The sequence below is a fragment of the Polypterus senegalus genome, chromosome 4 (assembly GCF_016835505.1).
Source record: "Polypterus senegalus isolate Bchr_013 chromosome 4, ASM1683550v1, whole genome shotgun sequence".
NCBI classification, from domain to species: Eukaryota; Metazoa; Chordata; class Cladistia; order Polypteriformes; family Polypteridae; genus Polypterus; species Polypterus senegalus.
The window spans coordinates 206073135-206145223 of NC_053157.1; positions in this window are offsets into that span (position 1 = coordinate 206073135).

Genomic DNA, 72089 nt, shown 5'->3' on the forward strand with positions numbered 1-72089 from the left:
AAATCTTCCCCCCAGCACTTCCTGGTGTGGCGGAAGTGCTGAGGTCACAAGTCCCCAAGGCATTGAGGTGCCTCCTGGCATTGACCACGGGCCCCTACAGGGTGGGGCTTCAATGCCCTGAACCCGTGGCCTCCAAAGCAACCAGGAAGGTGGCCCCCACGTGATCCCAGATGGGCTCACGCCCACTTCTGGTCCTCCAAGGCGTCCCGGCCAGGTCATCGCCCCGGCATCCGCGACACTGTACATTTTGTATTTTGGGGACCACAGGGGATCAGAAATGATGTTAGCCAAGGAGACACAGACACAAAAAGGTTAGATTACAAAAGCAAAAGTGGGTTTTTATTTCCAGGTGCACATTAAACAGTGTTGTGCAGGCTTTTTACACGATCCACAGTGCAACTGATATTCCAAACACACAGAAGCAATGTCCCAAAAAACAATGAAAAAGAAACAGGAATAATAAATGTGCATATACAAAAATGAACAGTCTTTCTCAATAAAAATGCTGACAGGAAGATACTTCACAAAAATACCGCCCTCTAAATAGTAAGATCCAAAAATATTTACAAATACAGTGGTACCTTGAGATATGAGTTTAATTCATTCGTGACCGAGCACGTAAGTCAAAATGCAAATTGAAATTAATTGAAATGAGATTAATTTGTGCCAGCCCCCAAAAAACCACCCTAATTTTTTGTTAAATGTTTTCAACATAAGAAAAATATATTTATAACGAACAAATATTGTATACAAACAAAATAAAACCTAATACATAAAAGAGAATCTAAAGAAATAAACAGATGTTGGTGGAGCCGATTAGCGTAGTGTAATGTTTTTCTTTCACTTCAATTTTGCTTAACTTAATTTTCTTCTTCACTATTTTTTTTTTTCTTTTTTGCCACGCTTTTGTCACTTTCATTCGAAGGGTGTTTCAATAGAAACCTGTTCAAGGAGCTTTGTTTCTTCCTCCATTTTAGAATATCTCTGAAATGAGTTAGGCAAGTGTCATTAAATAGCAACTTTTTCAGGGTGTTTCTATTCAATAAAGTCCGAAACTTTTTCTCATATTGCCAACACTTCCTTTATCTCACTTGAAGAGATAACCTCCTCCACCTCTGGCTCCTCTGTGATACTGATCTCCTGCAGAACCTCTGTATGTTGCTGCGTCTGTAGTTTCATCAACTTCTCCATCGTCAGTTCCTCGGAATGTGAGGTGACAAGCTCTTTGATGGCTCGGAATTCGAATTTTGGCTCGTAACTCTAGGAAAAAAGGAAACTGACCTAGTGACGGCTCATATCATATAAAACTCGTACGTTGGGGCACTCGTATCTCAAGGCACCACTGTAGAAACAAAAATCAGCGTATATACAATATACACCACAAACTCAATTCACAGAAAACTATGTTATTGCTAGGAGATATTTACATATACAAAAAGAAAATATTTATAAAAATGAGGCACAAGCTGCTAGGACTGATTCACTTTAAAGGCTGAGCTGCACCAAACACTCACCACTACTACTCAAATGAAAATCGGCCCCTGCATGTGGCTAGTGCATTTTATACTCGACGCTGTAACGGTTCATGTTGCATCCACCTATGCAAGGCATTTTGGTCTTGTGTGAGTACATACAGGAATCAGGCATGAGCACATTCCGACTCCAAACTGAAAGTAAGTTAATAACTCTCTTTCTATACCTACAAGCATGTTAACCATTGCAATCCCTTTCACTTTCCACAGTAAACCAAACTAAATACTCCACACCTTTTTTATGTCTTGCTTCAGCAGACGGTGGCCATGAGGTGTTAGCATTTAAACTGGATTGCATGTAAAGCCATGTAAGCCTCCATGATGATACCCCAGCCAAACTGCCAGAACCCAGCTGCAATGCACCACTAGAGCAGCGCTAAAACATTAGCAAAAGCATCTTCTTGTTTTCTCTTCTGCTAAAGAAAAAGGTAAATATCTTTCTTTCTTTTCTGTTCTCCTTTCCTGACTTTAAAGTTAAAAATTAAGATATTTTTCTCTTGGTAATGCCTCGTTAGGCACATTACCACAGGGTACCAGATGAAATATGTCTTGAAATATGGATGGTAAAAAAAAGCTGCAATGGTATGATAAAAATTAATGGAATACATGAAAATATATTTTAAACAGGAAACACAAAAGATGCAAATCTAGTCAGGCAAAATGAAATGTAACTTTTATGTTGGTATAGTAGTGTCTAAAAGGTGATGTCTTTGTACCATATATAGACTTGTATGTGAATTGTGTGTAATAAGTGAGCCTAAACCCTTAAAAGTGTTATCCAGACTAATACATACTTCACCCTGATTGGTGAATTTATCCTGGCTCTGGCCCCTGACAGTTCTGCTTGGATTAAGCACAGTTGAAAATGTATTGAATGTTTAAAGCTATTGTTTGAAACAGAGGAAGGAAATAGAAGAGAAAGAGGATAGCAAAAAATACATTTTTAGAATATTAAAATAATCTTGATGATAACTGGCCATTCATCCCAACAAGCTTTCCAATCCTATTCACAAAATTTCTCCAAAATAACACTGAGTCAAAATCTGAAGTTTCCTAAAAGTCTCCTCTCTACCATCCTACTTGAAAAAGTATTCAATGTCTCTGTTGTTCTTTTTGTGAAGAAAAACCTTGACATCTTTTCTTAACAAATTTCCAACAATTTCTTTGCATTCATGGTGAAGAATTCTTTGTAAAGAAACAGCTGAGATCCACTGAACTAATTCCCATCCTACTTTTAAACACCTTAATCCTACCACCTCTTAATCTTCATTTGCTTAATGTGAAAAGTTTCAAGTCCTTCAATCTTTCATCACAGTTCATACCTTTCACTGCATCAATCAGCTTAGTTGCTCTTTTCTGGACTTTTTCTAGTGCTTTCTTTTTTGTAATATGGAGACCAAAACTGTACAAAGTACTCAATTTACTAATCAGTAATACAGATTAAGAAAAACCTCTTTTAACTTGCACTTGCTAATTCTACAATAATGTGGAATTTCGGTCATACCAGTCACCAAGAGTTTTAGCCATTAACCAAATGAGCTTGATAAATAAATTGTCTTATCTCATTTGTCAAAATCTTATTCATATATATATATATACTATGGGGCTCTGCCCCACGCTCGCTTCGCTAGCCCACCCCTGGGTTTGGTTTACCGGATATACAATTTAAAGAGATTGTTATTTTCATGGGAATTGTTACATATGCATTATTTTCACTTTTACTTTCAAACTTTTGTAAAAACAATATGTGCTCCTTATTTCTGCCCCGGGCATGGTTAAATCTTTTTCTCGCGGGTTTCGTATAATGCTGCTTGCATTGTTGTGGCTGAATGCACGCTAAGGAGATGTGATCAGCACAGCTGCTGTCTTGCTGCTGCTGGTGAGCTGCATGTTCTGCTTGTCGTGCTGCACATCAATCATTTAAAAGCCGGTACAGCACCTGTCCTTTTGCCACTTCATGTCTCTGCCGCTTGCGTTGTGAAGAGGAGGCTGAACGCATGCTAAGGAGATGCGGTCAGATCATCTGCTGGTGAGTTGCATGTCCTGCTTGTTCTTTGTTGTTGTTTTAAGAGCTGGGAGCACATGAAGTGTGTTGGCCAAAAGCATTCCAACAACTGCTAGGTTAGATGTCCGTGAACTTGTTTTAAATTGTTTGTAAGTAGGGAGTGATGTGCAAAAGTCATGGGTTTTGCTTCCTAAGGTTGTAATGTCTAGTCTCACGTGACGTCAAAGTGTCTCTCCGAGATGATCTGGTCTCGATTGCTTCGCTCAACCACCCCCCAGAGGTGCGCTACACTCCTGCCACTTCGCGTCTCTCCTTCTCATATTGTGAACGGGGGCGGGTGGGCTTGGGGAGGCTAAATGCACACTAAGGAGAAGCGGATGGATCAGCTGCTGGCTTTGTGCTGCTGCTGCTCCTGCTGCATGTTCTGCTTGTCGTACTGTGCATCGATCATTTAATATCCTGTACAGCAGCTGTCCTGTCTCACTGCCTTGTCTCGTGGGATGTTAAATTATCTCTCGTGGGACATCAAATTGTTTTCCGAGAAGATCATGTCTCATTTCCCTTGCAAGATTTCCCAAGATTTTTTTTATAATAAATATACAGTAATCCCTCGCTATATCGCGCTTCGACTTTCGCGGATTCACTCTATCGCGGATTTTAAATGTAAGCACATCTAAATATATATCACGGATTTTTCGCTGATTTCTGCGGACAATGGGTCTTTTAATTTATGCTACACGCTTCCTCAGTTTGTTTGCCCTGTTGATTTTATACAAGGGACGCTATTGGCGGATGGCTTAGAAGCTACCCAATCAGAGCATGTATTACATATTAACTAAAACTCCTCAATGCTATAAGATATGCATCCCGCGCATAGCTTGATTGTTTGCTTGTCTCTATCTCACCCTCTCTGACATTCTCTGCGCCTGACGGAGGGGCTGTGAGCAGAGGTGCTGTTTGCCTAGTGGATACAGACGCACCTCTAAGAAATGCCGCTTTATCGCGGTGCTTACAGAAGCACACTTATTGATTTTTTGATGGTTTGCTTTAATCTCGCTCTTTCTCTCTCTGACGTTCTCTGCGCCTGATGGAGGAGATGTGAGCAGAGGGGCTGTTTGCTTAGAAGATACTGACGCTCCTCTAAAAAATGCCGCGGCAAACTTAAAAGCACAAGTATTGATTTTTGATTGTTTGCTTTTCTTTGCAGGCGCTCTCTCTCTCTCTCTCTCTCTCTCTGAAATTCTCTGCTCCTGAAGAGAAGATATGTTTCCATTCTTTTAATTGTGAGAAAGAACTGTCATCTCTGTCTTGTCATGGAGCAGTTTAAACTTTTGACTAAAGGGTGTTATTTCATTTCTAGAGGGCTCTAATAATGTTAACAGTGTGGGAGAGTTTACAAGGGCTTAAAATATATAAAAATAACTACTCAAACATATGGTTTCTACTTCGCGGATTTTCATCTATCGTGGGGGGTTCTGGAACGCAACCCCCGCGATCGAGGAGGGATTACTGTACATATATATATATATATATATATATATATATATATATATATACAGTGAGAAGAAAGATGGGATTACAACTGATGTTGAATTGTTGAATGTGCAAACTTTACACTCTTAAAAATAAAAAACCTTTAGAAAATAATCTGAAATGAAAACATTGTTTACAAATTTATATGTGTTATTGTAACTCCTAGGGAGGAAGAATTTTCATGTAAATGTTTGGAATATTAAACAGAAACTTGCGCTGTTCTGCAAAGGGTTACTGGTTTGAGATCTAAATTTACTTTTAGTGACAAATGCATTACATCTATGTAATTTTAAGTCAAATAATTTTCTAGATTTAGCAGAAAACCTATAGTGTAGTATCACAAAGGGATGCTGTGCATCTTAACTTTAACAGACAGTCTCTTAAGTAAACTCTATTCCTTGATGACTCCTGTAGTCTAAAGTCATAATTTTAATTTGCAGTAAATGGAGTACACTCTTAAAAATAATGATTCTTTAATGGCATTTTATGGGTCTTTACTGGGTTGTGTGGTTTCTCATAGAACTATTGCTTGACAAAGCACCATTTCATTCTGGAAGGGTTCTTTGTATATAAAGTTGGTTCTTTCTGCTTTGAAAACCTTCATGATATATAGAATACAACTGAAATCATTAATGTTTGGTAGGCTACCTAGCAGGACACTAACAGATTAAGAAAACCTGATCTTAGTGTGTTATTGCATGTAGCTAGGGGATTTTAAAATCAGAGATCTGTTACCATCAATTCATAGTTATTTACTGTAAGGAGCCTGTTATAGATCTAAGTAAATAAAGGATCTTTTTGCAACCCTCATGTGGATGGATGTTTTGGGAAAACAAAAATGGCTCCTCTTTGTAAAGAGCCACTCTGACACCTTTATTTTTAAGAGTGTAGATAGCAAGGAGACTTGGATTCTGAATATTTAAGGAAGAAATGTTAAGTACCAAATCAACTTAAATTCATCTGAAGTCTCAAAGAACCTTACAAATCCAACCTTAGCAGAAGGTCCCTCAAAAAAAAAAATGATTAAACATATTATAAACAGGGAAAAGGGGAGGGAGAGAAAGAGACATCATGTCACTCTTAGCTGGTTTAAGAATGTCTGAGAATTCCCCAGAAGGAAATACAAATATTGCTATGGATAAGCTTAGGAAAATTGATTGATGACTTCAGTATACTCATGCAAACCTTAACTAATCCAAAATGGAAACTTGGCAGACTTTGTTTCTGTGTAATTTACTGCTTTTTATTATAAGTGATTGTTATTACTCATTGTATCAGCAGTTTTTCTTGTGAAATGTCCTAATCTTTTGCAAATTTACTGCATATGATAATGATGAAATTAAGCAGTAATACTGCAAAAATACACAATAATAAATGGAAATTGACAAACGCAAAAACAGAGGTGTGCATTACAAAAATATTCCTGTTAAGTAAAGATATGTAAAATGAAATAACATGCCATCAGAATGCTTTAATCTTTAGGGTCTATCCTTTTCAATTTCACTTGAAGTTGTTTTGATCTCTCTATAAATAGATGTAATATATTCTTAGATAGTTTCCTTTATCAGTTCATCAGCTTATAGACAGGCCAAATATGAGGATACAAATCTCCAACTTCATTTAAAAAATGTAGGTGTTAAAAGAGCAGTATGCTATGCTACCAAGAGCAAAGGTAAACAGCAGAAACTTAGATGGCTCTTACAGAAATGGCTGCCAAAAGTTAATTTACATTGGGATCCTCCTCACCGTAAGACACAAACATAAAATCACACGTCTTACACTGGCTAGTTGGAAGTGAAGTACATGCAGATTTACAACACTAAAAACACTAAAAAACCAATATTGAACAAAAGAAAACATCCTCTCACTTTCCACTTTTCCCAGTGGACCTAAGCTGAGGTGACCAGAATACCCAAAATTTTTCAGGACAGGCCTGAGAAATAATATCTCCAGGCTGTCATGGGTCTTCTCCCAGTGGGCTGCTTCTTGTAGACCTCCTGATGTAGTTATTCAGTACATGTCCAGATCATTTTATCTGGCTCTTCCCAGGTAATGTACTGACCAAATAGCACCTATAGACACCAACATGTTTAACATCTCCCTAAAATAGGTCGTCATTTCATAATATTTCAAAGACACTTCTATCATACCAGTACCAAAGTAGTCAACTGTTGCGTGCCTCAATAACTACTGATAGCACTCACTCTCATTATAATGAAATGCTTTGACAGACTGGTCAAGGCCGACATAACATCCAGACTCTGTCCCATACTAGATCCCCTCCAGATTGCTTATCCTTCCATCAATGGTAGCGACACTGCTCTCCAACTGAGCCTGGCACACTTGGAGGGTAGAAACATGTTCAAGCAGATGTTATTCTTAGACTTCAGCTCTATAATTCAATTCAATTATCCTTCAGCATCACATTGAAAAGCTTGCTCTACTGGACCTGGAAACCTCCCTCCACTTTTGGTTATTAGACTTCCTGACAGACTGTCCCTCAATCAGTTTGAGTTGGATACAGTACAACAAATATTTTCCTTCTGAGCACCGGGCTCCCCAGAGTCCTCTACTCTTCACCCTAATGACCCATGACTGTTGCGCCATGTACAACATGAGCCACATCATTAGGTCAGTGGTAATGACAAGGTGGTTTACAGAGAGGTGGTCAAACATTTCATTGACTGGTGTAAGAACAATAACCTGACCCTAAATGTTGATAAAACAAAGGAGATCACTGTCTACTACAGGAAGAACCATGCCACCTTAACGTTTCTATCAATTTGCTCCATTACACAAATTTTCTGGGGATGGAGATAATACAGTAAATAGTCTCTCCTTGAACCCAATACACATTCTTCCTAGTCAAGACAGGACAGAAGTGATTGCACTTCCTGCAGCCCCTTTCCTACCCTGATCTCCTTCTACACAAGCAGCATAGAAAGTCTATTGACCACCTGCCTCTCTGACCGATATGGGGACTGTACGGTCTCAGACCAGATTTCCTTACAGAGTGTGGAGATAGCAGAGAAGAAAATAATTGGACATCTCTCCCTGCTATTCAGAAACTCTACAGCAAATTCTGGCAAAACAGGGCCACCAACATTATTAGAGACCACACGTACAGTGCATCCGGAAAGTAATCACAGGGCATCACTTTTTTCCAAAATGGATTGAATTCATTTATTTCCTCAGAATTCTACACACAACACCCCATAATGATAATGTGAAAAAATTTTACTTGAGGTATTTGCAAATTTATTAAAAATAAAAAAACGGAGAAAGCACATGTACATAAGTATTCACAGCCTTTGCCATGAAGCTCAGATTGAGCTCAGGTGCATCCTGTTTCCCCTGATCATCCTTGAGATGTTTCTGCAGCTTAATTGGAGTCCACCTGTGATAAATTCAGTTGATTGGACAGGATTTGGAAAGGCACACACCTGTCTATATAAGGTCCCACAGTTGACAGTTCATGTCAGAGCACAAACCAAGCATGAAGTCAAAGGAATTGTCTGTAGACCTACAAGACAGGATTGTCTCGAGGTACAAACCTGGGGAAGGTTACAGAAAAATTTCTGCTGCTTTGAAGGTCCCAATGAGCACAGTGGCCTCCATCATCCGTAAGTGGAAGAAGTTCGAAAACCACCAGGACTCTTCCTAGAGCTGGCTGGACATCTAAACTGAGCGAAACTGGCCAAGGATAGGTGTGCCAAACTTGTGGCATCATATTCAAAAAGACTTGAGGCTGTAATTGCTGCCAAAGGTGCATCGACAAAGTATTGAGCAAAGGCTGTGAATACTTATGTACATGTTTGCAAAAACCTCAAGTAAACTTTTTTCACGTTGTCATTATGGGGTGTTGTGTGTAGAATTCTGAGGAAAAAAATGAATTTAATCCATTTTGGAATAAGGGTGTAACATAACAAAATGTGGAAAAAGTGATGCGCTGTTAATACTTTCCGGATGCACTGTATCCCAACAATGGACTGTCTGCCCTCTGGCATGGGGTACCAAAATACTGTATATAGTACAAAACTACCAGATTTTCATCTCACAAGCCATTAGACTCTTAAACAGTGATCAGTCTGACAACACAGTCTTGTAATATAATGCACTATGGAACTTATCTGTGCAATATGTTGATGGTTCTCTCTGTTATTTAATCATGTTATTCTTTTTGTCATCGCTGTATGGGAAAGGTGCTATATAAATAGAATGATTTTGTCTGTTCTTGCACACAATTTCATTCTGCTGTGCACTACTGTGTGTGGTTTACAATGAAAATTAAAGTTAACTTTGAACCTCAAACCAGAGAAGCAGGGGTTCAACAATATACAGTATGATTTTAGTCAATACAACACAAGTCAACCAAATATAAGATTTTTCACACCAGTTGGTTTGAAATTGCTTTTTTTAATGTGCACTTAAACTAATTTGAATTTTATGTGTGTGCATTATATAATTATTTTTATAAAAAGTCTGGAATTGTATTTCACCTGTAAACTTCTTACAGCACGCTAGGCCTGCACTCTGTAAAGAGCACTATATAAAAATGAATAGAATTTTAAAAATATGATCAAAAAAGATTTGATATTTGTATATTACACATATAATTTAAGCATTTTTAGGACAGACAACATTTTTCATCAAACTGCCTTATTCCTAATCACATTTTGATTGTAGCATTTTAATTTCCTGTGTACTTCCATCATTTAAATGGCCCCAAATTTCAGTCTGGCTAATCATTTTTTAGCACTCACTATAAAAAGCACTAAACAAAATAATGCTTAAGAGGCTGATGATGAACATAATTTAGAGAGGGATAATAACACTAATTTTTAGGATGAACAGTTGGAATGGAGGTGGAATAGATCAAGGACTATGGAGTCGGCTGACAGAAAAAAATTGTGCATTTATTTTTAAGAGTAAGCATTTGGGCGCGTTATATGGGTGTGCTCCAACAAGCGATGCTACACTATTACACTGTAGATGATTATGGAGACACTTAACTGCATAATTAGAGACACTTTGTTGGGGTCAACATTTTTACAAATGCACTGGGAAGACTGTAAGTGCACTCAAATGCTGTGTCTAATCCAGTGAGAGTTCTCTGAAAATAAGGACACACACCATATAAATAATAAACTTTTTTTTTTTTGTTCATTTATTGATTGTTCATGTTCATGCACACATTCTGAGCCACATGGAACAGGTATTATTGTGGCCTGGCAGTATAATCAGGCGGCAGACCTCCAACCACATAATTACACTTCACTGCTGCAAACCCACAGAAATTCAGTCCTCTTCAACATTTAACTTTGCTTTGATTATCACTCATTTGACTTGCTGTGTTTGTACCTTCTAGAGAAAGTATAAAAAAATTATGAAAATAATATTCCTCACAACACCTCCACATATACAAACTCATTGCCTGGAAACTGACAGCATTTTCTTTTAGAAAATCATTCAATTATTTTCAGAATCGATTTTTAGAAGATGATGGCAGGTTCAGACCAACCCTAGATAAAACACAAGTCTCTTACAGGGCAAACTCGCCAACAAACTCTCACTATGCCAATAGAGACGTCCATGTCCTGGAATGGCTCTCGGCCTTGACGCCATGACTGTAGGCAGCAGTACTACACACTGTGTCAACATGCCAGCCATCAACAAGCAATTTAATGCACACCTTGAACTTTTAATACTGATTTCCTTTTAATTTGTGTTGCAAATAATGTAGTGAGTGAGGCAGTTAATAGATGCAATGTAAATGTAGCTCCCCTACGCCTGAGATATGGCCACTACTCAGTGTTATGGAAAACCGACCGTACCACACTGGAGTTATGCTTCTGTTCAGGTTATTATTCACCAATGTATATGAATAAGATACTGAAGATACAAAATTGTTGAATTCATGGTTGGTTAGGTTTTATTTTTTTAATTCTTTGGTGTTCTTCTAGATTGATTTTGGAGTTGTTTATTATATAAGTATTGAATCTGTTTGACTCTTTGTTAACTTCTTGAGAAAAAAATGAAACTGACAGCTTTCCATCTACATGTGGAGGATGTCCATGTGGTGGACAAAAGACAAAGATGGAACAAGTCATAACAAAGAAGCCAAATAAGCATCATGAGGAAAATAAATATTCTATTCATTACATTCAAAACAACAATAAAATTATCCAAATGGGAGCTCACATTTTACATAACTCGCCTCAGGTAAACTTGGTGTGACTAAGGAGAGGGAATGCAAAACTTGCAAGAGATGGGGCAAACTTAAAAAAAAAACAGAATAAAAATTATGTAAAAGAAATTTATTATAAAATAAATTACATTTAGTAAAATTAATAAGGGATTTGATGGAAATGTAACTCCTTTTACATAAGCCACAACATTTACCCAATGCGTAATTGAGGTTCTGCACCATTTACTTTGAAGAGTTTGGGTTGACATCTTTCCGAACTTGACCCTGTGACTCTGAATTGAATTTTGCACATTTGAGAATGTTATGTTACTTTCTATTCCTTTACATATTTGTATTCAATTTTTTTAAAATCATTATACAGAATCCATCTGATAGCCTTTGAGTCACTTACAAAATAAGATTCAGAAAATGAAGAAGCAGATGGAGTGGAAGGCTTTAAAATATAGCATTAAAGTAAACATGGCAGCTTAGCAATTTCATTGAATGTATACTAGCTGAAATGAGTGTAGAAATCTCCACAATTACAAATAACAATTCCAGAAATAAGAATAATGTGTCATTTTCATGAGCGACAGAAATCTGAAAACAGGCAAAAATGATTGAAAAGAAAGACCAATCATAAATAGATGACAACCAGATTTCAGTTCAATTATTGGCAAAGTTAAGGAGTTTCTTGAGATCATCCCAGTAGTAGCAATTCAGAGTCAAGATCAAGTGGGACAGCTGCTTCCATCCAGATTAAGAATACTGATTACCTTTTATTTTGTACAGAAGGTGTACTGCAAATATTGTAGCATGCAATCGTGTGACAACCTGTAACAACAGGTCTTAAACTTCATACATAGGATTTCTGTACTACTGTACAGCCAGGATATACAACTCTGGAGATATGTTATATTGAATCCATTTTCAAGTTTTTTCCAGATTTCAATTGGAAAGGAGGAAGAACTTCAGTTTTACTATTCAGAAGGCTAAAACCTACTTCAATGAATGCTTTTCTAATATATCCTTAGCGTCCCAAGTTTATCTCTCTAAAGCAATTGTCACAAATACAGTCACAAGATGTCAAAAAGGTTTGGGGCACCCACCCATATATTATGCTGTGGCTGCAAATGGGTAATTTTTCTTGAGTTCTTCAAAACAGAACTGATTTGAGTTTGAAAATATGGTGGCTTTAAAGGCCGGGACAGAAAGTGGCATGATCGGGACTGGAAGTGATGTCACCAGGATCGGAAGTGATGTCATCAATGGCATTGAAACCTAGCAGGATTTCCAAAGGATGGTCTGCAGAGGATTGAGAAAGTCAGTGCAGCTTACCACCCCCTGGTCTGGCATGGTACTACTATTATTCAGGCCCTTTAGCTGCCTCCCAATTGCATGTGTGTGACCCCATTAACAACTTTACTATCTAGGACAGTTTTTTAATGTCATAAAACCATAGTACCATAATTGATTATCTTTACCCGATTACCAGTTCATCCAAATTAGCTTCTGACAGGTTAAAGAGGCTATGATCAGAAAATGAAGCTACAGAAGGTATGGCAGAATGTGCTGTGATTAGTGCACAAAAACATAATGAAATGGGTGTTGTGACGAGTGGCTGGGGGTGGTACCCAGCTAGGATGACCGGAAGGACCTCCGGACCACGAGGGGGCAACTGCCCTGGTGGCTATGGGGACCATGGGAAAGGAGCATGGAAGCTCAACCCTATAGGGGTCCGTGGTCAACACCAGGGGGTGCCCAAATGCTTGGAGAGCCCTGGTTGTCAGCACTTCCACCACACCCAGAGGTGCTGGAGGGAAGAAGACCAGGGACACCTGGAGTGCTTCCGGGTGCACAGCCAGCAAGGAGTGCTGGCAGAAGTTCATCGGGAGGCACCTGGACCACATCTGGGTGGATATAAAATTGGCCATTTGTTAGCTGGAGTTGGGTGGAAGAGGACGAAGCCTGGAGGAGAGGAGTGGAGGCGGTCAAGAAGACTGAGGGTGCTTGGTGCAGGGGCACTGGGTTGTGTGTGCGGTACTTTTGTAAATAGAATGTACTATAAACCTGTGCTGGTGGTTGAACCTTCGGTGTCCACCTGTCTGTGTCCTGGCCAGCTTCCACAGGGTGAAGCCCCTAAAAGTCCCACAAAGCATGCTAGGACCTTCACAGCCAGCACAGGTATAGTTTCACCCTAGGCAACTAGCCCCCAACCATTGCAGGCACGTTTCAGCCTGCACACGCCTAAAATGGGGCACTGGTCTTTAACGTTCAACATCTTTCAAAGGAGACAAACCATAATATCCCTGCAAATGAGAATTTATTTATGTAAATGTAAAAAGGCACAAAATAATTGCTGCTGGAGAAAGAAACAGAACTTTACAGGGAGGAGCACAACTTTTCTTGTAACATTTACAAAGTGAACCTTCAAGATACTTTATTCTTTTCTATGCTAAAACCACCCACTATGTTATGTTACTTGGCTACTAAAAATGTTCATTATCTGTTAATGCTTTGTTTTTTACTTAAGAATTACCTGAATGTATTGATAATCAGTTTAAGTAGAATATGCAATAAGCTCTGCTATATTTCAAGTCTAAGGTATTGCTTGGCTATGAGTGTCTTTGTTGATATGAGATAAATGTATAACCGTCACTATAAGGTACATATGGTGTCATAAGCTGTTTCTAATGTTATACAAACATCCTGTGCTGTTGGCTGATAATATTTGGAATAACCAGGAGAAGGGTGTGAAATCAAAACAGGTCAAAACCAAGAGATCAAAGAAAATAGTGAGCCAAGGCCAAAATAAAGAGCAAGAAACAAAGCCAAGGACATAAGCAAAGGGTCAAAACATAAATAAAGGAAGACCAAAGAAAGATCACCCCAAATGATTGTCCATATGCATCGCATCACAGCGCTCTGGTTGTGACTTATAACAACCATCAGGTGTCCTAACTATGGGTACCTAACAGGATGATGAAAATCTGCAATTTCCTGTGACAGAATAATTCCTATTTGCTACGGAGACAGCCATACCTGGCTGAAGTCTGAAGGAACTATTAACAGTAGGTAGTGGACTATAGTCCTGGGTGCAAGTGCATTGAACTATGAACATTATATCCCCAAGTAAGTGGGTAAGTGTTAACAATAGGAAAATTATTCAAATTAATAACAGAAAATTAAACATTACATTGTAGGTCCACATTAAAAGAAGAATTTCTGCATCTGATGAAAGGGGATTTATGTTTTAAGGAGAGGTGTCCCTCAGAAACCTTTAAACAATGGCAAAGGCAAAAACAAGGCATAAGGGATTTGCCTAAAAAGGCAATCCAAGGTGAATGAGTTCAAAACTCATAATCCAATATCGAAATCCAAAACCAGAATATAAACACTTACATTAGCACTCTTCACTCTTCAATGAACCACTGCTGAGAACATCTCTCTTACCTGAATATAAAGGCTGAGGATTGACCCAGCAGAAGTGATACCTGGGAGGTTCTGTCTCTCAGGGCTTCACCCACAAAATACAAGGAAAGAAAATTAATTTGAATGCATAATATATACAGCGCATCCGGAAAGTATTTACAGCACATCACTTTTTCCACATTTTGTTATGTTACAGCCTTATTCCAAAATGGATTAAATTAATTTTTACACTCAGAATTCTACACACAACACCCCATAATGACAACGTGAAAAAAATGTTTACTCGAGGTTTTTGCAAATTTATTAAAAATAAAAAAAACGGAGAAATCACATGTACATAAGTATTCACAGCCTTTGCTAAATACTTTGTCGATGCACCTTTGGCAGCAATTACAGCCTCAAGTCTTTTTGAATATGATGCCACAAGCTTGGCACACCTATCCTTGGCCAGGTTTGCCCATTCCTCTTTGCAGCACCTCTCAAGCTCCATCAGGTTGGATGGGAAGCGTCAGTGCACAGCCATTTTAAGATCTCTCCAGAGATGTTCAATCAGATTCAAGTCTGGGCTCTGGCTGGGCCACTCAAGGACATTCACAGAGTTGTCCTGAAGCCACTCCTTTGATATCTTGGCTGTGTGCTTAGGGTCGTTGTCCTGCTGAAAGATGAACCATCGCCACAGTCTGAGGTCAAGAGCGCTCTGGAGCAGGTTTTCATCCAGGATGTCTCTGTACATTGCTGCTATAGGTATTGTAGTAATCCATTGGTAGGTCAAGTTCATGAACAAACACAGGGAGGATCTAAAGTTCCATGTGCATACAATCTGCTGGTCAAAAAAGAACAAAATTATTCATGAAAAATTCGATTGAAACCTGTGAGAACATAAAATCCAAGCAGATAGGAGCTAGGTTGAGACACAAAGTCATAAACATCTTTGTTCCAGAAGGTTCCTTTTGACTGAAACATGACCAATCAGTTAGCATGATTTATTTTGATCAGGGCAGGTTGATATCAGTCTTGATTGTTAACCAAAGATTTCAGACAACTGACCTTAATTAACCCCCTTTGTGCTAAGATCGCTAAGGCACAATACCGCTTTGACACCATTGTTTCATTATCTTATATACTAAATAAATACTGAAACAAGACCTGCATTTTATTTTATTTTTTATTCCAAAGTCACTTCTATTTCCTGTTGGCCTAATCCAACCTAATTCATGTTAATACTCTAAATATGCAATAATACAAAACATCTCCAGCTGCATTAGACCAAACATGTCTTGACAAAACTAAACAAAGTTATGATCTATTGATTTATTGTTACAAATGCCTGGAAGTTGGCGAACAGTATAATTTATGTGTGGTCCTAAGATGCAAATAACAAAATGTATTGTTCATCTGTACCTCGACAATTATTCTGTTAGATAAAATATTTTTACCTAATATTATACCAACACAAATTTATTTAGAAAAACAAAAAACCTATTAATCATCAAAAGAAAGACTTTATGAATTCTCTTCAACAGAAGGACTCGTGCGGAGAGGTCCCTTTATTCCAAGCTTTGAAGTGTGACGAATCACCCTCAGTGGGAAAGAACTCTCATGGAGGCCACAAAGAGCATCTCCTAACAGCTCTGAGCACATCATGCAATTTACTCCCTGGGAGCAACGTACTCCACATCAAACGGGAGCCTGCGACAAACCGCGCAAGATGAAAATAGAGTGGGAGAGAAAATGTGGACAAGGACAAATACTTTTTCCCTGCACTGTAAAGTTTTTGCAGTGTTATGCTTTTACAGATTCTGTATACTATGTATAAAGTGCCTTTCATGGTGGAAGTCTTTCCAAAATTCTTTACTGCTAGAAACACCTACAGTATTTTTACATTACCACAACAGGCACAAATAACCTTCCAATGGATTTATGCACTTTATGTGGACGTTTATTGTATTTTTATATTTCTTGTTTTAACACTATCCTGCATTGGTGTGTAAGATTTGTGATACACTGTAAGAATAAAGACTGAAATTTTTAATAGGGTGGTGTCAAAAATGAGGCAAAATCTAAAAATGCTCATTTATATTTTTGAAAACTTCAGGTCATCTAGAAATATAGCTAATGGTGTGTGTAAGAGAGTCTAGTTGGACAGAGGGTGTCAATGGAAAGGATTTAATCTAACAATAATTCAGTTAATTCCTATCATGTACACTCTTACTTATGAGACCAACATGACAATAAGAACAAATGCAATGTAATAAATGAAATTCAATCAGCACAAAAAAAATGTTAAAACATATGAACACAATAACTGCCAGTGTTTGTAAATAAAACATCTACATCATAAAACAATAGTTATCTTTGAAAGAGTGAGCAGATATTCTTAATAATAAACAATCAAACAAAATACTCCAAAATCCTTACAGCTAAAACAGTTATATTAACAATTACCATTAAAAATAGGAATGAGTTAGAGTACAGGGAGGTTATGGAGGACTTTGTCTTGTGGCACAGGGACAACAACCTGCAACTCAACATCAGCAAGACAAAAGAGCTGGTGATGGACCTCCAGTGTTCCAAAAAGCCTCTGATACCAGTCACCATTCGGCAGGGTTAAGGAAGTGGTGAAGTGCTACAAGTAACTGGGGGTTTACAAATACAGCAAACTGGACTGGTCTAACAACACAGCATCACTTTACAAGAAGTGCCAGAGCACACTGTACTTGCTAAGGAGATTCAGGTATTTTGATGTGTGCAGCAAGCTGCTGAAAATGTTCTACCAGTCCACAGTAGCCAATGTGGCGTTCTACGCTGCAGTCTCCTGAGGAAGCAACTTGAGCACAATGTGAGAACAAACTTCTTAGGAAAGCCTGCTTCATCACTGGGACAACCTTGGACACACTGGAAGCTGTTGTGGAAAAAGAGGATGGTGGCAAAATCGGATGCCATCATGAAAAATCCCCTCCATCTCGGCCAGGAGGCACTCTCTTGAAGCACTTTTAGCCACAGGCTCATTCCATCATGTGTGCAAAGAAACAACTCTGGGGGCTTTTCTGCCCACTTATATCAAGCAATTCAAAGTTTTCTCCCGATGAACTCAGGTTCATTTTGAAACAGCTGCACAATATACTATATAATTTATTTTTATTTATGTGTTTATTCATCAATTGATTGATTGGCTGTATTATTTGTCCTGTGAGTATGTATCCTTGTTTTTAAGTTTCTGCCGCTGTATGCTTCTGAATTTCCTGATGAGATTAATATAGTTTACCTAATCTAATTTAAATTAAACAGAGGAGTAAACAAGCAGTCATATTAGATGGCAGTTCAACATACCTGTATCTGTCTCCAGGATTAGGAGATCCATGGTAAAATGGAGAATCCCATTCTGTACAGGAGATGTCACAGACTTGCTCAGTTGTAAACTAATGGAACATTCAGTAAAGGCAGCCACTATAGCCACATAGGCAGACGATGCCTCAGAAGTCACAAAATTGAGCTTATGGAAAGTTTGTCATGAAGTGATTTTGTTATTATTTTTTTTAAAAGGTTTTGTCATACCCAGAGGGTTTTTGTTTAGTACATGGAATACAAATTTGGTGTTAATGAATTAAGAAACTAAGTGTTCAATCTGTTTAAAATTATTTTGCACTATTATTGAGGGCATTTTATTTTATTCATTTTGTGGGGGCCATTGTGACAGATGTGACAGACAATTTGGCAGTCCTCACAGTATGGCAAGAGTGAGCTTAGCAACAAAACAAAAGGTGGTCATCATGCATCACAAGAAAAGAGTAAGTGGCAGACAGGAGTAAAGCGGACAAGGTTGAGAAGCAGAAAAGCAGTGGTCAGCCACAGAACTTGACTGCAGCAGAAAAGAGGTACATCAAATTGACATCCATTTGAAAGTGGAATACATCCAGAACTGCTATCAGCTCTAAACTCTGAACTCACAGAAAGCACTGGGACTCAGGAACACCTTTCTACAATCCAGAGAAGTCTTTTTTTCATGGAAGAGTCCTGCGAAAAAGCATTTCCGCCAAAGCTGAAACAAAGCCATGACAATCACCTATGCAGAAAAACTCAAGGAACTGAAGGTGCTGCACAATGCTAGCAAGTGCTCTGGACTGACAAGTCAAAATGTGATTTTTTTGTGTGAAACAAGAGACAGTTTGTTCATAGAAGAGCTGAGAGTGCTGCGTGAATAACGATCTGCAACCATCACTGAAGCATGGTGAATGTTCACTGTAGGTTTGGGTCTGTATTTTTGCAAATAGCAATGGTAATCTGCTCAGAATGAACAGATTCCTCAATGCTTTGAAATATAAGCAGATTCTTATCCATCACATCATTCTGCAACAGGACAAGGATCACAAACACACAGCTAAGGTCAAAATGAAGAACAAAAATAAGAATAAGGAGTACTGTCACTAGTGGTGAGGCTGCTCAACATTAAGGAGGTTATCTGGAATTTTCTGTAGTCACAGAATCAAGGAAGACAGCCAAAGTCTGCAGAAGAAGATGGACACTTTCAGCAAGAACCTACTGTAAAAATGCATAATAGTGGACATCAGATAATTGATGCCGCTTTAAGGGCAACATTGGTTTATCAGTTTTTTTTAACTCTATACTGCTGTTTATAGTAAATGTTTTGATATTTAAAAAAATGCATTTCGTTATTTTTAAGTGAAGCATGTCTGAATGGATGTAGGTTCACAATCAATAAAACTGTCAAAATGATTAAGTTTCTAAAACGCAAACAAAAGTGATTGCTTCTCCTAATAAGACTGTAGGTTTTTTGCAATCATTTCTATTTATTAATTTTGTGTCACATTGGCATCCACTTGTAATCAGAGCTGCGAGTAGACAGCTCCGTGACTAGAGTCCTATCAATGGCTCACATTTTTCCCTGAGAAAAAAATAGTGAAACCTTAATGCGGGACCGGTAAGTTGAAAAGTTTCCAGAGCAAAGATTGTGTTTTACAATACTAGATTTTTAACACTAGAATCCCTGAAACCTATGAAAAAACTCATAATCCTGGGCCACCTTAAATTCCTTTGCACTTCTCCATTAGCGTCTTTTGTTTTGTAGATGTGTCGATCAGCACAAGCAGCAAGCAGCCTGCTATCCCATCCCCCTGCCACAGCTCAATTCGGGCAAAAAGTTCTACCAACTCAAGTCTTGTTTATATGGGTGTGAGAGGCCTTGAATTGTATAGGGTAAATAATATATAATTATTTTGAACATATGCGTTCATGTGTGTGCCATGTCAACAATGGTCTATGTAAATGAAGGATGAGGGGAAATAAGAGAAATGCAAGACATGTCGAACAGATACCTAAAACAAACTTTTTTCATGTTATAGTACTAACAACAAAAATTTGACATGAAGTGTATAATATGTGAAGACTGAAGTCCAAATATCACATAAACACTTTCACAAAAGGTACAAGCATAACAAAACAAGTGCGCTTTTATTCAAGATAATAACCGATAAAAGAAATCGGGTTAGGGTACAACACTGACACGACCGCTGGGGTGGTGCAGCAGTAAGAACTGCTGACTCATAATCAAGAGGTTGTGGGTTTGATTCTATCCGCTTCCCAGAATTACTGTTTTGAGTAGTGAGCTGCTCTTATTGTTACTATTATACAACAAAAGCATACATTTGATTTTAGTCTGTAACAGCCGGTGTAAATTTATGGTACATGTAAAGGTTAGCATTTCTTTTTTTTATTATTTTGTTTTCTCAGTCACATTCACACTCCCCCCGATCTGACAGTGTTGTTTTCAAATAAAGATGTGCTATAACAGAGCTAAACTCAGATGAGGGTGAGAAACGTCCACTCACACATAAGAACAACGCAGCTGCACCAGGCGTATAGGTAAAAGATGGCACCATTTGGATGCAGCAAGAGGCCGGGCATCATCCTGCCAGTAAATCTGCCACACACATGTCCTTCAACAAAACAGCAGGGCATGCTGAGCTCGCCAAGGTATTGTGCAAAGTTTTGTTTGAGATTATGTTTTGTGATGGTCTTTATATGAAAAAACATTTATATGTTACACATATAACAACCACATTGAAAGTTGTTTACCTATATTTATTTATTTATCTTCCTACAGCGTAAAGTCACAAGTAGACTGCAGAGCTTCCTGTGTCTGATCGACATGGGCATGCTCACAAAGTACATGTGCAATCCCACTCCTTATTCAGGAAAAGATCAGTTATGTAAAGTGTGACAGTAGCTTCCACCTGCAGCTATAGACACTTCAGTATGCGATCACGTGCTGGGGGATAGCAGGCTGCTTTCTGTTTGTGCTGATTGATGCATTTACAAAACAAAAGACACTTGATGAGGAGAGGTGCAAAGGGACATAAGGTGGCCTGGAATTACAAGTTTTTTCATGGGCTTCAGGGATTCTGGTGTTAATCATATACTATTTCAATAATGCAGGTTTTTTTATGGCACTTTTAATTCTTCTATCCTGATATATTCCTTGTTACTGGTGAAAATGAAAATCATCCTATCAGGGTTATTTCAGTTATTTTAAATGATGAAGTCTAATCCTTGAGCCATGGATCTTGAGGTAGTGGGAGAAGGAGGTTCCATATTGGAATGGTTTCAGGATCATCTTGTACCATTCTTCCATTCTTGAACTTTGCTTGTGTGGTGATATCTTGTATATAACTTGATAAATATTTTATACATCTTTATTTGTAAGTCAGACAAAGCAAATGTAATATTAGTGGCAAGCTTCACCTAAGAAAATGGTATCCACTACCTGAGGGCAGTGTGGGGCATGGAGCATCAGATCAACTTGGCAAGGGTGACTGTGTTTGAACTTCCAAGAGCCCATAATCCAGCAGCTGGGGATGAGTTGTACTGGACTTCTATTGCTCTAAAGTCGGCTGTTTCTGAATGGTTTTTGAATCAAAAGCCATTTTGTACCACAATGCCCTACTGGCCTAAGGATTTTTACAGAGAAACCAAACCATGGCCATGAAGAGAAAACCATAATGACAAGCACAACTTGGCAGCCACATTGAGACAGGCATGTGGCCTGTCCTGAAAAACACTGACTAGAAATGATAATTTGTCTGGATACATCTGAGGAACTGCCAGTCTGTGTGCCACCTGAAACTACACATCTACTGTTTATTAGGTTATATGGATTCCAATATTCACATCTACTTTGCTTTATTATTATTATTTTATTAAAATTATCAATAATACATTATTAGATTTTGTAACTCCTCCTTTTCCTTCCACTCTGTGTTAATTGCCTGAGGTTATAGATGTAGAAGGGAAGGTGGGGAGAAATAAAGTACAGCCGTGGTAAGTCAATGGGATTTGAGGTATTCTGATAATGTCTACACAATAACAACAAGGGAAAGTAGAGTAATATTATTCTCTACCAAGTCAGAATGTTTGGCATGTTTGGCAAGATTTTGGGGAAACCATGTTTTGCACCGTTTGTGAATACTGTTTTGTGTATGTATTTGAATTTTAGGGCACCTGGTGTACAACTGTGGTGGAAGTAAGGCATTGTTTGTTTAATAAATAGCATATAACCAAAAACATGTTGAAACTTCATGTGTGTCACAAGGACACCTGCATGTTTGTTAGTGCTGGTGATAGTGAGTCCCTAGTTAAAGTACAAGAGAGTGACAGGCAGTGCATGTGTCATTCATACAGCACTTACGTGGTTAAAGTGCTAGGGAGTGATTGGCAATGCATGCGTCATTCATACGGCACTTATATGCTTAAAGTGCTTGGGGCATCATTCATAGTAAGTGCTTGTGTGAATAGGAATGGTATGTTTGTGGGTGTTAGCTTACGGGGCAAAAGTAGGTCAACCCATAATGAATTTATCAAACTGCATTAGATTCAGCATTGTAGACTCATGTCTATATTCGTATTAAAGCCAGCCATCTTCCAGTGGAATGGAAGAGGCAAGCAGGCTAAAGATAGGAAATGGAATCCTGTAGTGCAGTTAGAGAAAGCAGAAGCTGAGTCCAGCATTCCACCAAATGGAAGGGAGCTAAAAGTATTACAAGAAGGAAAATGGAGATCAGGCATGAAAAAGGCAGTTGCTGTTGTAAGATGTTTACTATCTTGTATTATTGGTAATAAGGAAGAAAAGTATGAGGAAAAAAAAAGTGAAGAGGCTGAAAGTGAAAATGGTATGATGTGTGAATGTTTAAGTTCTGAGAGATGTAACAGTTGGCATGAAAAAATGTGAGTTTCTAGCATGTAGAATGGTCACTTCTTTTTCCCTTTCTTTCTCTGCTTTCCACTTTAGAAGTGTAAACTGCCCATGGTAAAAGTTAGGACAGTAACGGGATCTGACTGGAACCCTAAAACATTGAAAGTGACTTACCTGAGACCTATGAGAGCTCAGATAAAGAGTTGGAATGCAAGTGTGAGCAAAAAGAGAGGGATGAAAGGAAGGAAAAAGGCAAAGGTATTTCCCTCCATTATTTTTCAATGCACCATATTGTCCATGTAATTCTGAGGTCTGTCCAGTATTTAAAGAACATGCTACACTGAAAGCTATTTTGTCAGATGTTAGGAAAGGTAACCAGTGCTACACTGAACTTTAATTTAGAAAAAAAAAATCAGATAGGATGTAGAGAAGCTGGTGACTTTGAATAGACATTACTGACTGCAGGGCATGAACTGGATAATGGAATATGGGAACTGAGTGAAGAAAGTGTGGAATTAAAACAAGGGACAGTGGAAATGAAAGAAATTCAACTGCTTGTGTGTGAAAGGTCTAAAAATGCTAGTGCAAGAATGACTGAGCTGGAAAGAAAGCTGCATCAGTTTAGCAGTTGTTTTGACTGAAACAGGACAAGAGAAAGAAAAAAGGAATATTAACGTTTACCACCCCAGGTGGAACTGAAGAGTCGCATAGTGTGGGGGAGGAACGATCTCCTCAGTCTGTCAGTGGAGCAGGACAGTGACAGCAGTCTGTCACTGAAGCTGCTCCTCTGTCTGGAGATGATACTGTTCAGTGGATGCAGTGGATTCTCCATAATTGATAGAAGCCTGCTCAGTGCCCGTCGCTCTGCCATGGATGTCAAACTGTCCAGCTATGTGCCTACAACAGAGCCTGCCTTCCTCACCAGTTTGTCCAGGTGTGAGGTGTCCCTCTTCTTTATGTTGCCTCACCAGCACACCACGGCATAGAAGAAGGAGCTCGCCTCAACCGTCTGATCGAACATCCGCAGCATCTTATCGCAGATGTTGAAAGATGCCAGCCTTCTAAGGAAGTATAGTCGGCTCCGTCCTTTCTTACACAGAGCAGGCATAGTCACAATAGCTATAGATTAATAAAAAAAAAAAAAGTTTATCTGGGACCTGGAGTACACCAGCATAAGGTGAACTGCAACAAATTTCTGATATTCCAGCTCTCTGCTCATTTAGAATCCTTAGATTTATACTTGATATCACTTTCATGAAGAAATACATTAAAATATATATGTTACATTTTACAGATAAATCGTTAACTTTGTTTAAATAATGAATACTGCTAATAGTTACGCATATGGGGTGGCACAGTGGCTGAGCGGTAGCACTGCTGTCTCGCAGCGAGACACGTCCCTTGTGATTCCTGTCTGGAGTTTGCATGTTTTCCTGGTGGGTTTCCACAGTGGGCTTAGTTTTCCATCCAAAGACATGAAGGTTTGGGGATTTGGTAAAGCTACAATGACGCTAGTGTATGTGAGTGTTTGTGTTCACCTTACGATGAGCTGATGCCCCGTCCAGAGATTTTGTTTCTGTCTTGCGATGATGCTGCTGGAATGGGCGCAACCCCGGATTGATGGATGTAATCATTAAACATTCTTTTCAGAGATATTGTGGCAAGGTGTCCTCAGAATTTAATGGATGCTTCAGGCACACACGTCACATCGCTTGAAGTATAAACCTGGCCTTAGGCACCTTAATTTTCAGCTGACGATCTTGACTAGGGCTTATTTTTGGGGTAGAACTTATATTACAGAGCAGCCTGAAAATCATGCTAGGGATTATTTTTGAAGTAGGTCCTATTTTCAGGGAAATACGGTAGTTATTGTTACAAAGAAGACTAAACAATCTTTTGCTAAATCACAATACAAAACCCTGAACTGTAGTTGAGATTAACTCCTAAACATCTAAAGCCACAAAGATCACAAAAAGCAAAAAGCAGCCGAAAGTTTCACAGTTATTATACAAACTCCCGAGGACTCAAAACATCCTTGGTGATCTGTTACGCTGTTATGACAATTGGCACGCTAGTAATATAGCAACGTTTAGCAGTCTCACCACAAGAAGACTAAAAACCAGCATGGTGCTGAAAAAGATGCAAATAATTTAAAGCCACTTGGAAGTAACTTCAAATCAAACAATTACTCAGTGACCACAAAAACCATAGTAATTAAGTTTTATTACATTTATTTTCTTCAGGAAACAAATACAAAACTTAGCAATGAAACAAGATCATACCACATAATTACAGATGAGAGCTCAGTGTCTGGCATTATCTCTGGTTTTACCTCATCTTATCCTGGTAAATTCCTTAAATAAAATCTTTGTTTAAATTGTTTCCCTTAACCTTTCCATCTCACCTATTGTTATCTTTCCGATTAGACAACTGTATGTTGTCCAGTATTTCCTTGTTCATCTCTTATTTCATTTCTGCATATACTGTAAGTCTGAATGGTCTGATTGGTCTGCTCTATTCTTTTTGGTGGGTGTTGTATCAGTTGATAATGTTGTTTTAACTTCTTTCTTATTTAATGCATAGACAATTTTCTCTTTGATTGGCATTTTTGATAACCTTTATTCATCCTACAAAATGATATTTTTCAAAGTATTCCAATATGCACTAAAATTAAATTGATTTCTCAGTGCTAGAAATGACATAATAAAGAACACTATTCTCATCCAATTCAGGGTCATAGAAGGCCATAGCTAACCTTTCCAGGAACTCATCGTGGTGTTAGTCGCCTACAAGGTCCAATCATGCACACACACACACACATACCCACACTCACACACAGGTCCAATCTGGAATTGACATTCAACCTAAAACAATGTGTCTTGGGCATGTGGGAAAAAACTGGAGAACCCAGAGAAAAAAATGACACACTGGGACAAAATGCCAACTTCACACTGACAAAGAAAAGGTGTAGAATTTGAACTCTGGAATGTAGATCTGAAAGGCGGCAGTGTTAACCACCACACTACCCCTGCTGCTAGAACAAGTGTATCAAATGTTGATTTAAAATGTACTTAAGTAATGCTTAACTATTTTAGAACATGTATCCTTATTAACCTCTTTGTAGTCTATGCCCAATACTTCATATACTGTTACTAAACTTCATCTGAAAGTATTCAAATATTATTACATTTTGACCTAAAAAAATAATTTATGCCAAAAAATAATTCAGAGAACAGAGAGTGTGTGTGGAGGGTGGTTGCGTACAGTTATACAATTATATTTTTTAGTTGACAGACGAGATTATACACGAGTCCCTGTGTACTATGATGTTTGCTGATAACATTGTGATCTGTAGCAAATAGTAGACAGCAGGTTGAGGAGACCCTGGAGAGGTGGAGATATGCTCTAGAGAGGAGAGGAATGAAGGTCAGTAGGAACAAGACAGAATACATGTGTGTAAATGAGAGGGAGGTCAGTGGAATGGTGAGGATGCAGGTAGTAGAGATGGCGAAGGTGGATGAGTTTAAATACTTGGGATCAACAGTACAGAGTAACGGGGATTGTGGAAGAGAGGTGAAGAAGAGAGTGCAGGCAGGGTGGAATGGGTGGAGAAGAGTGTCAGGAGTAATTTGTGACAAACGGGTATCAGCAAGAGTGAAAGGGAAGGTCCACAGGACAGTATTGAGACCAGCTATGTTATATGGGATGGAGACGGTGGCACTGAACAGAAAGCAGGAGGCAGAGCTGGAGGTAGCAGAGTTAAAGATGCACTGGGTGTGACGAGGATGGATAGGATTAGAAATGAGTACATTAGAGGATCAGCTCAGGTTGGACAGTTGGGAGACAAAGGCAGAGAGGCAAGATCGCATTGGTTTGGATCTGTGCAGAACAGAAATATATTGGAATAGGTATATTGGGAGAGGGATGCTAAGGATAGAGCTGCCAGGGAAGATTAAACCTAAGCGAAGGTTTATGGATGTAGTGAGAGACGACATGCAGGTGATGGGTGTAGCAGAACAATATGCAGAGGAGAAAAAGATATGGAAGAAGATGATCTGCTGTAACAACCCCTAATGGGAGCAGTCGACAGAAGAAGGAGTACAAAAAAGTATGACAAATTGCCTTGGGCTATTGACATAGGCCATGTTGAGCACTGTAATGAGCTTTTATTAAAATGTAACCTTTTCTTATAAGATGGTCTTTTATTAGATACTGACTAAGCCAACTACTTGATGCACTCAACATAGAACTGTTAAGGAGACTAGAGTGGGTTTTTAAGGAGACTAGAATGGGTTTCCCAAAAGGAATGAATCTTAGAGATTAACAAGGCAACTTTTCAGTGTCCCATAATGAGGTATTTTACAACTTAACATAAAGCACTACTTTGATAACTCTGTCCTTGAAGTTGCTTATAAAAAAGAATCACAAGTCAACTGAAAAACAATCGATTGGCAATACTCTGCGAGGTGAAATAAAGTTGTGAAAAGTAATCTGACAATCTTGACACCTATTTTTTCTGTGGTGAATGTAAAAGAAACAACAGATAAGCTGTAAAAGAAAACCACACTTTCTACAAAAGAGCTTGATTTTCTTTTACTATAGATGACAACAAAGTATTTCTGTCTGCCAAGATGCATAGCATTCTTTCAGCGATAAGAAACAAAAGTGGGATGATATGGTGAACAATGGCCTGCATATCACACTTTCTTTTTAATTAGACAGGTACTATCTGGACAACCTTTAGGGCAATTTGTAATTACTTGTGTATGAATTTACTTTATATATCTGGTTATTTTTTCCCAATTCTGAAATGAAGATAACTAAATACCATTATGTACACATTTTCACACTCTTTCAAGCTGGGTATGGTGTATTTATTTCTCATATACTGTATATAGGGAATAACTCAAGTATAGTGAAATGCAAAAAAGTTTATCATTTACAAACCAATGAACAAATGGTAGAGATGATTATCTGGCTAGCCTCCACAACATCAGAACATTAGAACAGATGAGAACAGACCAATCAGTCTGAAAACGCTTGCCAGTCTTAACCCCTAGCAAAACTTGTAAAATGTTATCCTTTTTTGAAAAATATGAGTGAGCAGACAAAACACCATTCTTTTATTTAGGAATAATAGTTAGGTGAAACTATTTATCATCACAGCATTGTGTAGGTCTTCTAGTAATCATAATTATAATTAAAATCATACATATTGCCCAAATTTTTGGCCAGACATTTTGAAATGGCGATGAAGGGTAAGTATATCCACACCTGTGACTTGTTTGATTGTAATTTGTGTTTATGTATAGTGAATAAGTTTCTTACTTCTTGAGACGCCCTTGCATATTCATCCAGGGTTGAACAGACTTTGCTGGTTACTGAACCATGGAATAGGGTTCCAACTGACTAGAAAATGGGACTTTTCGCTCCTATCTGGAAAGGGAAAGGTGATCGCCTGGATTGCGGCAACTATAGGTGGATAACACTGCTCTCGGTGCTGGGTAAGGTCTTTGCTAGGGTTGTCCTCAATAGGATCCGTGATCACCTGCTAACCTACCAGCGACCAGAGAACTCTAGTTTTACGCCTAAGAAGTCTACCATTGACCACATCCTGGCACTGAGGGTTTTCATGGAGTGCAAACGTGAATATCGGCAGAGTTTCTTTCCAGTCTTTGTAGATTTTCGTAAAGCATTCAACCCAGTTGATCAAGCTGCCCTGTGGGACATCCTGAAGGTTTGCGGGATCATATCATGACCAGTCTGTACACTGGTACTATGAGTGCTGTGCAAAGTGGAGGCAGAACCTCTGTGTTTTTCCCAGTTGATTCTGGGGTTCATCAGTGGTGTGTTCTTGCTTCTACTCCTACTGTTTGGCGCTGTCATGGGGTCCAGTGGCTGTGGGTCATCTGTTGGTGAAGAAAGATTCACTGATCTTGACTTTGCTGATGATGCTATGATCTTCACGGAGTCAATGAAGGCTCCGATTGGGGTTCTTGAGAGACTGAGCGAAGAGTCTGAGTGCCTGGGCTTGCGAGTGTCCTGGATAAAAAATGAAATCCAGGCCTTTAATGACCGTTTAGGCACAGCCATCAGCAGTGTGTCTGTTTGCGGAGAGTGTTGATCTTGTTGAGAGGTTTACTTACCTTGGCAGTGGCATTCATGTCTCTGGTGACTCTTCCTGTGAAGTCAGTAGATGGTTTGGGAGAGCATGGGGGGTCATGAGATCACTGGAAAGTGGTGTGTGGTACTCTCAATATCTATGCAAAAGGGCAAAGTCTTTAGAGTCCTGGTGCTTTCTGTCTTGCTATATGGTTGCGAGACATGGATGCTATCCAGTGACCTGAGACGAAGACTGGACTTCTTTGGTACGGTGTCTCTCTGGAAAATCCTTGGGTACTGCTGGTTTGACTTTGTTTCGAATGAGCGGTTGCTCATGGAGTCCTGAATTAGGCGCATTTCCTGCACTGTGAGGGAGCGTCAGTTACGGCACTACTGCCATATTGTGTGATTCCCAGGAGGTGATCCAGCTTGCAGAATCCTCATCCGAGTGGCTGGACCAGACCAAGGGGTTGCCCACGTAACACCTGGCTGTGGCAGATAGAGGGTCATTTCTAGAAGGTGAGACTGGACCGCGTGTCTGCCTGTGAGGTTGCCAACCGGGATCCCGAGCTATTTCATTGTGTGGTGGGTACAGCAATGCATTGTACCAGTGCATGCTCCCCAACTTAACTTGACCTGAAGCATGGGGAAAGCAAAAGAATGTTAGAAAAATACAAACAATGAACAATAATGAAAAGAACTTAAAGGACAAAAGAAAAAAAAAACATCAAACAGGAGCCAGGGAAGGAGACCTGACTTGATCATAACATCCTGGTGTAAGTTTGAAGTGAGTTAGTCTCTTTGAGTTGGCCAGTGAAGGCTGTGGCCTGCTTTATCCTCTTTAGCGAAGGCCCCATCACCCAATTTAAACATGTTCAGTTCTCCTTTTCATAACATCTGCATGTCTTGGTATGCAAGTTTACAAAAGTTATGCTCAAGCTATACAGTATAATGCAGGTGTCAGTCCAGCTTTGAAATATTTTATGAGGTTTTCTTCTGTATATTACAAATAAATGATAAATAAGCTCTACATGATGTCCTGAGGTGAGCTAGTGTGGAGTATGTGGTATGAGTTACAAGGAAACATTAAACAAACTGCATCTTTTCAACGTTAAGAGCTAAAAGAAGACTAAATAAGACCTCTTAAATGTGTTTAAAATTTTGCCATTTTTAGAAGTTAACAGATTTTTTTTTTCATGTATTGTTTTCTCTTATTATTTGCTATGTGCTTGGGATCAGATTGTGAGAAAAATGCTCAAACAACAAACCATGTAGCTCAAAAATTCAAAGCCACACGCTGATCTGTGTGAACTGAATCTCTTAACTCTGCCAGCCTGAATCATTTTCCAATTTTGATTCCAGTCAAACTCTCATTTTCTGAATTCAAAATAAACTAACAATGAATTGTCTTCTAGAGGAATGTAGAAAGTAGAGGTTCTTACTGAAAAAGAACAGATGGCATGCAGTTCACAGCAAATTAATTTGTGTGATATAAAGATCTCAAAATATTTCCTTTTATTTCATTTTTAATTGTCATTGCAGCATTAATGTTCAAGCAGATACAATACTAGAGCAGCACTACTCCGGAGCAATATGTAAATGTACATTTTCTATGATTGTTTTTTTCCCACAGTATTATCAGTGAAGACTGTTCCTATTCATTTGGCTTCTTTTTATTATTTTTTGTATGACAATTTTTTTCCGTTTCTTTGTAATAAAGCTCTCCAAAAGATGCCATTGTGTTCAGGGGTGGTATAAGTGAAATGTATTACAGCCATGATTTGCAGTCTATCCATCCCCCGTGTCGCTGTGTGCTTTTGTGATTATGGAGCTGCAAATTGCGTCCGCACTCTGATTTCTGTGAGGTGAATGTAGGTCTGGAGGCAGAGGATGGCTCACTCTCTCTGAGCTTTTCATCATCTATATTGATTTCCCATCTGGGTAGAATGAAAGAGGAAAAATAGGGTTTTTTGTGCTTGTAATTTTTTGGGGGAAAACGTAAGCAGTCGAAGAAATGTATAATTTCCCTATAAGGCTGGAATTGCCAGGCAAACATTAAAATCTTCTGCTTTTTTCTATCTATCTATCTATCTATCTATCTATCTATCTATCTATCTATCTATCTATCTATCTATCTATCTATCTATCTATCTATCATCGGTTTAAATTGTTTTAATTTGTGTTTTGAGTTCTGTCCAGCAGTGTTTGTGCAACATTGCTAGTACCTTATTAGGTATTTCACTTGTAAAACAAATAATTCTCTCCTATAAATGAATTTTTCATATTTTTTCACATATTGTGTGTTAAGGTTTTCATTTAATGTACTGTATTTTTTTTTCTTTAGACTGCTAATTTTTTTCAACTTTATATGTGCAATAATATTTTCAACTGAGGGATAATAAACTCCACCTTGTCCCTGATTTTGAATTTAAGGGGAACACTTTAGATTAGCATCCACTGTAAGAGTTTTTAATAGTCTACATATTATAAAATACATTGTAACTCTTTTAAACTTGATTTAAAACAATTAAACACACCAGCAATATAAGTCAAAGGACTTATTATAATTATTAATTAATTATATTATTAAATAATATTATTATTTTAATGGCAGCTCATTAATGTTTATAGCATAGTGAATGAAATGGTGATAGACCGTTTGTTAATATCTGGTTTATAACTGATACTGTAAGCAGCAAAATAATAAATAAATAAAAACATTAAGAAGGTTATGGGTGCCAAGGACTACACTGTTTAATACTGATGATGTCTCACTAATGAAGAAATAGCACAACTTTTGCAGCATGGAAATGTCTTGCACCTCTGCTGGTCGAGAATGATGACTACTTCCAGCAGCTGCTTTCCTTTAATAGCGTTGTTACCGGAGGAGACAGGTAAGAAGGTAGAGCTTGCGTGACATCACAAGTCTTTGGGTTGTTTTAAGATGTGTGTGGCTGATAGTGGAGAACTGTTATGCTGTGGTACGACTCTCAGTTCCTTCTGCTGTGTACCCTTTACATGAGACCCTGTTTAGGACAGACTCTATTCATGCATGTAACGATACTTAAATTACAGCATGACCAATCTGAATTCCTGCCTCCAAGTCAAAGTTACATGTTGTGCTCTAATCCCTCTTTAACCCTCCATCCGTTAAAGCACATGTGAAGTAAAGTCCATCCATCCATCCATTTTCTAACCCGCTGAATCCGAATACAGGGTCACGGGGGTCTGCTGAAGTAAAGTCTAAGTGGTATAAATTTTTTTTTATTATTTTATTTTATGTATTTATTCTGACTTTCAATATGTTATTAGTCTTTATAACCCCACTACTCTTTTGTGGATCACTTTGAACACCACCATTTTGGATGTTTCTGCATTACTCTGCCTATCAAACACAGCATTCCATTGCAGTCACGCGCTCATGGAGGCGTAACAAATAATTGCCACATGCTTGATATGTGACATAACACTATTTACATCACCATCACTCTGGTTCTTGCGTCCAAGATTCTGGATAAAAACAAACCTGAGTGCTGTGTGTCATCTAAGTTAGATCTTTCGAGTTTCTAAACTCTTAATATGCTATTTTGACTATGAATTTTGGTTACGTTTTGGGCTAGGTGTTCTCTGAATTTTTGATTCTCTGATCCCTGCTTATGTTTTTGAGTTTTGCTTTTCTTTTAAATTTCTCCTGGTTCAGTTCACTAATGTTGAAGTTGTGGCCTTAAGGTTTTCGTCTACTGATAACATTCAGAAGAACCAAACTCAGTTCAGTAACAAACAGGAAATAATACAACAAGCTTCTCCAGTTTTTTTGTTAACAGCTCTGCACTGTATGTTCCCAAGTGTTTTCCTGCTTTGTGTATTACTGAACAACACTGTATGTGTTTCTATTATTGGTATCTTTTTCTGTAACTTGTCCCAAAGTAAATATTATGCCTAACCTTCTTCTATTAGATTGATTCAGTCTCTTTATTTTAGTCAAATTGTCTTGGTAGGATTGTTCCGCCTTTGTCAACAGTTTGACGCAAATTTCTAACCATTTCCTTACTACTTGATTTCTTCCATGCTTTTCAAAGTTCATACTTGTAATAACTGCTTCTTTTCTACACTTTTCTTGAGCTCTGAGTCCTAATATTACTGTATTTAAGAGTTCAGTTCTCTTCTGTAAAATGAGTGAACATAATGATATTGGTCCTTTACCTCATCCCCTGATAAAGTTTGCTTCTTTTCCTACTATTCTGCATTGTCAATTTTTTTTTCTGTCTTCTTTAATATTTTTTGTTTCTGACAGCAAAGATCCTTGCGTAACATAATTTCCAGGTTTCTGTTTTCTCAGTTTAGTCTTATTTTATCAAGTAATTCTATTCATTTTCTCCAATTTGCCCTTTAAAAAACACACAGACCCTACAGCATGAGCACGTTCTCATTGTATTTTTGTAGTCTGCTACACAAAGTCCTTCTTTTGCTCTAGAGCTTCTCTTCTGACCAGATACGTAATTAATATACAAAAAAAACCCTAATTTCTCTAAATTATATGTAACTTTATATTTATAGTATATATGCACGGTTATAGGAAGATAAGAAAAATTGTCAGTTCATTTCTAGATTTTTACACTCATTTATATACCTTTCTCTAGCACCCTTCTCACATGTCTGACTATTGCAAGAAGTGTACGTGAAATGTCTGGGTCAAGGAAATGTGTGAAAATCTTCAGTCCAGAATCACAGGAAACTTTCAGCAATTTCCCAAATTAAACCCTGATATGACTCTCTAGAATTGCTTAAGTTAGCATGTGAATAAAGTCAGAAAACTGATGTGAAAAGCATTTAAATTATCACAGCATCATGTACAATGTGCTAGAAATTAACAGAAACAAACTAATCATTAGAGATTGGTTGATTTCAGGAAAGAAGATGAGCTGCTATTCCACAATTTGCAGGAAACACAGCTCTAAGCAAACACATACTAAGACGAGCAGATGAGCGGAAATTTTTCAAAGCTCAAGGATCACTAACCAAAAACACAAAAGCCCAATATGCAAACAAAAGCCAAGTTAAGGGAAAAATGGAAGGTCATTCAATCCTTAAAAAAAGTGTAATTAGTTTAGCACACTACAAAAAGTTAACACATAATCCAGAAATATGTGTGTTAGTGGTAGCATGCCACCATCTCAAATACCATCAAAACAAAATGATACCTAAAAATTGAATTCTGCATGTCTAAAAACACCTAGATCTTAACAGCCACTAGTTCATCCAATCATTTATTGTCTATTGCCAATTATTTCAAAACAGAGAAGATATTGAAATAATGGAGCATCTTTCCATCCGAACCAAAGAGGAAATTATTAATTATTATTATTATTATTTCATCTGTTTTTCAGCCACTGTTTTCTTAAACATTGAAGGTACAACCTCAATTCCAAAAATGTTATGACACTGAGTAAAATGTACATGAAAACAGAATGCAATGATTTGCAAATCTCATAAACCCATATTTTATTCATAAAAGAACATAGAAAACATATCAAATGTTTAAACTGAGAAAATTTACCATTTAAATAAAATAAAAGGTAATTTTAAATATGATGGCAGCAACACATCTCAAAAAAGTTGGGACAAGGCCATGTTTATACCACTGTGGAGCCTCCCTTCTTCTTATAACAACAGTCCATAAACGTTTGGGAACTGAGGAGACCAGATGCTGGACTTTTGGGAGAGGAATGTTGTCCCATTCTTGTCTGATATAGGATTGTAGCTGCTCAATAGTCCTAGGTCTTCTTTCTCATATTTTTTGTTTCATAAAGTGCCAAATGTTTTCAACTAGTGAAAGGTCTGGACTGCAGGCAGGCCAACTTAACTCCCAGATTCTTCTACTATGAAGCCATGCTGTTTTAATAGATGCAGTTTAGGATTGCCTTGCTGAAATATGCAAGGCCTTCGCTGAAAAAGACATCATCTGGTTTGAGGATATGTTGCACTAAAACCTGTATATACCTGCTAGCATTGATGGTGCCTTTCAGATGTGCAAGCTGTTTCTTCTTTGTATGATAGATCTTTAACCTGCATTTGTGTATGGTACTACAAAATGTGTTCACAGACAGTGATTCTGGAAGTGTTCTTGTACTCATGCAGTGACTTCCATGATAGAGCCATGCCTATTTTTAATGTTAGTGCTGCCCGAGGGCCCTGAAGATCACAATCACCCAATATTGATTTTCAGCTTTGTGCACAGAGATTTCTCCAGATTCTTGAAATCTTTTGATGATGTTATGTCCTGTAGATGATATTCAAAGTCTTTACAATTTTACATTGAGGATCATTTTTCTGAAATTGTTCCTCAATTTGTAGATGCAGTTTTTTTGCAGATTTATGAACCTCTGCCCATCTTTACTTCTGAGAGACTCTGCTCTTTTTCTTACCCAATCATTTTACTGACCTATTGCCAGTTCACCTAATTAGTTGCAAAATGTTCCTCCAGTGGCTTCTTTTTAGTACCACTTACTTTACCAGCCTTTTGTTTCCCCCACCAACTTTTTTGAGATGTGTTGCTGCCATACTAATTCATAACTAATCATTGAGTATCAAGCCAGCTCAGAGTTGTAATTCTTGCACATCTTTAAAAGATACAGTATCAGAATGTCTGGAGAAAATCCTTTATGGACAGCTTCCATGCTCAGATATAAACTGAGAATTCGAATTATACATTCAACCTGTTCTGAAGTCTGTCATCGCCATTACAGAATATCAAGTCAACATTTCTTGTAGTCCAAAAATATGTATAGAAAAGTCACCAGTGCAAAGAGAACCAAACACTGAGAGAGGGGGAGTTGATACACAGAACACATCAAGGGTTAGGGGTAAGCCCACTGGTGGTAAGCCGGAGGATTTCCATTCCTCCAGATTATAGCAGATTTTATATAGAAATCATCTCTTTAAGGATTACACCTTGCTGTCATAGTGGAGGGAACTCTAGGTTGGTGTGCATAGAGCATAACAAAAAAACTGATTTCAGTTTTTGGCTGAAGCAGTTTCCTAAAATGTGCACCTCAGACTAGAAAAAAACCTAGAATTAGGAGAATTTGGGCCTCCATTTTAATGCCGTATGTATCAAAATTAGTTTTGCTTTATCATGAATTATTTTCCATAATGCTGCTAAATAATTTAATAGCATGTTGGCACACTACCTAATGTCCTGGTTTTGAATTCTATGCTCAATTGCTCTCTAGGTAGAGTTTAACTATTCTCTTTGTGGGCATTTCTTCAGTTATTGAATTTTTCCTCCCACATCCTAGCAATTTACATGTTAGGCTTATTGATGATTCTGAACTGGCGCTCTGTGAGTGCAGATGTGTGTAGTGCAGGCTAAGCAATAGTCTCGCCTCTTGTCTAAGTTTGGTTCCTGTCTCGCTCCCAACGCTGCTATGACCCTGAACAGGATTAACTGGGTTTTAAAATGTGATATATTTTTTTTAATTGCATAATTTGAGGTAACAAGAATACAAACAACATCAATGTTTCATTTCATCCTTAAAAGTTATTTGTGGTTAAGTTTAATACTAAAGGAAATTATAAAGAATATGATACAGATTGATTCACTCAGGGTTTTATTGACTATTGCTCTTTTATATAGCACCTTTCTCAGTGAGTCCTAGTTGTTAGTGAGGCAAAAGTAAATGCTTTCTTTTGAGGTTTTATAGAATATGGATTATGGAGCAAGAGAATACTTCAGCGTTTAGTACATGTCATGTATCAGTTCGAAGGTATGTGTATTTTATGTTTTATTGTTGTTTTTGTTAGTTTTGATTTATTGTTTTTCATGTGTTAATGTTATTGTTGTCAGTGATTTTGTAATTGTGCACTGTGTCTTTAAATGTATTATGTTCTTTGTTCCCAGGAGGTGGCGCCATCCTCATGTCACCATTTCTGACCCAATCTCAGCTATATAAAATTGACTGAGAAGGCTCATGAGTAGGAAATCATTCACATGTTGGAGATTTGTGAATATTGCAATTGTTGGATTTCTTGGTTTTTTTTTTTTTGTGAGTTCTTGCATCTGTTTTAAGAATTCTGATTTCTGGACTGTGGAGCTGGCCTTTTAGGCAACACATTTGCACTTCTTTTTGCTCTTTTAAAATTTCTTTGTATTTACTGTTTTTTTTTTGTTGTTGTTAATAAGTCACTTATTCATAAAATTCTTCATTTGTGTTTTTAATACAAGCTAAGGGTTAATGGTCATCCATTATCTCATGGGGCTTTATTATACTTTTCTGATATTCATATTTGCTTTGCTAGCTCCCCATTTTTGGGCCTGCTCCATTTAAAGCCTGAAGATAGAATTGGGCACTGGCTGAGGTCGGGTAAATCTCTGCAGTTAACACCAGTTAGGATTCTGGCCTGCTCCCTTACATATTTTAGAAGACCTCGCAACCATTTTGCCTCTGAGGAAGCTCCATTTCATAACAGTGCATGTTCTTTTTCCTCTTCATATTTTCCCCCATCTATGTGGGGTCAATGTGCTTGAAAATCCTCCTCCACACAGCTCAGTCCTCACCAGTCAAGCCCTTTTCCTTCAGATCTTCTTTTTCTGTATCCATCCTCATCTGCTTTGACTTTACTTGCTTTCTCTTCTCCTGTACTTCCATTCGCATCACTCTTTTGCCGACATATTCATTGTCTCTCCTCATCACCACTCCAAACCACGTCTATCATCATAGGTGTGCTAATAGGTGCTAATTGTATTTATTCAGCATTATTTCATTAATCAACCATCAGTGAAGATCCTTTTAAATTGTTATTTGTCCCATGCTAAAATGCTCTGTAAAGAGAAGTAAAAAAGAAAATATTCTTACTGGCACTCTAAAGTGAATGTGACCTGTCTAGGTCTGTCTCCATGTACTCTCAGTTTGAGTTAGAGAGCATCCTCTCCCTGCTCCCCCTCCTTCTCTTCTTTCTCTTTCCCCTCTTCTACTCTGTTTCTCTCTCTCGCTCTCTGTCTTTCTACTCTCAGATAGTTTATGGGCTTCTTCACGTAGTAGCAGTAACGGCAAGGAATATTTAGAACTCTATTAAATAATAAAGCTTCATTATACTGAAAGGTACACAGGTGGACAGAGCATCTGACAGCCAAGGGCAACACAAGTGAAAAATATGATACTGATATTCAAATATGTAGACAATAAAATAAACTAGTTTTTTTAAAGCAGAAAAATGTTATTTTAGAAAGTTAAGTTTAAGGAATGCAGAGTAGCCAAAGAAATACTGTAAGTGTGATGAAAGGAAGGGAAAATATCATGGGTTAATCAGTCAGAGTCAAAAATGACTAAAGCAAGATCTAGGAACAAGGGGCAAATCAAACACATAAAGCAAAGTCAAAAATGATCAAAGCCAAAGAAACTAACCTGGTGCTTTGAAACTTACTATATATCTATCTATTATGAAAGAAGATGAAAGAAATTATGTATCCAATGAGGGATAACCCAGTATGCAAGTACATACTTATTTAAAGAAACTTTCCATGATGTCACAAGTGTGAGGTTCGCAGTCACGTGATCCAAACAGACAGCATTTCGGAAATACCGAAAAACAAGACGGTAATAGTTTTTTGCTACACAATAAAAACCCACAAAACTAATGGCAAAAATCATAATCTGGAGGCATGAAAACTCCAAATAATTCAAACTTATGTGCATATGCAGTAAATGTGTGTAAATTGCAAGAAAAATATAGATTTGTAAAAGACATGTTTAAAAAAATGTGAACCATGAGGGATCTGAAATGAAAACATTTACATAGTCGAAAAAGAATGAATATAAATGGTCAAAACAGAGACTTAAGTGACCAGTTTTTCTCACTGCAATGTGTACGTCCACATGATTCACTTACAGCACATCTGCTTGACTACAAATAGCTACAGCAGAAAAATGCAGAGAGACTGTTCTGTTAACAGGAAAGTGGAAGCCAAGGTGCCCTGAAGGAGAAGCTGTCACACAGAAAGTATTACTGACTCCCATTCCTATTTTAGAATGAGCTATTTTTATGTTAAATCTCTTTATTCCACTCTTCTATAATTAAAGTTTTTGCCATAATTGAGATATTGAGAGTTGTATCCGCTGTTACCAGCAGACCTGCAGTACAAGACTCTCATGTTGGTGAACTGTTAGCCATGTCCTGACACCTTGTAATCTTAAAGCATTTTATGGCTCCACTAATTTAAGTTGTCTGCGATAATGATTAGAGCAGAGATGTACCTGTCAAAGGAATGGAAATTCCAAATGGACCTTTCTGTTCAATCAAAGTCGATCTCTGCCTGCAGTGTTCAAAATCTCATACAACATGTCCAAATGTACTGTATTTAAAAAATACAGCCAAAATAATTTTAAGTTTTATATTCTTTTTTCTTTCTTCAGCTCACTGCTTTTTGTTAATATTGAATCATAAATTTACACACCATACTTAAAGTGTATAGTTTACTTTTCCTAATTTCTCAACTTACATTTAAATAACTAGGGGGTTCACTCCTGCTCACTTCTCTCACCAAAAGGCCTGCGTTACGCGCCAGACACTTCATGTCTCTGCCGCTTGCGTTGTGAAGAGGGGGGCTGAACGCACCCCAAGGAGACACAGTTGCTACTCTGAAACTCCCTATTAAATGGGGATACAATGGGAAACAAATACAGTTTTTTTTACCTCCTTTTTGCTCAATCAGCTCCTGGCTTGCTGTTGCTGCTGTGTTGCATGATCTGCATCTCGCACGGTACTTCAAACATTTAAAAGCCTGTACAGCAGCTGTCCTACTCTTTGTCTTTTATTTCCAGCCCCGGGCATGGTTAAATCTTTTGGCACAAAGTCTCGTCTCGTGGGACATGAGTTCTTGATATTTTTTAGTTTATAATTTAAAAAGGGAATAAGAATCTGAAAATCTAACAACATCACAACAAAGTTCTATACAGTAATCCCTCTCTATATCGCGCTTCGACTTTCGCGGCTTCACTCTATCACGGATTTTAAATGTAAGCACATCTAAATATATATCACGGATTTTTCGCTGGTTCGCCGCTTTCTGCAGACAATGGGTCTTTTAATTTATGGTACATGCTTCCTCAGTTTAATTGCCCAGTTGATTTCATAAAAGGGATGCTATTGGCGGTTGGCTTAGAAGCTACCCAATCAGAGCATGTATTACATATTAACTAAAACTCCTCAATGCTATAAGATATGCTTCCCGCGCTGTGCTTGTTTGCTTCTCTCTGTCTCTCTCACTCTCTCTGCCTGACGGAGGGGGTGTGAGCAGAGGGGCTGTTTGCACAGAGGACACGGACGCTCCTCTACAAAATGCCGCTTTATCGCGGTACTTCTGTATACTTAAAAGCACGTATTGATTTTTTGATTGTTTGCTTTTCTTAGCGAGCGCTCTCTCTGACATTATCTGATCTTCACGGGCTCCTTTGAAGATAAGATATGTTTGCATTCTTTTTCATTGTGAGAAAGAACTGCCATCTCTGTCTTGTAATGAAGCACAGTTTAAACGTTTGACTAAAGGGTGTTATTTCATGTCTAGAGGGCTCTAATAATGTTAACAGTGTGGGAGAGTTTATAAGGGCTTAAAATATATAAAAATAACCATACAAACATATGGTTTCTACTTCGTGGATTTTCACCTATCGCGGCGATCTGGAACGCAACCCCCGCAATCGAGGAGGGATTACTGTAAATTCTGAAAAAAATGATACCAAAGATATATATGTAGGTTTTAAAATAAGCATGATTTAAAGCGTGACAAAAAACGTGACGTAAAAAGTCACATAAAATTGTTCCAATTTTAGGCTTAGGATTTTATATATAGAGAATAGATATGACAGAGTTAAAGTGGACACCTGTTATAATATGCACAATAACATTAGAACTTTAATAACATTGTGATGAGAATTGACTATTAAGTCCAATGAAGCTTGGCAAAGACACCAAGTCAGATCCCCAGAGTACTACTGCTATGAATTGGTGAATTATTCAAATTTCTAAGTGTTATTCTTCACATTTTTGAGATTTTTCTTGAATCCTAGATTCTGAATCTGACTTTTTATTTTAAATTAAAGTTCAGTTTTGTTTTGGATATTTTTTTTTCACTTCCATTTTTGTTTATTCATAATTGTTCCCATTTAGGTAGGTCAGATTCTCATGTTATTAGGAGTATATCCACAGAGGACATGATCGCTCTAGTTAACAAAATGATGGGTTTGTCTGTGGAAGCAGAGTACCTTCAAATCCTATAACTTCTTCTCTAGTTTTGATTTTGTCTCACAACTTGACCTTTAGTTTAGCTGTTGTTTTTGACTACTTTTTTTCAATTGACATTACCTTTTTCTCCCAGGAGCTACTGTAATGTTCTTGCTAGCTCACCTAGCATAATAAATACTCTGCTACACCACATGGTACTACAAGCTATTAATATTTCTCAATGTGAAGAACAACTTTATAATATTTGTGCAAAATTTATCTGAAGCATGTTTTCATCTCTGCTCATGTGTTTTTTTTGGAAGAGAAGTAATAGTTTGGATCCTCCAAACTTCATCATAGATAGTAACTGCACTACGCCGCTCCTCGAACCCTTGGGGGAATGCCAGAGAAAATCCTGGTGGTACTTTTAAGTAAAAAAGTCCATATCATATGCATTTGAATCTAAGTTTCTACAGGAGATATATAAAGGCAGATCTCTATATGGCCTATTAGCCATCAGCCTAAACTCATTACCAAAGCAGTCTCATAAACTATAAAAATATAAATTTAATTTAGGTCCATGGACATGGAATGTACAGACATGCCCAATATAATTCCCAAATACCATGTAATCAAAATATGAAAATCATCTTTAAACACTGTGAAATGAACAGCCTTGACACACACAGAAAGGTTTGGGGCAGCCACCCATATATTGTTCCTGACTGTAAAAGGGTTTTGAAATCACACTCATGTGAACTGTTTTGAGTCCTGAACTGAACTGGTCGTGTTAGGAGAAGATGGTGGGTTTATAAGCCAAAAAGCGGAAGTGATGTCGTTTGGCCGGAACCGGAAGTGACATCAGTCTGGGCTCTGGAATCCAGAAGTGCATTGGTCTCTGTGCCAGAACCACAAGTGACGTTGAATCAGGCAGGTTTTCCTGTATTTGGCCGGCAGAGATAACAGAGGTAGGTTTAGTGCACCCCGCCACCCCCTGGCCTTGCGGGTAATTACCTCCGCTTGGTCCACTCAGCTCCCTCCTAGTCACATGTGTGTGACAACATTAAGCCATGATTCCTGTTTACTGTGTCCATGTGCAAAGTATGCAGAAACACAACATCCTCATCCTCTCCATTCACAGTGTCAGAGTTTTTCAAATGAGAAGAGTTTTAACAATCAATTCATTAAATATAGTAAAGTACAGATGATGATTTTGGTCAGGTTTAATGCTAATTTTAATGAAAACAGATTTGACTTAAAATGAAATTAGTTATTAACAATGTCTCGAGTTACACTCATGCTGTTGTGTTGATTGTTTAATTTTATTTTGCTATGTCGATTTCTTGTATGCTGTGCCTTCTGTAAAAATCTAAATAGGAAAATAACATTTGTATTATTTATTTGAAACAATATACTTTAATTAGTTCTAGGGTTTTCTAAATGAGAATTAATATAATTTTAACTATATTTTTATAGAACTAGCAAAGTAATTGTTAAACTGAATTAAATATGAAAGCTATCCAAGAGCTGTAAGAAATTTATGTTGTTTAAAGGATGATGCTATATGCTGTCACTGTTTCAATAGCTACTTAGTTATGCTATCATTATGAGCTGTATTAAAATGCTCAGGATATTGTATAAAAGTTTTCTCTAGAGAATGTTGTATTGTATTGGCCTGTACTAATTTAATGGAAACATAGAGGTACTTCATTGCATACAGAAGCAATGAAGAAGGTTAATAGGATATTAGGTTACATAGCATGCTGTGTAGAGTACAAGTCAAGGTGTGTTATGATTAAGTTAAATAATTCACTAGTGATGCCTCGCCTGGAGTACTGCGTTCAGTTTTTTCACATTACAAAAAACGACATAGCAGCACTAGAGAAAGTCCAGAGCAGAGTGACTAGATTGATTCTGGAACAAAGAGGTACTGTATAAGCTATGAAGAGGGATGTGAAGGAGTCGAACATTAATTTTAAGCAAATGGAGATTAAGTGGACATAAGAGTAAGTGTTTAAATTACAAAGGGAATGAGAATAATGGATCCCTGCATTTACATTAAAATAAATTCTTTAACAAGTTTCCATTTGTGTCTCTGTGTTCTTGCTGAAGGAAAATTTCAAATAAATCCTATAAAGTGTTTCTTCACATCCAACTACAGATATGTGAAATAAATTACCAAGCAGTGTGGAATAGAATAGGACTTTAGGGACCTAATTGCTTAAAAGAATCGGAGTGAATAGGAATGGTGCGCTTGCAGGACTGAATGGACTGTTTTCATTAGAATTATTCTAACATTTTAATGTAAAGTAGGCAATATTACATGTTGTGACAGATGGCCAGGGCCGTCATGGCTGGGTGGAAGGGCCGAGGGAAAGACTATATTGGAGTCACTATCTTCCTCAAGACACTAGAGGGCAGCCCCCCTGGCTTGCTACAGCACCATGGATCCCCGCAGAGCATGTCGAGAGCTGTACTTTGGAGCAGCCCTGTTGAGCTCCGTGGGTGCCACTAGGGAGTGCTGCAGCTACAGCTGAACCCTTGGGGCACCACACCCAGAAGTGCAGCCAGAAGAGGGTCAAGAAAAACCTGGAGCACTTCCGGGTGCATTATAAAAGGAGCTGCTTCACCATCAGTCAGCGAGCCAGAGTCTGGAAGTGGAGGACAAAGCTTGTGCGGAAAAGTGGAGGTGACTGAAGAAGAGAGAGAGAGAGAAAGACAGAGAAAGAAAGAAGGACTGTATTGGGTTGTGTTTGGTGCTTTTTGTATTATGTTGTGTAGTGGGGAGAAAAAGAAAATTGCTACCCCACTTAAATAAAGGGGTGCTATTTGGCAAGACTTGTGTCTCAGCCTGTCTGCGTCGGGGTTAGTGGACTGGTACAGGGGGTGGTCCACAATGTACAATAAACACAGTCCGTTTTTGGAAAAAAAAAAAATTAATTTGTGCTTATTTGCTATATTAAAAAGCGCAATTTTACGTTAACCAGTCATTTACATTGAGTTGCTTAGTAGATGCTTTAATCCAAAGTGACTTACAAAAGAGGTCAACATAATCGAGTAACATAATTTGGGGGTCTGTTTGGGAATACAAGTGCACAGAGCTCAGAGTAAAAAGCAACCTATTTACAACTTCTAGGTTACAAAATCCTAAGAGCTAATGTCAATTACACAGAAATTCACCAAATTAAAGAGGCTTAAAACACTTCTTAAACACATTGTGGGAAACAGAATTTTAAATGGAGGTGGACAGCTTGTTCCACCAACTAGGAGTCACACATGAAAAGAGCTTTGACTGACATTGAATATCTTGCAGAGGTGGCATCACCAGATGCTGATTTTCAGCTTACCTAATTGGTTGAGGAGGGACATACAGTAAAACCTCCCAAGTGTCTCCACATAGATGGTGCTGACTCATTGTCTACATTGTAGGCAAGCATCAAGACTCAGTATGTGCCAGGGAAGGATGCTAAAGAGCATAATAATTACTTAGAATACTTGAACATACATTTTCTGTGACTAAGCACTGTAGGAAAGTATTCAGGAAAGCAATACTTTTTGAAAAAATAACAAACATATTTAAATCAATTGAAACATAGTTGTCACTGATGAAGTCTGAAGAGCATTATTCTTTTTGAATGCGCTTAGTTGTAACTTTACTGATTTTTTTTTTATATATAAATTTCACCTATATTTTTGGGATATACAATAATGAATATATATTTGTTTAGTAGTTAACATTCATCAATTGGGCATAACAAAGTCAGCACAGGTGCTACAGGAATTCAAAGGAGCTAAATGTCAAAACGTTCACTAGGCGGGCACTCCACGGGAATAGGAAATTCAGGTCAGGAATTGTAGTCGAATTTCTGTTAAACAAGAAAAAAGTGGAAGGGGGTAACTTTAAAATATTGGGCTTTGCTGTCATACTCTTCCGCGTTATTGGTATTATTAGTGTTATCATCAAGGTTGTAGATATTCTTTTCTGAAAAAAAGAAAACACAATGCAAATACACATTCCAAGCAAAGAATTTACATTGTTTTTGTTGTTATTTCAACAAGTCTTCACACCCTCACCACCCACCACAATTGTGTATCAAAGGCCAGGCTGCTCAAGTTTTTAATGCCTTATTTAAAAAAAAAGTTTAGATCTCTCCTGCTGTTTCTTTTACTATCAATGACTAATATGTGAACTCGAGAAATGTCCATTGTAGGCCATTGCAGGTAACCAAAATTTATTTATAAGTCACTGCCTATGCCTTTCATACCTTGAATCAATAAGTCGTGTCTCCTCTTAGCCTCTATTTGTTTTACTTGAACATTTTACTTTCTTCAATTTATCCTTATACCTCACAGTCCTGGAAATTGCCTAGGCGCTCTTCTTTGAACTTTCCCAGAGTACTGCTATGTATTTTTTTGTAATTTGATCATCACCCGAAAATTAAAGAATAAAGATCATTAACAGGGTTCTTAATTGCATGTGTTAACTTACATGCAATATGTTGCCATTTTCCAGCACCTTACCTCAAAACTTCTGTCCTCCTTACTTGAAAAATCTCCAAACAAATTTACCATAACCTAGCTGCTTAGCAAATTGCTATATATACCAAATGTTTATTTCAATGGAGAAGGGAGATAAAAAAAAAAAAAAAAACTGCCCAATTGGATTAAAAATATACAATAATTCACCATTCAAGCATGAAATGTATCCACTGCACAGGAGGTAGGGGTCCATTAGAATGTTGGCTCAAATCTCAAAGAGGAATGGATATCGTTTGAACTTAATTCATTGGTGGGAACCCTTTTAACAATGGCCAAAATACAGTTAAAAGTGAAACATTACAATAGGAAGCACAGTGATGTATCAATCTAAGTAATTTTTATGTTCTTCATCAGGGTTTTAAATCCAGATTTTGATTTTAAATTCCAAAGGGGTGACTTTTATCTATAGCTACATCCATATTTATATAGTCATGTGAAAAAGTAAGCAGTTAATGTCTATGGTTTAACATATCAGAATATATCTGATAATCATCAAGTTCTCACCAAGTCCTAAAATTAGATATTGTTAACCTCAGGTGACACATAACATATTTTACTTTGTCATAATTTATTAAAAAATGCAAGCTACTGTATGTGTAAAAATTAAGTTCCATTTCTATTAAGGCCGTAATTATAGCCAGCTGCTACTAATTGAGAGCACTTGATCACTTGACAATTGTGAACTGTTACCACGGCCATATAAAAACTGAACCTTTGTTAGTTGATTGAGGGTTGTTGTGTGAGTGTTCAAAAGGGTTTTGTGTCTGCTTCTTATTTTTTCCCTTCATGGCATACCTACTTTAGAAGGCATTACACAATCAGTGGATAGGAACAAACTCACCTGCAAAAGGGAGCCCTGATTGGTTGTTCGTTTTTAGTTTTATTTGACTTGCAATCATTACATTTGTTCTTGAGATGGAGTTGGAGGAGTCTTTGCTTGGTTCACTGTCATCTGGCACAAGTCAGGGATCGATCCTGGAAAGTATGCCAGTAAAACCCAGTTCACAGTTAAAAGTTTTACTTGATTGATTTCAATTTGCCAGTTAATCTTTTATGTACATCTTTCAGACTTAGGTTTGATCTTGGCCAGAATGCACAAAAATGCAATTAATTAAAAGCAAAAAATGACAAAGAAATACAGAATGAGTCTGATGGACAATTTAAAATACAAATATCTAGATCAGTGTTTCCCAAACTCGATCCTGAGGGACTCCCTGTGGCTGCAGGTTTTTGTTCCGACCAGATTCATAATCAGTGACAGCACCTGATAACACTGAGCTCATGCAATTAGTTGGTATTTTTTTTCTATTATTCTACATTCCAAAAAGGACAGCAGCGTGTTTTTTAAATTTATAAGACATTTAGAAATATTTCTATTTTTGCTATAGATTTAAATGCTTAATTTTCTTCTGTTGATTTCATTATATTTTGCCTTTTCTCTGCAGTTTTCCCCTTTCATTGTATCTTATTAATGACAATTAAAAATGAGCAGAGCAGACACGCTGGTAAACAACACTGAATAATCAAAGGCTGGAACTACTTTAGCGTCTGACCCACAAATCAGTAAATAATGGATTAATTAAACAATTAGAACACCTGGAAAAGTAAAATGAAAATCAAGATGAAAATATTGTTAAAGAAAAAAAACACATCATTCCTATATAACTGCTTGGTACGTTTTAATATATAATATATATACTGTATATATACACTCACCTAAAGGATTATTAGGAACACCATACTAATACGGTGTTTGACCCCCTTTCGCCTTCAGAACTGCCTTAATTCTACGTGGCATTGATTCAACAAGGTGCTGAAAGCATTCTTTAGAAATGTTGGCCCATATTGATAGTATAGCATCTTGCAGTTGATGGAGATTTGTGGGATGCACATCCAGGGCACGAAGCTCCCGTTCCACCACATCCCAAAGATGCTCTATTGGGTTGAGATCTGGTGACTGTGGGGCCATTTTAGTACAGTGAACTCATTGTCATGTTCAAGAAACCAATTTGAAATGATTCGAGCTTTGTGACATGGTGCATTATCCTGCTGGAAGTAGCCATCAGAGGAATGGTACATGGTGGTCATGAAGGGATGGACATGGTCAGAAACAATGCTCAGGTAGCCCGTGGCATTTAAACGATGCCCAGTTGGCACTAAGGGGCCTAAAGTGTCCCAAGAAAACATCCCCCAACCCATTACACCACCACCACCAGCCTGCACAGTGGTAACAAGGCATGATGGATCCATTTTCTCATTCTGTTTACGTCAGATTCTGACTCTACCATTTGAATGTCTCAACAGAAATCGAGACTCATCAGACCAGGCAACATTTTTCCAGTCTTCAACTGTCCAATTTTGGTGAGCTCGTGCAAATTGTAGCCCCTTTTTCCTATTTGTAGTGGAGATGAGTGGTACCCGGTGGGGTCTTCTGCTGTTGTAGCCCATCTCCCTTAAGGTTCTGGCTTCACAAATGCTTTGCTGCATACCTCGGTTGTAACGAGTGGTAATTTCAGTCAAAGTTGCTCTTCTATGAGCTTAAATCAGACGGCCCATTCTCCTCTGACCTCTAGCATCAACAAGGCATTTTCGCCCACAGGACTGCCGCATACTGGATGTTTTTCCATTTTCACACCATTCTTTGTAAACCCTAGAAATGGTTGTGTGTTAAAATCCAGTAACTGAGCAAGTTGTGAAATACTCAGACCGGCCCGTCTGGCACCAACAACCATGCCACGCTCAAAATTGCTAAAATCACCTTTCTTTCCCATTCTGACATTCAGTTTGGAGTTCAGGAGATTGTCTTGACCAGGACCACACCCCTAAATGCATTGAAGCAACTGCCATGTAATTGGTTGATTAAATAATTGCATTCATGAGAAATTGAACAGGTGTTCCTAATAATCCTTTAGGTGAGTGTATATTTACCAATCTCATTTTTGTCATTTTTGTTCCCAAAAAACACAGAACTTAGTAAATATCAGTTCACTTAATTAGCCCAGGAGTCCAATTAAAGACAGAAGCTGGTTGGACCAAAAACCTGCAGCCACATTGGGTCCCCAGGACCGAGTTTGGGAAGCACTGATTGTGATAAATACCTAATATGTAGCACAAATGTATCGAACAGTAATTGTAGCAATAACCTGGATTAAGCATAGTTGAGAAAGTTCAGTTATATTGGACAGTGATATTGAGATGAGAGGTCCGTGGTGAATTGACGATTTTTAATAAAAAATGGATGTGCCCATGATGGGGAGTGGAGCAGGTCCAAGCGATCTACTGAGAAGACGTCTCATCTCCGGGTTCATGCGAGGTGATCAGCAGTCCTTACATTGCCTTGTTGGCAAATGCAGACGGTCCAATTGTTTCTTTATCAACCCGGGGCGGCAATGAGGCGATCACACCTGCAACTGCTCCCCTGAATATAAAAGGGAAGAACAAGAGTGAAAAGAAAAAAGAAAGGAACAAGAAACAAACAGAAGTTGAAGCAGAGAGTGTGAAGTAGGCAGGAAAGAGCCCCAGGAGGACAGCGTGCAGCCGACACTTGGGGTTGTGGTGGTGGTTCACTCCAGTGAGTTAAGGGGGTGGGAGTGACCAGGAGAAGTGGGGCTCTGTGGAAGCCTGGGTAGGCAGCGGGTGTCAGAGACAGAGGCTTGGACAGTGCACCTTTTCTTTGTTCATGGGAGGGAAGGACCCAAGCCTAGGTCCGGATTGGGAGCCCTACTGTGTGGAAGCACAGAAGACCACAGAAGAAAGAAGGCCGAGTCTGCTGGGTATGCTGCTCCTCAGCTTCAAGGTCCGGAAAGATACGCTAGGGAGATGGTGTTTTTAATGGACGGCACTAGGATATGAGCTTTAAGGGACTGTTTCCTGCACTGCTGGTTTTTTACCTTGGTTTTAAAAGGAATATTTATTTGACTGATTTTAAACCTCCACTGCCACTTTTTTTTTTTAAATCGATTACTCATTTGTTGAGCTTTGCACTGCACGATTTTTGATAGCTGTTAGACTATTTTAATAAAAGCATTGAGCGCTTTTACACCTTCTCATTGCCTGGATGTGTGAATGTCCCCATGACATTATGGTGTGGAAGCTGAGCTAGATCTTGCTGATTTGGGTTTTGATGTTTTAATCATATGTGTGTTACATTACTGAGTAGTGAAATGTTTGTGACTTAAGTAGGTGGAGTCCATGAGCCTATTGCCCAACAAGACATCAGAGCCTCCACTCAGAACCAACCAGTAGATACATTGAATAAAATGTTCAGATACCGCTGCATTTTTGTATTTATAGGATATCAACCACAATCTAAGTTATTTTCACCAGCTGAGTAGACAGCATATACTTCATAAATACACAATAATATGTGATTGGATAAGTGTGCTTTACATGAAGAGCGGGCAAGTGGGGAAATATAATTGCCTACACAAGCTTTGTATTGAATAATCTATATATGTAAAAGTATGTGTGTGTATGTTCCAGCATCACTTCCGAACGGCTGGAGTGATTTTCATGAAACTTGGTACACATGTTCCTCATTGGTCGAAAATACTGTAGAGTGAAATCAGCCCTAACCCACCCCATTCTGGGTAGAGTTGGGGGTGATCTTGTGGTCTTTATATGCATGTTATTATCCAGTTGACACTTGCAACGCCCACCGCAGGGCGAACTCGAGGTGACTGCCAGCATTCTTCATGTTTGAGCACCACTGTGCCCCTGTTGCTTTTGAAATTAAATAGAGTTGGCTGGTTCTGAGCGTCAACTGGAACTGGACAACGGTGGGTATTTCTGCTAGTAATGTATAAATACAGCAAAACACCTCATAATAGTATGGCTTGGGCAGCCTTCCATCCCCACAAGCAATTGCAAAAACTGACAGGCAATAGTTTCCTCAAATTAAAGTCATACAGATGGTTGAGCACCTAACTTCATTAGCTTGTACGACGCTACAATTGCTGTGGAGGATTATTACAGACAAAATTAAATGAGTAAATACTCAAACAAATAAATGTGTAGTGATATATGAAGATAAGTGATAAATAAGAACACAATGATATGATGAGCACAAGTAATGAAATGTTTTTGTTGATTATTGCTTTACGTATTTATTTAGTTACTTCTTCAGTGACACTGCACAGAATGCGAAATACACATTAAAATGAAAATGGTCATTTTCACCTGTCTGTGCTGAGGAGATGTACTCCAGATGTACTGGAAGCCAACAACTATCATCAGTTTTAAATACAGTAGAAAAAACAACTAGAAAAGACATATACAGTAGAAAATAAATAAGTTGTCCTACCTTACAGTGGCTTCAATTTTACTCAGAAACTGACATTTTAGGGGGCTCAAAATCCTTATCACTGCTCTTGGTTAAATTTTCCAGGAAGTTTAATTTTAATGCAAACCCTTTTTTCTAGGTGGCATTCGGGAACAAGACTAACCACATTAAAACACATGTGGAGAGCACCAAATCCAAATGGGTACTCTGATGGAAGCAGTTCTCACAAAGCATTGACAAATAATAGCAAAAAATAGGCACAAGGCTCTATACATAATAAGAAGTGTGCTCAAACCCTCATTACAAGTAAAAACCAGTTATGTAAGCTAAATATGTCTGATACAGATTGACCATGCAGACAGCTAAAAGCAGAAACTATTAAGAACTTTAAAAACACAAACTATACCATAATGTTTCTTGACATAACTGTTGAGCCTTTAATTCTGCACTTAAATCTAATCTAAATGTATACTATATAGCATTATAAAAATTACATTACTCCACAGGGTCAGCAGCTTTAAGCTTCTTTGAGTCACTGTTACTGATAATCTGAATTGGGTTCATAATATCTCGGCTATCATCAGGGAAGCCCATCAATGATTTTACTTCCTCTGGGATCTGAATATACACTGAATGCCCCCATTTATGATCCCTATTTTTGTTTTGTTTTTTTTACAAGTTTACACTGGAGTCTGTCTTCACTGGTTGTATATTATTCTGGTATGGCGCCTACCTAGGTAATAACTGCAAAACACCCCAGAGGGTTGTGAAATCATCTAAACAGCTTGGAAGAAGGCATGAAGAACACACACCGCTTTAGAAAGGCAAAGTGTTAAAGAGCTCAGTAGTCATCCTTCCTTTTTCCTTCCTTTTGTACAGGGCCATTAGCACTCATACCACTAGATTATGGGATTGTTTCAGAAGGTTAATTAATTTAACTTTGTACACCAATTATATTCCAGGTCATGAACAATAAATTATTAATTATGTGTCAGACCATTTATGCCATATGTGTCAATCTGGGGAATTTAGCATGATTCTTCACAGGTTCAGGGGTTGCTGCAAAATATAGCTACCTTTTGGTCCAAGGTTTCCTCTTTTCTGCCTTCATCTCTTGATATTAATATTCTTCCTTTGTCTCATCAACTTGCTCTGCTTCATCTTTCTTCTCTCTTCTTATCATCATCAAGCCCTTCCGTGAGAATCCTAAATCCAAAGAGGACTGTTTCATTTATATTAGGTAGAATGCCCAGAGGGGACTGGGCTGTCTCATGGTCTGGAATCCCTACTGATTTTATTTTTTTCTCCAACCATCTAGAGTTTTTTTTGTTTTTTCTGTCCCCCCTGGCCATTGAACCTTACTCTTATTGATGTTAATGTTGATTTATTTTGTTTTATAATTGTGTCTTTCATTTTTCTATTCTTTAATATGTAAAGCACTTTGAGCTACTGTTTGTATGAAAATGTGCTATATAAATAAATGTTGTTGTTGTTATTGAATCTTCCTCAACACAGGTTATTCTCACATTGTTCTTTGGCTGCAAAATTAATTTTAATAACCTGTTGGAAATCCACAAACACCCTATCAATTTAATTCCAGAAAGCCCGTTTTTTTTATTTAACCTTATTGCAGCCATCAGCAGTAAGGATTACTAGAGTAACGGGAACTAACATTAGAAAGTGGCACAACTGGGTCAGCCTCATTCAGAACCAAGTTTTGGTGGTATACAGTAACTCAGCCAGCCAGCTTGTCTCTGTCTCTCACTTGCCAGTTTTGGATTCCTAGCTACAATAAATGTATTATCTTGAAGGGCTGAAGGATAACAAGTGAATGGGGTGGGGATGGACTGTGAGGTCGGGTGATTTCCTCATTGTGTAATTTATTTGTACACACTGTCATGTTTGTCTGAATTTGGTTGTTTTACCATTTATATAAACAAACCCAGATACAGGGGATGCACACACCAGTGTGTTTCTTCGTGCCGATCCCAAGCCGAGATAAATTGAGAGGGTTACGTCAGGAAGGGCATCCGGTGTAAAATTTTGCCAAATCAATATGCGGACAACAATACAAATTTCCAAACTGGATCGGTTGCGCCCTGGGTTAACAGCGACTGCCACCAGTACTGTTAGCCAACAGAGTGCTGGCGGAAATTGGGCTACTGTTGGCGGGAGGAGGAGAAGAAGAGGGGGGAGACGTGTCCGGAGGCAGGAGGAGAGAAGGAAGGTAAAGAGAGTGGAACTGAGGGTAGGAACTTTGAATGTTGGCAGTATGACTGGCAAGGGGAGAGATTAGCAGATATGATGGAGAGAAGGAAGGTTGATATATTGTGCATGCAAGAGACTAAATGGAAGGGGAGTAAGGCCAGGTGGATGGGAGGTGGATTCAAATTGTTCTATCATGGTGTGGATAGGAGGAGAAATGGAGTAGGAGTTATCCTGGAGGAACAGTATATCAAGAGTGTTTTATAGGTGAAAAGAGTGTCAGACAGAGTAATGATTATGAAGCTGGAAATTGGAGGTGTGATGATGAATGTTGTTAGTGCATATGCACCGCAAGTTGGGTGTGCAATCGGTGAGAAAGATTTTTGGAGTGAGTTGGATGAAGTGATGAACAGTGTACCCAAAGGACAGCAAGTGGTGATTTGAGCAGATTTCAATGGACATGTTGGTGAAGAAAACAGTGGAGACGAGGAGGTGATGAGCAGGTATGGTGTCGAGGAGAGGAATGAAGAAAGTCAGAAGATAGTGGATTTTACCAAAAGGATGGACATGGCTGTGTTGAATAAGTATTTTAAGAAGAGGGAGGAACATAGGGTTATGTACAAGAGTGGAGGAAGATGCACACTGGTAGATTACATCCTATGCATCCTAATTTGAAGACTGCAAAGTGGTGGCAAGGGAAAGTGTAGTTAAGCAGTATAGGATGGTGGTCTGTAGGATGACATTGGAAATCAAGAAGAGGAAGAGAGTGAGGGCAGAGCCAAGGATCAAATGGTGGAAATTGAAAAAGGTAGCCTGCAAGGTTGAGTTTAGGGAGAAGGTGAGACAGGCACTGGGTGCCAGTGAAGAGTTAACAGACAGCTGGGAAACTACAGCAGAAGTAGTAAGGGTGACAGCAAGAAGGGTGCTTGGCATGACATCTGGACAGAGGAAGGACGAAAAGGAAACCTGGTGGTGGAATGAGGAAATACAGGAGAGTATACAGAGGAAAAGGATGACAAAGAAGAAGTGGGATAGTCAGAGAGATGCAGAAAGTAGACAAGAGTACAAGGAGATGGCACAAGGTGAAGAAAGAGGTGGTGAGGCGTATGATGAGTTGTATGTTGTATTGATTTTACTTGGGTTCAAGGACTCCTCACAAGCATCCTCTTCAGGTTAAATGTATTATAGGGTTAAGCAGATAGGCAATCTCACTTCCACTGAAACACACTGAATGTACAAAAAGAAGAGGGGGAATTAATCTTCCACTGTATTTGAGCTTTTAGATGTTTGTGATCATCAATGATGTCAATTAAAAATCTAACATCCAAGAGATCAGGTTGCACCAAGTTACTTTGTGTGAGAGCTTTCTCAGGCTTACTGTAAAACTGAAAGACTAACAGTACTGACAAGGATTCACCAAATAAGGGACAACAGCAGCATCATGATAAAAGATGGTTGAGACCACTTTTTTGGGTACTTGAAAGAAAAGAAAATCTGTCAATAAAGTTTTTCCATTCATACATAGTATTCATATACTGGATTCTGGTATCATCTCTCATGTTAGTACATATGTGTCTCCTTAATGATGGAAGCAAAATTTAAATTTCGACCCCATTGGAATCAGTGTCAAATTATGGCTTCTTTTATCTCACATGACAAACATACCATCAGTTTAATTCATTGCAATTTTAACTGGGCCACCTGGTAGCATACCCCAGCAAGCTAGCTTCTTTTGATGAAATAACAATATTATGCTTACCGATATTTTTAGAAAAAAAACATTGCTGTACTTAAGAAGTCCACCAGAAATAGAACTACTTTGAATCAGTCCTAAAAGCCTACCAAGCAATTGTTTGCTGGCTTGCTGGATTACTGTAGTGCTGAACTCAAAGAGAAGAAATCCTTTATCTGCACCTACTTTTAACTGTTGCCTCTAGGCAGCTGAGGTTGAGAGAAAGGAAGACAGCTCAGCAGCATCGGCTATAGACATCAGAACAAAGTTAAACATCCTCAGGATCAGAGAATGAATGAGATAAAAAGCATTGCTGAGAAATCAAAATGTGCACTTCCATACAGTATGTGTGAATGCTTGAGATGGTAAAGGAATACGAGGCTCAGGCTGTAAGACAGAAAATGTGATGATAAAAGAAAAACTGAAAAGTGGCAGTCCCAGAAAAGCACAAATATTTCATCTAAATGTCACACTGGCCAGCAGATTGTTATTAGAGAGCACCTCTTTAGTATGTTAGCAAGGTATAAAGATGTTATATATACTGAATTTGTCCTGTCACTCTTGATCTCTAATTATTCTCTAAATGCCCCTGGTACCCTTTTTCACAAGTTCTGAACCAGTCCTCATTTCTTCTTGTTCTGTTTTTTCATCTTAATATGACCTTCCCCAGTCTATGTAGTGGTATTTTGTGATCTTTCTGTGATGCAGCTTAACTCTGCCCTCAAATGTCCTCTGACACCAAGGTATCCTTACATCCACTTCTGGAAAAATCCTGCAGGAACGTCCATGGTCATTCTGGCCTTTCATCTGTTCAAGGGAGAAAAGACCAGAAGTCCTTCTAGCAGCTCCTGATGTCTGTACACCCCTGAGCTTTTTATTAACTTTAAAAGGCCAGGAGTTTGAGGTAGAACCCCAGCTGCAAGTACAATCTGAGGACAGTACAATTCTGGAAACGAATGTCCTTTAGTGAACTAAGCCTTAGACTGTCATTCTATAAGAAGAGACTCTGCCCTGAACCATCCTATTATTTGGCTCCTGCCAGTTGAATACCCCTCACTAGTTATATACACTAGCTGTGCTACTTACTACTACTATAACAGGTTAAAATCTAAGTAATCAACAGAACTCAGCGTTAACATTTGCAGTGCACCATCTTTTGGAATGTATTTTGAAGTGCTTTTAGTAATAAAATGCATTGAATTTCTCATTCCAACAGATGGTGCACCACAAACATTTGTAGTAATAAAATGCATTACTACAAATGTTTGTAATGCATCATCTGTTGAAATGTCTCTGCTATATGTCATTTGGTATGGGATTCATAACAGCAGTGTTAACATTTGAGATGTGCCATCATTTGGTAATAGAAACGGGACGGGCACAGACACTTGTCCTTTTATTAAGGTAGATAAATACACATAAGGGTGCAGCCAAAACTTTCTGAAATTGTTTAAAGAAAAAAAAAATGCAACTTCCAGCAATTCACTTTTAGCCACCATCAAAACACTTCCCTTGATATGTAATACACTTGTCGCAGTACTTCTTCCATTTCTGGTTCACCATTTGTTACTGTGTCTAGAACCTCCAGCAATAATTTTCCTGGTTTTGTAACATGGTAGCAAATTCCTTTCAGACTCAATTTTAATTTTGGGAACAAAAAAAGTCACAGGGAGAGAGATCTTGTGAATACAGGAGGTGCGAAGCAACAACAACATTGTTTTTGGTCAAAATCTCTTTGACTGATAACATGGTGAGTGTGCTGTCATGGTGTCTTAGTGCAGGCTGGTGAGCTCTGACAGTCCAGCTGTGTGTGCAGATGTGCTATTATGGGGCAAAAAGCAGTCTTGCATGTCACTGCTCTGGACATTTTTTTCCAGTGTCTCCACGACCTGCTCCCCACTCTTGCTACAGATCACAGATCCTCAGGGACTCCTGTCTAATCTCGTCTGTCAACCTGTCCATCAACATTGCAAATAAGAAAAGGCTCAGAGCCGATCCCTGCTGTAATCCTACCTCCACGTTGAACATATCCGTCACTCCTACCACAGACCCCACCACTGTCACACTTCCCTCGTACATATCCTATACAACTCTTACGTACTTCTCTGCCACTCCCGACTTCCTCATACAATACCACAACTCCTCTCGAGGCACCCTGTCATATGCTTTCTCCAGGTCCACAAAGACGCAATGCAAGTCCTTCTGGCCTTCTCTCTACTTCTCCATCAACACCCTCAGAGCAAACATCACATCTGTGGAGCTCTTTCTTGGCATGAAACCATACTGCTGCTCACAAATCATCACCTCACTTCTTAACCTAGCTTCCACTACTGTTTCCCATAACTTCATGCTGTGGCTCATCAATTTTATTCCCCTGTACTTACTGCAGTCCTGCACATCCCCCTTATTCTTAAATATCGGCATCAGTACACTTCTTCTCCACTCCTCAGGCATCCTTTCACTTTCCAAGATTCCATTAAACAATCTGGATAAAAACTCCACTGCCATCTCTCCAAAACAGGGCCTCGACTGATCTGGTATGAAAATTTGTATTGTTCTCCGCATATTGATCTGGCAAATTTTTACACCAGATGCCCTTCCTGGCATAACCCTCCCCATTTATCCGGGCTTGGGACTGGCATGAAGAAACCCACTGGATTGTACATCACCTGTGACTGGGTTCTGAGCTTTCTGATAATACTACTACTACTACTACTACTAATAATAATAATAATAATAGTAATATGAAGTTTATCAGAATAGGGACATTGATTTAAAAGTTTATGTAACATTCTGTCAGAATGTGCCAGAATAGAAAACAATAAAAGTAATCACGTATTGTAATTTTGCTCTTCATTTGTAGAGAGACTAAGGTTTAGTAGCTTGGCAGCCATACTCCTGGACTGGCAGGTATCCTAATGAAGACTGAGTTCCGGCTGGAGGCAACAGCTGTTTGGATAGACTCATCCTCCTCCAAAATCTGCCCAGGGAAAAAGCTCTTACAGAAAATGGACAGATATTACAAAATCAGATGATAAGATGGTGCTGGGTTGTAAGTGTTAGCAACTGGTAGTATTTATGTTTGTTTACTCTTCATCGTAACTAAATGATACAATAGCACTTCCTATAACAAAATGTAGCATGCATTTATCTAACATCATTTTCATTTAAAAAAGGTACAAGGTCCAAGTGATATGAAAAATCCAGGTGGCAAGATGAAGCACTGAGTCAAGGTTAGTAAACTACTGATTCTGCACATCTGTTACATTTAATATTTACTATATGATAGTTACATTTTTAGAGTGAAGCTGAATAGTAATTTTTGTTGTATACATAAATCATAAATACTGTATGTGTGATAAAATGATAACAGAAGGAAAGGTACAAAATTAAAGATTTTTACAGGTTTTAACATTTTAAAAAAATGCCATGTTCTAGTGACGGAGGACAGTGAAAGCATGTACAGAAGTTTGATGGGACAAAACCACTGAGGCTTTACATGGCTGAGTAGGGAGCCCAACATATCTCGGCTCATTTTCATAATACAGAAGCAAGTGCACTTTTATTACTCCATGATTTAGTACACTACATTTTATAAACCAGACATGACACCTAAAGCACTAAAATGCTAGATATTGTTTAACTGAGAGCCATTTACTCCAGTATATATGCATTCTAGCCACACTGGCAGCATTTTTATCAAAGCAGCATTTTAATATAATGACAATAAAATTGAAGCCATCAAATCTGTATTGAGAAAGTAGACTGTTTTGCTTTTACCAATAATGATGAGTTACACTTAACTAGCTTATGATACATGCCTTCTATCCATCAATATTCATTCTAGCTGTACTTTTCTTTTGCTTAATACCAATTCCTAACTCTTAGAGGTTGACTACCCAGATCCTCTGACCCCATTTATCCCTGTCTGCAGGATGCTCTGCCCAACATTTAAGCTCTCTGCCTTCCTCTCGATCTTCTCCCTTTTCCTGACAGCTGCCGTGCTTTTCCAATTATTCAAATTTCCTCTCTACTGTGTATAACGTACCCCAACCACCTCAATGTACTGTCCATGACTTTCTCTATAGCAGACTTGACTGCTGTCGTTTTTTCAGATTTCCTCATTTTATTTTCTTCCTCTTACATAGACCTCCAGCAGTCATTTCAGCATTCCTGTTCTAATGAGCAGATATTCCTCCTTTTTTCTGATGACCCAAGTTTCTCATCTATACAGCAGCACTGGTCTGGCTAATGTGTTATACAACTTACTCTTAAGTTTTCCTGCCAAGCTTTAATAATTTTACCTTCTTCTACTTTTATCCATCCTGCTGTAACTCTCTCCTATGCTGTTCCCCAACCTTCTTTTGATCTGAATTCCAAGTCCATATACTGTATTCGAAGTGGTTCACTTGTATTAGTTCCAAATTTCTTCTGTTTACAAATCTATTATTCCCTTCTTTACTGCACACTGTACCTTCTGCCTTCTGGTGTTTACTCTTAAACGTTTGTGTTCCAGGGGATCTTCCCACTTCCATAATCCTTATAGGAGTTCACCTTCCGAATCTCCCACTATGGCTAAATCATCAGCAAGCAGTAGCTCCCACAACTCTTTGTTTTTGATGGTTTCATGTTTACATCCATTATCAATATAAAAAAGATATGAGATAATACTGCCAATGATGTAGAGCAATATTTATTGAAAACTCTCCATTTCTCCACTTTCCTTTTGTATCATTGTATTTTTCTTCCCAATGTACATTTTGTTAGACTGTTCTAATGATCATTCCTGACACCAGTTGCCTCCTTGCTGAGCACTCTATCATATGCCTTCTGTAAGTCTAAGAATACACAGTATATCTTCCTATTCTCATCAATTCCTTTTTCTGATATCTGTCCCAAGATTAAAGTCGCATCTGTTGGCTTTTTTCCTTTTTTAAATCCTAACTGGAATTTGTCAATCTGTGTAATTTTTCTTACATGTTGATTAATCGTCATTTTCAATACCTTTATAGGTTTACAGGTCATTATTTCATACACTAACAAACATTTGACAAAATACTGCGAAATTTTTATTTGCATGTCTGACCAGCATACAACATTTTGCCACTCAAGTGCTATGCTGATCGTGTAATTAATAAAGCACCATGACACCAAGAGGACTCCATAAATCCTTCACTTTATGATTTACTGAACCAACTTATTGGTTGGGTGGCTCAGGCTATCATTTCAGTAAGAACACAACTGGTGCCAATTCATGGCAGGAAATGATCATTCAGTGGCTGGAATTAAGAAGTATTAATGTTATGTTATGCAGTTTTTTATCTTTCATAGGAGTGTTCCCTTAATTTAATTCCTGTATGATTCACACAGTGCTTTATACATCTCTCTTTCTTATAAATTGGTTATCTCTGTAGGCCCTTTAAATCTGTAACACCACTGAGATGACACTAGTCACCTATGACCTGGCCATTTGATCACCGGACTGACAGCTTAAGAATCTTTCATGATCAACACTTCAAATACCTGCAAGTTGGAATTTTACTGTACTCTGTACAAGTGACAATAATGACCTGATAATCCTCTAAACCCATCACACTTTTAGTCATTCTTCTTGCATCTTTTCTTCACTTCAGATTTATGTAAGATTTGACACCACTCTGCTGCTTCCTCTTCAAGCATTTGGGTCATTTTAATTGTGATTTCTGAGGGTCCACTGGCCTTTGCCTTTTACTTTTTCATTACTGCAAGCCACTTCCTTTATCTTCTTCTGCATTACTTAGCCTTCTATTTAGTTCCTCTTTCTTACTTTCCACTTGCAAAAATTTATAGAACTAGCAATTCCACCATTTATTCATTTCTTCCTCCTTATACATTACTCGTCTTGTCTCTTTTTGGATACCTGTCACTGGTCTCCCCTTGGTCTTTATTTCATTGTTGATGTATTTTTCTTCAAATCTTATGTTCAGTTTATCATTCAACTCTCTTTTCTCTTCCCATCTTAGTGTTAATATTTTTTCTCAAAAAAACATTTACCTACCATAAAACGTGTAAAATACTAAAAACACAAAAGTCAGAAGTGTAGAAAGCATAATAATGAATAATAATAATAATAATAATAATAATAATAATATGAACAGCACACTGCACATGTGTGAGTGACACAAGTGTCACTTTCAGATTGAACAGAATCACTTTCGGTTTCACTGAACGCTTCAATTTCACTGCCAGAAGACAGATTCACTTCATCATCAGTGCTGACGAAATGCGTTTCTTACAAGATGGCTAGGAGAAGACATGTTTACACCACTAACCGAGTAATGTTCAGGCCTGACACTTATGCAACACACGCCTATACTGTTTCCTGAGTACCGCTCGGCACTAACGCTGTTGACACTTTTATAGCCCGAGTGATCCTCGGGTCTTATGCGAGAAGCGTCTATACCGTTAGCACTGTTTTTACAACCTGAGCGATGCTACGGACTAATACTAAGGAGGTTTAATATTAGTCTTACAAATGTCATATTCTGCTTTATCTCATTTATCTGTTTGAGTGCCTCTGTTTCTCGAATGCTTTTTTCTTCTTAGCTACGCAAGTTTGTCTCATTGGCTCTCTTTGGAATTGCACACCTCTTTTGGAAAGACAATCATGCTCAGCTACAGTTAACAATTGCTGCTGATGATGATGGTAGCTGCATATGAATGGTGGTTTACGATTGTACAACTCATATATAGCTGATCAACAGAATAACTAAACTTAATGGCACTTACACAGTGGGTACGGAAAGTATTCAGACCCCCTTTAATTTTTCACTCTTTGTTATATTGCAGCCATTTGCTAAAATTGTTTAAATTAATTTTTTTCCTCATTAATGTACACACAGCACACCATATTGACAGACAAAAAAAAGAATTTTTGAAATTGTTGCAGATTTATTAAAAAAGAAAAACTGAAATATCACATGGACCTAAGTATTCAGACCCTTTGCTCAGTATTTAGTAGAAGCACCCTTTTAAGCCAATACAGCCATGAGTCTTCTTGGGAAATATGCAACAAGTTTTTCACACCTGGATTTGGGGATCCTCTGCCATTCCTCCTTGCAGATCCTCTCCATTTCTGTCAGGTTGGATGGTAAATGTTGGTGGACAGCCATTTTTAGGTCTCTCCAGGGATGCTCAATTGGATTTAAGTCAGGGCTGGGCCATTCTTCTTCAGGCCGCCTCCACTCTCTCTCCTGCTTTGTCTTGCTTCCACCCGACTCCAGCCTCGAATGAAGGGAGACGGCCCCTTTTATATCAGCTCCAGATGTGTCCCGGCATTCCTCCCTGGACATGCCCCAGTGTGGTGGAAATGCCGGCTGTTCTCCCGGAAGCTCTCTGGGTGTCCCTCAAGGTGTCCCGTCCGGGTCGTTGCCCCTGGCATCCCTGACACTGTAAGGAACACACCATGTTTTGTTTTGACAGAATTTTTTTTACTGATTGTCACTGATAAATGTCATTATGTATTTACATATCTCCAGTAGTTTATTTTTCTTTGCAAGGTTTCTATGGCTTACACACCCATTAATTTTAGAGTTAGTAAATACATAAATTAACTTTACAAAGGCAAATATTTGTATAAAAGTATTTACGTCTAATTTACTAAGACTTTAGTGACTCACACTGCTGATCTGTGTAGCTCAAGATCACCCACGCTTATTGGAAACAGCAGTGATGCCACCACCATTACATACCTACAGTCTTGCTAATCATTCGGCCAAGTGTCACTGTATTGAGTTGATCAGGATGTAAATTTCTGACACATTAATTTTGATGGATGTTCTTTTTTACCAGCTTAAAAAAGCATGTCAAGTCATCCAACATCAAAACAATGATGATCACATTTTTCAATATTAACATACTTGTCAGTAAAGAGTTTCCCCATAAACAGACTGCTAATCGGCAACATTGCACTAAACTGCTAAGGCGTCTGTAGGTAAGCATGAGGAATGAAGGTCAGTAGGAACAAGACAGAATACATGTGTGTGAATGAGAGGGAGGTCAGTGGAATGGTGAGGATGCAAGGAGTAGAGTTGGCGAAGGCGGAGGAGTTTAAATACTTGGGATCAACAGTACAGAGTAATGGGAAGTGTGGAAGAGAGGTGAAGAAGAGAGTGCAGGCAGGGTGGAATGGGTGGAGAAGAGTGTCAGGAGGGATTTGTGACAGACGGGTATCAGCAAGAGTGAAAGGGAAGGTCTACAGGACGGTAGTGAGACCAGCTATGTTATATGGGCTGGAGACGGTGGCACTGACCACAAAGCAGGAGACAGAGCTGGAGGTGGCAGAGTTAAAGATGTTAAGGTTTGCTTTGGGTGTGACGAGGATGGACAGGATTAGGAACGAGTACATTAGAGGGTCAGTTCAGGTTGAATGGTTTGGAGACAAAGCTAGAGAGGCGAGATTGCTTTAGTTTGGACATGTGCAGAGGAGAGATGCTGGGTATATTGGGAGAAGGATGCTAAGGATAGAGCTGCCAGGGAAGAGAAAAAGAGGAAGGCCTAAGAGAAGGATTATGGATGTGGTGAAAGAGTGACTGTGAGCATTTTTGTGGTGCTCTTTGTACTGTGTGTGCTGTATAAAAGGCAAAAGAAAATTAAACATGTGTGTTCTGGACTTCTGGCTGTCTCAGTGTCTGTCTGTGTGCGTGCATCTTTCACATGGCATCCCAGATGGGACTCTCTTGCTGTTAATTAGCAGGGAGCCCTACTAAAAACTAATTTGTGAACAGCCTAGCACAGCAGCGTGAAACACACGCACTCCCACAGCACACGAGCATTCTGCATCAGTGGCTCATCTTAAACGCTGCCGTTGGCTCATGGCAACACCGTACCCAACCTGATGGGAAGGAAGAAAACCAGAGCAGCTGCCCTCTCGTGTTCCGGGGGAAGTATTTTCCCTCTCCCAGTCCTTCCACCTTCTAGGCTTCCTGGCTGGGCAGGCTCCCCAGCTGTCCACCACAACATTTATTTATATATTTTTTGGTTTACCCTGAGGAAGAAATAGAGAAAATCACATTGGCTATTTTGTGACTAATCTATTTGGTATTACTTTATAAAGTGTGAAGGAAGGTTCTTCAAGTAATTTGCCTTAAGACTTTTCTTAGTTGTCTCCTAGAAGAATTATCTGTATGATCTGGGACTGAATTTTTTTTAAAAGACTAGATTTTTCCATACACTTTGTAAAACGTCTGTGTGTTTCACTTGGAACTCCTTTTTAAATTGTTTTCTGACAAATGAGTGTACTGTATTGGTGAATTCCAGATGATTTTGTAGCTTATCTGAGACAATAAATTTGTTTTGTGACCTTGTGGTTTGACTCTCTTAGTATACCAGCTGCTTCTTAAGATGGAAATAAATTTACCAATAAGCCACTGTTATGCCCAGCATGCATAGATTTATTTGCTTTCATATGACACTTGTTCCCATGCAATAAGTGAGTGCAAAAATCTGTAGATGCATAGACTGTACAATAAGGATTGATGCTTTCTGAAACTGCATGGTCACCCGTGAAATTTGCTTGCAGCTTTCTAGCATTTATTGTTTGAGTTCCACCCTTCTTTAGTTGATCAGGTTACACAGATCTTCTTTATAATGTGGATTAGTAATGAGAATGACTGTTTGCATTAGTGAATGAATTGAACGGTGCAATTTGTACTAGGTTAAAAAAATAAAATTGGTCACACTTGTTCTGACCTCTACTTGATGTGATTTTTTTCCAAGGTCAGTTTGAAAGGCTGCCTCTTGACACGATACTAGATGATACTGAGCAATGCTAACATTTCACTCTACATGGAATACTAATTTTACTTTAAAAGCAATTTTATTTTACACCAAAATTAGGTCTTTGAAAAATGTACATGTATCGCATGCCACATTGTATTTCTCTTGGAATAGCTGTTTCTACTTCTAACCACTTATTTGTAATGTATTTGTAGAAGTCTCATTTTATTCTCTTTTTCCTCCACCCATGACATTGACAGCATTATTGTTAATTTTTATAGAAAACAAATTCATCTCCTCACTGGTAACAAATGTTTACCCTCCGCACAAATAGCCATTTAGCTCACACTGCAGAAGAAAACGACGACAACAATTCCTAAACTTCGAATTCTTACATCTTTGGTTTATTTTTTAAAAGTATAAAAAAGGAAAATGTTGTTTTCCTTGGTGTTGTCTTGCATAGGCAGGAAAGGTACAGAGGATGAAGGATTTTATTTTCTCAATTAAAAAGTGCATTGAATTTGAATAAACATTCTTAACAATGGAAATGTCCTTAACCTATAGTCACAACATACTTAAACCAAAGCAGGGACTGTTGATGGCACAAAAACAAGTGTACAATGCAACCGAAATTATGGTAGCAATTTGGTAATGGTTACCATGCATTTGTGGAAGACGAATGTTCTCTTCGTTCCCTTGTACTAATTCATGTCTGAGAAGTAAGCTTTACGAAACCATGTAACAGCATGCTTTGTTTTAGCAAACAGAAAAATATTTGTGCAAAGGACTCAAGGTCTGAGCATTCCACACATGAGTCTGCCTTATCACGTTGTCCCTTAGCTTACATCTGAACGCCATAACAAAAGGAGCCAAGAAATCAAGTTTTATAAGGGACGTTAAAGGGGCTCAAGGTTTGTGTATAATAAATGTGCTGACTGTTACATTTTATAATGATATTAAATTACGCATTCTAGGGGTATAAAACTGGACCCCACCCAACAGACGGGGTTCAGAAGAGCCCTGACGCTTTCATGTATATTTGATTGTCTGCTTTTCTGAAACTCTTCTCACCGTGACTCTGAAAATAAAGCTGCTTTATAACCGCACCTGCTGTCTGGTCTGAGTTTTCGTCCACACATTCGGCAGTGCAGCACTGAGACAGGATAAATGTAAATGTAAAAAAGAGCAAGCTGGCTAGAGAAATGAAGACCCCACAAGGGTGTAAGCAGCCGATTTGAACCAATGCACTGAGTGGTACCCTCCTTGCTTAAAGAAGCATGAGAGAGGAAGGGGGTTGAGGGAAAGGAAAGAATAAAAGGATGAGTATGGTAGGGAAAATGGAGAACATTGTGAGTGAGAGCTGATTGTCAAGGGTCTCGGTTTCGTTAGACATGAATAACGGCAAATTATTCAACTCAGTGAAGGTGCACCAAATGGCCTGAACCATGGGGGAGACTATATAGAGTTTTAGTTCGCTATTTATTTGGAAACCTGCTCTGTCCTGAAACATCCTTGCCTCCCTTGTTTTGAGCCTCCCATACTAATACTCTCCCCTTCTTTTCTTGTTGAAACAAACCTTCCGGCTCAGGTGTATTGTTTTCCTTTCCCCATGAGGGACACACTATATTATAACGTGTAGGTGATTTACTCAATCAGGATACTCTATACAGCACATACTCTTACACAAATATAGAGGCCTTTGTATCCAGACATGCTGGTCTCTTTATTTCCATTCCACATTTGAGCTAACTCTTCCAAATGTGGCCACTTTGACATATTGTCCATTTTGAGCTGCTCAGAGTTGTCTGTCAGGCAGAGTTCATTATAGTTTGCCAAAGTTTGAAGAGAAGTCACCTGTCTGGTTCAGGTGTTTTCATATCAGCCTCAACAAGAACTATATCAGGAGCCATGGCACGCTACCCGTGGTGTGCCTGTGTTGAGATTCAGTGTGCAGAAAGTGATACTGCCAGTCAGCACCTGCTGAGTTCTACCAAAGAAGTTCAAAATGAAATTGCAGTGAGAAGCACAAGTCCAGGAAGTCACTGGTCAACATTGATAGTTTATGTTGCAGTCTTGGTTTTGGAATCTCATAGTCAAAAATTTCAGCTTTGCACAATAGCTTTGTGTTTGTTATCCTTATATTACTTTATCATTGCATTATTTTATTAGTTTGACAATGCCATTCTGTGTTTTGGGTTTTGGATAATTACCACCATTTTAGGACCATCTTTGCAAGTCCGCAGCAATATTGTTTCGTCTTGCTATGCCGGTTTCCAGTCATGTGACACAGAGCTCATGTTATGTATTTGTCATCTTTATCTGCCTACAAATATGATGGCACCCAGTTCTTGACATCCAAGTACTGAATCCTTTTCTTAATTCTCTCTCTCTCTCTCTCTCAATGTTTTATTATTAGTGTTAGCACTTTTTTTTTAAACATTTTTTTATTATTTTTAAAGACAAAAGAGAAAACGACAACAACAACATTTATTTATATAGCACATTTCCATACAAAAAAATGTAGCTCAAAGTGCTTTACATAATGAATAATAGAAGACACAGTAAGAAAATAAAATAAGTCAACATTAATTAACATAGAATAAGAGTAAGGTCTGATGGCCAGGGTGGACAGAAAAAACAAAAAACTCCAGACGGCTGGAGAAAAAATAAAATCTGTAGGGATTCCAGACCGAGACCAGCCAGTCCCCTCTAGGCATTCTACCTAACATAAATGAAACAGTCCTCTTTGTATTTAGGGTTCTCACGGAAGGACTTGATGATGATGGTCACGTAGAGTTCTGGCTTTCAGTCCATCAGTGTTAGAAAAGGGGACGGACAACTAGATGAAAAAAGATGATAAAGTCCCCATCTCATCAGCAGCTCCTCAATCCATTCCAGCCCATTCAGTGATGGCTAGAAAAAGAAAAATGTGCCCTATAAATGCCAATCAGAACAAAATAACCGATTTTTAAATGATTTTATTGAACTTTATCCCTCTGTCTGTTTGTTTGTCTGGGTCAAATCTTGCAACTGTTTTTAAACCCACTTTTGGCGTAGTGAATTTCTTCAAATTTTGCATATGTGTTCAGTATTGATGACAATATAATAATCTGTCAAAACCAAAGCAATTATGTAACAAATTTCACTGAAATCAATGGTTATGCGGTTCCAATTTACGCATACACAGCAATAAGGGGAGAGAATATAGTGAGATATAGGAGTATATAAGTGGGAGACGCATCGGATTGCCCCCACTTGCCTCTTCCAGTGAGTGGGATGGGTAAATATGCATGCTGACTTTACTTGTTTAATTTTTGCAAAGGACTAGCCTTAATGATCACAGTGAGGAAGTATTAGCATCAGCTTGCCGTTCTGTTGTCGATATATTTTTTTTTTGTAGTGATCAAACACTAATCCCATAAAAGCCTGAACAAAAAAATTGTGACCAAAATGTAATTCTTTTTAGTACTCAAATAATTCTGCAAAGAAGATATATCATGTAATACTTTAAAGAAGTTTATTAATTCTATTGGACCTCAGTGCAGCATTTGACACTCAGGTCAGACATGACATTCTACTGTCTAGAATGGAGAACATGCTGGGTATCTCTGGCACTGCCCTCCAGTGGTTCAAGTCCTATCTGATTGATAGGCAAGAGTTTGTTAGTCTTGGCAACAGCAGATCCAGCTCAGCGCCAGTCACACAAGGAGTTCCTCAGGGTTCTGTCCTCGGCCCTCTTCTCTTCTGTATTTATATGCTTCCCCTTGGCCATATTATCCGTAGCTATGGACTGGGCTATCATTTTTATGCAGATGATACTCAACTCTACTTCAATGTTAAAAGTGGAACTTCATCAGAGCTTTCTCAGCTCACAACCTGCCTTAGTGAAATTAAAACCTGGATGGAGCAAAACTCTTTAAAATTAAACTGCAACAAAACTGAACTCTTTAATTAAGCTCATTAATAAAATGAGCTCCTTCCCAGTCAATCTTGGTGGTGATCTCATCAGACCTGCCTCTACTGTAAAGAATCTTGGTGTCATTTTTGATTCCTCCCTTTCCTATTCTGCCCACATAAATCACATTAAGAAACTTTCTTACTTTCACCTCCGTAACATATCCCGTGTTCGCTCCTTCCTCTCCTTTTCTAATGCTGTGAAACTTGTCCATGCTTTTATCACATCCCGCATAGACTATTGTAACTCGCTGCTGGCAGGTGCCCCGTCTAATCTTATATCACAGCTCCAGCTTATTCAAAACTCAGCTGCAGGAGTCCTGACTCGAACCAGCAGCAGCCATCACACCCATCCTGCTCCGTCTTCACTGGCTCCCTGTGTCTCACAGAATCGAATATAAAATCCTACTAATAACCTACAAAGCCTTAAATAACCTCACGCCAAACTACATCAGTGACCTCCTCCATCACTATGTGCCTCCCCGTCCACTAAGGGTGCACATAAATTACGTAATTCGTTCAATCAATTAATAGAAGAGCTACTTTCATCATAAAATTTTAAATAAAAAATTATGTTATTACATTATATTAAATGTAATTCTCACCATGCTAAACAAGTTTCAAAAATTGTTTGCATCAATTAATTTATATGCGCCAAACGATTTTATTTACTCACATATAACCATGAAAACTGTGGTCAAAGAAACATTTATGTTTTGCTTTTTAGTGCATTTATAACTAAAGTAAATAAAATCTTTTAACTTAAAAAAATATTTTTATATACATTATTTATATATATATTTTTTGTTTTTGAGTATTTTGCAAATGATTTTTCTTTAATCCCTTTTCAGGAACAGGAAGCTTAATAATAAATAATAATACATTTTATTTTATATAGCGCCTTTCCCATGCTCATGTTTTTTTTTTAATAAATGCAACTCTTTTTTCTAAAGATGATATGACAGATGGAAAAAATAAATGAATACAAGCAGCTGGAAGTTCTAAAATAAATAAGCTATACACTAAATTCCTTCAGGAATTTACTAGACATAGGTCTTGCTTTTTCAAGAGAGATGCCAGAAGGATTTTAGCAGCTAAGGAACTCTCTAAACTGAGAGGATGAAAAGGAGTATGATGGAAATATCAAGAAGTAAAAAAGCTCTGGAGAGCAAAGAATAAAGACGTTCAAAACGAGCGAAGGAGAGGTGGAAATGAAGGTCCACAAAGACATGGAAGAAGGGCACGGGCAAAACATATGATAAAAGGAACCAGACTCTTTAAGAGAACATAAATGACAAACTGGGTCAGGGGCTAAAACCTTTAAACATCATTTTAAAGGAGTTGTGTAAATCCCGTGGACAAATCTATACTGAACAAACTTGTAATTACAATTTATGGAGCAGTTTTTGATTCATTTAAAGATTGAACCCCACTTCAGGGCAGAAGAGGAGTGCAGATCTGAATCCCACGTAACAGAAATAGTGAGAAGGTTTTTGCTGGCATCTTGCAGATATGAGTACAGCAGTGAAACAGAATTTAACTGAAAATTGGTTGTTGAAACAAAATTGAAATAAGGATGAGATGAGATAGGGGATGATAGAGAGATAATGTAAATTGTGTTAATCTTTTGGACCACAATTTGTTTTGGACTTTAGTAAAAGATTTTATAGTTTTAAAGGTAATTATTGTCATACATACAAAGTATTAACTTGAAAATTCAAATTTACATGTGACACATCAACACTTTCTGGCACCATGACTAGTCAGTATCAACAATCTTACCTTGAAACTTTTGTCTCTTTTACCTGAAAAGCTCAGAACCAAAGCTACAATCCATTCTGCCAGTGTACAAAAACATAATTGTGCTGCCCCCTTTCAATTTTGTAACATCACAATCAATAGGCAGTGACAAATACAACCCATAGGCCTGCCAGGATTTACCGAAACACACACAAAATAAAGTTTTTTCTTTTTTTTTACATGTTATGGCACTTTGCTTTTTAGCGCTCATCAAGTGAGATGTACTACACACATAGTGGCCCTGAATGACTTCTGAGGCTTTAATGACAGTATGAGACACCCATCATGCATCAGCACACTGACTGCGACTGTTTCCTGGCCGTCGTGGTTGAAAAGGTCTTAAAAGCAAATTCTGATCCAGTTTGTCTTCTGTGGAATTTATAGCCATTCTGTTAACATTGTCCTGTCTCATTGTCCTGCCAGCATCATTCAAAATGTCCTCATTTTGTAAAGGCAGCTGCTGGTTGAACTCTGTTTTGGATGAGATGCAGTATATTTGAAAGCAGAGGTCTCTATGCCTATTCCTGCCAGCAGTGAAGAAAATTCTATCAGAATCAGCTACTAATAAATTCTTGATGGCAGATTATCATCCTTTCCTATCTAGGTGTGAGACAATGCATTTTAAGAATAAGCTTTTGTGTTTTTGAAATGATTGTTCTTTTAACTGCGTCCTACTTTTGTATTCACAGCCAGGCAGTTTTGGCCATTTTAACATGTTGCACTTTGTAATGAATTATCAATCTCACTCATCCTGTTGATTACAATTGGCACAACAGCCATAGATTTGGGAGAGAGCAGCCTGAGCTGGGACCAACACATTCCAAGTCATTCAGAATAATTAGAGGCAGCTTGGTAGTATGACATGTCCTGTCATCAAGTTCCCAACATACAGTACGTTACAGTCATTTAAAGCAGTTAAAGTAGTAGTGTCCTCGCTGTGGGACACAGTCGTGCTATATACTGTAGAATGGAGTATTTGGTGCATTTGGCTGCTGCTGCTTACGTTCCACTCTAGGCAAATCGCCTACTTCACCTTCAGTATATGGATTGGCTGACCCTGTTCAGAACACTTGTTTACAACACGATCTGCCCTTAGGATTTTCCAATTCTGTTTGATGCTCTAAACCTTAAGTTAGTTTTTGATACATTTCTTGCCTTTTCATTTCCTGATCTCTGCCTTCCATTAGCTCTATCGAAATTTTAACAGTACTATACTATTATGTTCTGAGCTCTAATACATAAACAGTATCCTAGCATAACATTGTAAATTATTTTGGTGTGCCAGAATGGTACAAAGTGTAAAGGACAAGGTTTGTGCCAGTTGAGACAATATTTATACTGAGCCGAGGCGCCCACATTTGAAGTTCCTACGCAGTGTCACTTTCCACTGATTTCAATGCTTCTCCATGTTTCAGTTAAAACGTAAATGTAAGAAATCCAAAACATCAGCAATGCCAACTTAAAAGTTAATAATATACCTGTAAAGGTTCACCAGGTCTGGTGTAAAGACAACCGATGTTTGTTCACAAGCCTCATTTTCTTCTGGTGTCCCTCTTTTCCCCACTCACTGTTAACCCTCCTTGAACTCAAACCACATAAATTTACT